At 36.2% G+C, this 72,089-nt stretch overlaps 3 protein-coding genes across 3 annotated transcripts; 1 reads left to right on the top strand and 2 right to left on the bottom strand.

Annotated features, from left to right (window-relative positions):
- The first annotated feature begins 10,699 nt into the window (after positions 1 to 10,699).
- LOC111919289 (uncharacterized) lies at positions 10,700 to 11,749 on the top strand. The gene is made up of 6 exons (XM_023914897.1): positions 10,700 to 10,729; positions 10,807 to 10,857; positions 10,946 to 11,104; positions 11,186 to 11,293; positions 11,393 to 11,477; positions 11,586 to 11,749. The coding sequence occupies exons 1-6, from the start codon at positions 10,700 to 10,702 to the stop codon at positions 11,747 to 11,749; spliced, it is 597 nt and encodes a 198-aa protein (XP_023770665.1).
- An 11,126-nt stretch (positions 11,750 to 22,875) lies between these two features.
- LOC111919306 (SKP1-like protein 1A) lies at positions 22,876 to 29,074 on the bottom strand. The gene is made up of 3 exons (XM_023914908.3): positions 28,559 to 29,074; positions 28,263 to 28,438; positions 22,876 to 23,040 (listed from the first exon to the last, which is right to left on the bottom strand). Exons 1-3 carry the CDS (start codon positions 28,964 to 28,966, stop codon positions 23,031 to 23,033), a joined length of 594 nt encoding a protein of 197 aa, XP_023770676.1. The 5' UTR covers positions 28,967 to 29,074; the 3' UTR covers positions 22,876 to 23,030.
- A 20,263-nt stretch (positions 29,075 to 49,337) lies between these two features.
- Positions 49,338 to 50,707, bottom strand: LOC111919305 (SKP1-like protein 1B). The gene is made up of 2 exons (XM_023914907.2): positions 50,316 to 50,707; positions 49,338 to 49,682 (listed from the first exon to the last, which is right to left on the bottom strand). The coding sequence occupies exons 1-2, from the start codon at positions 50,607 to 50,609 to the stop codon at positions 49,509 to 49,511; spliced, it is 468 nt and encodes a 155-aa protein (XP_023770675.1). The 5' UTR covers positions 50,610 to 50,707; the 3' UTR covers positions 49,338 to 49,508.
- Positions 50,708 to 72,089: the final 21,382 nt, after the last annotated feature.

The following is a 72,089-nucleotide window of genomic DNA, read 5'->3' on the forward strand; positions in this document are numbered from 1 at the left end:
CATCCAAAGCACCTATAACATCTACCAACAAAACCCCTAAACCTATATCATTAACATCAACCATGACTACCACTTTCTCGGCATCACTTACAACATCCACACCGTCCTTAAAAAATACATCTAAAACTTCAGAAGCTGGAACAATATAATCCTCAACACTTACATCAATAACCAAAACTTCAGCACCTACTGATGGGTTTTTGTAACATACACGTTTTGAAATCGTGTTTTATACTGAATAATATTGTGAAATATTATGTAAATTTGAATGTTGAGTTCTAACAGATGGTTTTTTTTACTAGAAATGAAGTAAAACTATGTTTAGAATCACCCTGAAAATATTGGAAGTCTTATGAGATTTCAATCAAATGTCAAATGGTAAAATTTAACGAAAATATAAATTTTGGAATAAGTAAAATTTTATTATTGAAAATTGTAGATAATCTCGTTAGAAACTTGTAGGCGAAAACCTCGTCAAAATCCGAGTTATAACGAACAAGTTATGACCAATCAAAGATCCGCGACAAAACCGGCACGACGCTGAATGACGTAAAAAGTGAGTTTTTGATAAACTACTTTTTAGCCTTAGTGATCTAAATAAAAGTTGTAGTATTCGTTAAACCAAGAAGTTCGATAAAAAGAACGCCAAAATCTAACTTCGTATGAGGAAATTATGATTTTTCTAAGTTTCGGAATAGCAATAGACAGCTAAAAACTCGAATTTTAGATCGAGTGATTTTTAGCCGACACAACCTAAATGAGAATCGAAGGTCTCGTCATTTGTAGTACAACGGTAAAAAGTCTGACGAAAATGGATGTCGGATCAAGAAGTTATGAATTTTTAACGGATTTTTCTGTCCCGGTCTGTTAAAAATAATAATATTAAAAATAAATTTAAAATTAGCCGACGAAGTCTAAAAGAAAGTTGTAGAATATATTGCCGCCTACGCGTGCGTATAAAGAACGTCAAAAAACGGAGCCCATATGCGATAGTTATGGATTTTAGAAGTTCGGGGCTCAATTTCCGAGAAATCTCGCATGGGTGGTCCGGAATTGGCCAGTTCCCTCGCACGAAGCAACCACGTCCCTTGCATGAACAGTAGCCGCCTTGCCTGATCCGACATGTGCAGCCTTCCGATTGGACCGAGCCTCGGACTAGTGACCATCCGACGCGCCTTTTGGCGTCCGAGGCGACGTCTGAGACGTCTCCTAAGAGGCATCGCATAGACGCGTGTCCTTCGCTGCTGCTGCCTCTGAGATGTTCGCTGCTGACTCCTCCTCTCGGCCGACCTTCGGATCTTCCCTATAAATAGAGGGCTTGCGAGCCTTCTCGGATACATTTGGAAATTTGCCATCTTTTACCCCTTTTCCATATTTTCTTCATCTTAACATTCCCCGAAGACCCGGTATCGATTATAACCCCCAAAATACGCCACGAAGTGCCCGAGAAGCCCGTAAAATTTATCTTTTCGGTTTTGAAGCCCTACCTTTGCAGAGCCCGGTTTTCAATTAAGCTCCCGGTTTTCAACATAGAAAGTCATATTTAAAGTCGAAGTGCTGCCCAAATTACTATTTTGACCCCCGGTTAATTCAAGGTGAGTTCAATATATAGGAACAATTGTATGTTATGTATTATATGTGCTATGTGCTTTTCAGTGTTATTATTCCAGGTTATTTTCACGTGTTATTTTATTCGCTATTTTTATAGCAAAAGTAATACCTTTGACCATGTGATCAGTGAAAGGACTTGGATTCACATTGATACTGGTACGTAGCCTCTGGCCATGTAGAATATGTCTCCGTAAGAGAATGACTTCTATTCTATGGCATTGGCAAATGGTTAGACAGGACTATAAGCCTGAAATCTAACAAGATGTTAATTAGAAATTATATGTCTTCTATGCCATTTGGGCCAAAGCTTTATTGATGTATATCATGTATGGAAATTGTTATGTCTCATTGATTGTATATCTTTGAATCAAGTCATTGATTGATATGGAAAACTTAACACATGATTCTTATATGTCTTTGTTGTTCCTTATTTCTCTTTGCTTCTGCCATATTGAAGTATATATATGGCATAACGTTATATTGTATCTATTATTGAACTCACTAAGGGTCACCGCTTACCTTATCAATGTTTAACAATTGCAGGTGATAAGTAACCAGTATGATCATATACTGTTGAAAGATTTAGAATAGTTTGTAGTAGTAATTTTGTACTTCAGTTTAGGTTTGTATAAATTACAATATCCTGGGTAGTTATCTAATATATAACACTTTGTAATAGTCGGTTTGTATCCAGTAGGTTGTAACCTCTTTATCGATGTAAAATATTTCTTTTATGAATATGCAAGTAGCATGTTTTGGAGTAATAATATTGTGAAGTATGAAAGTTTGGGTCTTTCAGAAATACAAAATTTGGGGTCTTTCGGTTTCGAGCAATACATCAGTCCTATGGTATAGATGCAAACTCTAATAGCTTTTGGATCTAGTTTGTCTAATGAACATGTAATTGAATATCCAAAGCTATAAACCCTAGATCTAGCATACAATTAATCATATTAACATAAAATAGAGTTTAGATCTAACCTTTGATGGTTATATAGCAATAACAATCAATCCTTAGCTTTAGAAAGCTTAGTGCCTAAAGTGTTGCACCTCTAATGGAGTCACAAACTCCACTAAGCAACAAGATGAAGAAGAGAAGAGAGGGGAGGCACCAAAAACGGCTAGAAACCCTAATCCAAGTGTTAACCACGTTTTTGGTGCCTAAGGGCTCCTTATATACTTAGGCTATTAGGGTTATCAAGCTAGGAAACCCTAATTTGACTGCTTAAGCCCTAAGCAGCCCATGGACTCCTTCTTTAGAAGCCTTGGACGATTTCTAATGGGTTTCCCCATAGAATTCGTCCACTCCACTTCTATGGAGTCCATAAGCCTATGTATGTAAATATCTTATAATTACACAATAAGTCCCTTAAGTTTAATTAATCTCTTTTAGCCATAAAATTAATTCTTAATTAATTATTGACTAATATTAATTCATCATTATGATTTCTCCTTTAATATATTATTCTTATACTATATTAATAAATCATAATCAAAACTTTCTCTCCTTAATTCATCCTACATATTGCTATGGTGAAGGCAACCCAAAAGGACCATGCTCATAATTAGGTCAAGTACATACCAAAATAGTTATGGACTTAGACACTAATCCAATAGTCTCCCACTTGGATAAGTCTAATAACTATTTTCCGTATGACTTCAGACCCTGATCAGCAATCGTAGCTTTCAAAAGTCGCTGTCAAATATGATCTTATTAGATACGCGTGTCCTTTAGATAAGGGATCATATATTCCTCCATTCTCAAGATATCGTATAGACATAAGACATGAATTTTAATCATTCTCTCTATACTATTTCCCGACTTTCGATTTATGACGACTGACAACAGACTACAATTGAACACATCAACTCAGTCTCGACTTGTCCAAGCGCGTAGGTGTCACCACTAAATCATCGAGGGGCCCACATATATCGCTTTTATCCCACTTTGGGTAAAAGGAATGGATAAACTTCGACTCATATGCTTTCATGCATTCACTGATTGAATCACACACAACAATAAGTTTATAACACCAAGTTACTGGTGCATTTACTTATTATCAATGTGTAACCGACCAAAAAATAACAACTCACACGTCTCGGTTTCAAAAATATACAATATTATCGACTCACTAATCACTCGTGATAAATCCATGAAGTGATCCAAGTGAGCGTGGGTTTAATCCAATACTCTAATCTTATCAAAGCACTCATGAACCCTGCAGCAAACTTGTGCTATGTCTAAACTCTTCAGATAATCTACAGACTCTTCATGACAGTCTTCCTTCATACTTACTTCCAACGTATGACCGACTGTGGAGGTTCGAATAACCCAGTTATTCTGGAAGTCAAAACATGCAAACTGAAACACAACAATAATACTTAATCCTATATGGCCCCAAACTTGTGGGAGTAAATAAAACACTTTTGTTTAAACACCATATTGATTACTCATTATTCATTGTTTACTGTTTCAGAAAATCAACTTATTACTCAAATTACAACAATAGTTGTCCCATGCACAAAGCATGCACACCATGTTTCCTATGGTCCTTACTTTATGAAATAGATCAACTGAAAACCTTTTCCAATGATGCTCATTTCACAATTCCCAATCCTTATCATTAGTGTTAGAACACAAGGTTCTTGCCACTACTAGAATATGCTAGATTCTAACATTTTATGCAACGATCCTTTCACAAAGTCATAGCACAAAAGTCACCAAGACTTGGCCAATGAAATTACAAAGTACTTTATCGGAAATTGTTACAAGACAATTCCATAGATGTGAAGTGTCACATTCAAAGTACATTCCTTTGAACATCCTTCTTGCGTAAAATTTTCTAATCTAGACATAGACTCTCAGTATCTAGCTCCCAATATGGAAACATTTCCATGTTTGCCATATGATAACTCATTCTTAATAGAATCTTATCTATTCATAATAATGTCGATATGGTCCATCCAATACCATACTTCCAACTACTTACAATCGACCAATCGTCAGCGAACTTTGGATCGTCCTTTGATAGTTGTTTAATTATTTTAGTTAAAACTGATTGTAGTCCTTTTTCCCTCTTAATGCGCTAGACATTTGGAAAATTTTAGAATGGTCAAATATTATAGCATTTGCAATCGATCCTATACTCGAAGCGTATGGGACACGATGCATAAAGATATGATACTTTATCAATCTTCTGCCATATTAATTTATGTGTCACGTACTCACAATTCGAACTATGAAGAGGGATGCCGTAATCATAATCCAAATTTAAGAACACACTATGTATCCTTTGACTATATTCATTAAAATTTCTCAATCTAAGCTTTAGATTTTGAAACGAAGTATAATATTCTCTCCCTTAATTGTAGCAAAACAACTTTTCAACCCATGCTACTTTGCAAATTGAATCTTTGTTTTTCTATAATTAATATTGCTAACTTGAAATACTTGCCATAATAATCATACAAACATAACACTTATGCTCCTACTATCAAGATGATTATTATCATATAAGCATAACACTTATGCTCCCACTAGCTTTGACATGTATTCAGAAAACAACTGAACTTCCAGAAAACAATGCCTATTGAATTTCTGAAGTTCATATTTCTAATACCAGATGCTTCGATAAGCCTTTATCTAAGTTTCTTAAACTTATACACCTTTGCCTTAGATAGATCATATTTGTGACTAAACAATTCAGAACTTATATCAATAACTCCCAAATGTTATACTAATTGTCAAATCTCACAATTCGAACTATGGAAAGGGATGTCGTAACCATAATCGAATTTGAGAATACAATTTTCACAATTGCTTTCTTCTTAAAATCTCTCTTAGTGAAAGCATTTCCTCACAGTCATTTTCATGAAGGAGGGAATCTTATGACACTTAGATTTTATGGTGTATGAGTTCCTATCCATGTGATTTTGCCAAAACCAAGTTTGTGACAAATCCAAACTCATATGGATTGAACTTTCTTGATTTCTAGCCTTATGGCAACACGAGTGTGCCCACCATGTCTTCCAAGTAGTTTAGCAACTTATACTTACATATCAATGTACTTTCCATCGATCAAGGAGATTTGTATTTATGCATTCAAATGAGAACTCATAGAACTCACATACATAATTAGCTCAATTGGAATGGCACAGAAACAAAATAATGTCAACACGATAGGTTGTAAACCTCAAGTCATGTGCTAGTGATGATTGATAAGGTTTATTCTTGATTTGTTCTTGAAACCTTTTTCAAGATCATTAAAACTCCCACTAACCTCTTGACATATATGATTCTCTAGTCAGGAAACTTTCCTAGACAAAACAAATATTCAAGAGTTAGTGTAGTTCTTATCAAGACGAAACACTTCACATAATTGGTTCTCGTTGGTCTTTGTCTTATCCAAGACATCACAACTTACCAATTTCAAATGTACAAGAATAAGAAACCTTTTCCAAATTCCACATTTGTTGAGTGTTATAAACCTACTAAAGACGTTTCACTCAATTCGCAATCTTGGAGTATGACTTTAAGATTCGATATTGGAACGAAGTATGATTGACTTCTTGATATAACAATTTCCATAATTCCTGATTCTTCTTCTTAGACATACTAATGTACTAAGACTCACTTAGAGGACCAATTTAGATATGGTTCTTAATCATTAAGACTTTATCATAAAACACAATAAAAGGTACTCTCCCTTCTTCTTAGAATAGAGAAACTTTTATCTTTCTGCCTACTTGATCCTTCTTTATTCGTTTTGCTATTCATTGAAACTCTTTCAATCAACTCAGAGTTACACTTAATCTTATAAGTATAATCATATTTACTAAACTTTAGTAAATCATGACGAATATCTTTATCACTCTTGTTTGTGGACTTGATTGATGCACAACATTGTGAACTCGATCTCCTAGTCCTTCTCTTGACTCTTTGTCAATTAATTAGTCTTGAATTTCCAATTATAAAGTTTCTCATTCATCACACAACATTCCAAGTTTCTGACCAATTGAAACTTGGGCGATGAGAAACTCTCCCTATTTGGCAAATTCTTGACATATCCACAAATAACATAATTAAGAATAAAATCCATTATTGCTAATAATAGAAACCTTCAAACATGAATTTTTCATACATGCCATTGAAAGGATAAATAAATAAGATAAAATCAAAATTTATTTTATTGTGGAAAAATTTGTCCTTACAATGCAATTCAATTGAAAAACTATGTTATTATATATTTCTTAACAATCTATTCTAACTCCAAGTAGTAGCTCAAGAATCCAATCTTCAAGCAAAGATAGAAATCCATTTCTTCACGATTAGATTCAGCTTACTTCTTCCCTTAAGCTTCCTCTCTTTTCTTCGATCCTACAAAACATCAAAATGTAATCTTATCACATCATGTATTAAGAATCTAGAATAGGAACTTAAAAGAGTTATTTAATGGATTTTTACCTGAAGTAGATCCATACGTCTTGACTCTTCCATCTCTTAGATCTCTCAGGTAAATAGGGCAGCTTCGTCTCCAATCCCTTTCTCTTGGCAATAAAAGCAAATGGACTCCTTTGGCATAGCACATGGGACAATCTCATGATTAGTCCTTTCTAGACTTCCAATGTTGCCAACTTCCATTAAAGTTTGGGAGTTTGATTCACCAGACAAATTTGCTTGACCAGCACGCCAAATCATTGCTGATTCAGCAACTATAAGCAAATAAGTGAGAACAATTAGGGTCACGTCGTGTTCTATCGTATAGTACTCTCTTATGAACTCACTATATGATTCAGGAAGTGACTGAAGAACCCAGTCAACAACCAACATCTCTGAGATATCGACATCCAACATCCTTAACCTATCAATGTGTGACTTCATCTCTAAGACGTGTGCATACGCAAGTTTCCCATCTTCGTGTTTACTTGCCAAAAGGGCTTGAGTGAGCTTGAACTTTTCAAGCCTTTGAACTTGTGGGTCAGGGAGAACAATTATAGGAGGTGGAGGAAGTGAAGCATGACTTTCATTTCCTTGATTTTATCTCGGAATGTCATCTTCATTTGGAAAGCTTGTTCGAAAGGATTTGGGAAGACCATTCTAAGATTCAGATATCTACAAAAATGGAGAAAATTCAAGTTAAGTTGATTAGGGTCCTTGATGTAACACCCAAATGAAACATCGAGGCTAGGATCCAACACAATACTCTACAACCTAGAAGAGGGATGCCGTAATTTAGTTGCAGAATATTTGAAGGTAGGTAAATGACGATTTACCAATTTCCACCATGAAAAACGAAATGAACTTTAAGTTTTAAATGAATTGAAACTCCTATATCATTTGAGATTCATTGAACTTTTCAATGGCATGTTTAATCTCGCTTATGCCCTTCAAGTTTGCGACTGGGATGCCGAGGATCACAAACAAGGTGTGAATAACCATACGAATCTACGTGGTGCACTCAATGCTACTATCACCTAATCAATGTGCCGGTTATCCACATACGCTCCATTGATCTATGACAAACATCGATTCACCCTTCGCTACCAATGTCATCTTCAAATTAGTGTACTGGTTAACCACACACGCTCCACTAACGTTTGACAAGGGCACGAAGTGTAATTCCATGGATTAGCATACAATTTCACATTTTGCCTAAAGTAACTATGATTTGGGAATTTGTAAAAGCATTTAGTTACTTTGTACTTCATTATACTTATAATGGAAGGTTTCTGTCCTATCCTACCCGTTCGGCTAATGACCCTCCACTAGTCAAGAGTGCGGTGGGTAAGAGTGGATACCCATTCAATCGTCATTTTATAGGCAGTTTCCTTAAACACCCCTTATAGACCAGCTTCGTGAATGAGGCCTACTAACGGTAAGACTGACTGTTTACTCATACATATATATAATATTAGACTTTTAATGTTATATATAGTATAGGGTGTATTTTACACTTTTAAAATAGTAGGTGGTTTAGTTTAGTAAATTATACTTTTAATTTAATTAAATATAAACCAAAACTTTATGGGTTTATTAAATCTCTTTTAATTATACACTTTAATTAATTAATAAAACCATAAGGGTGTGATTTGAACTTTTCAAATTACTAGGGTTTTAGAATTTAAAATTTAAAATTAAGACTTTTAATTAATTTTAAATCCAAAACTTGAGGGCAAGTTTTGAAACTTTTCAAAACATTAGGGTTTAACTTATTTAAATTTCAAAAACAAAACTTTTAAGCTCAAATTTAAACTATAAAACCTAAAGGGAGTAATTTGAAACTTTTTCAAACTTTATCAAGAACATTCTAGATCAAAAATTCAAATAAGGCAATTAACAACTAATTGGTGGTTATCTAATTTTGACCTAGTCCAATTTCTTGCAAGATAATTCACCAAATAATTTAAATAATTAAATTTAGTCATATAAGAAAGTAATTGTTCAATTAATATGAAGATATCTTTTATTTTGGCAAGGATAATCACCCAATATCATAAAAATCCGATTTTTATCAATAAAAAATGTTTTGGTAATTATCTCACAGCAAAAATGGCAAGAAAATCGCGAAATATAGTTGTCAAACTCGCTGACTCGTCGAGTCAGCACTGGACTCGTCGAGTACCCAGTGGACTCGGCGAGTTCAGTCATGGACTCGGCGAGTCCAGCCCCAAAAAGTCAATAATTTCGATTTTTCATTCAAATAAGCATCAAGTTCACTAACAAACAACCCTAGGCTCTGATACCACTGATGGGTTTCGAGCAATTCATCAATCCTATGGTGTACATGCAAACCCTAATAGCTTTTGGATCCAGTTTGTCTAATGAACATGCAATTGAATACCCAAAGCTGTAAATCCTAGATCTAGCATATAATTAATCATATCAACATAAAATAGGGTTTAGATCTGACCTTTGATTGTTATATAGCAATAACAATCAATCCTTAGCTTCAGAAAGCTTAGTGCCTCAATTGTTGCACCTATAATGGAGTCCCAAACACCACTAAGCAACGAGATGAAGAAGAGAAGAGAGGGGAAGCACCAAAAACGGCTGGAAACCCTAATCCAAGTATTAGGGACATTTTTGGTGCATAAGGGCTCCTTATATGCTTAGGCTATTAGGGTTATCAAGCTAGGAAACCCTAATTTGACTGCTTAAGCCCTAAGCAGCCCATGAACTCCTTGTTTAGAATCCTTGGACGATTTCTAATGGGGTTCCCCATAGAATTCGTCCACTCCACTTCTATGGAGTCCATAAGCCCATCTATGTAATTATCTTATAATTACACAATAAGTCCCTTAAGTTTAATTAATCTCTTTTAGCCACAAAATTAATTCTTGACTAATATTAATTAAACATTATGATTTCTCCTTTAATATATTATTCTTATAATATATTAATAAATCATAATCAAACCTTTCTCTCCTTAATTCATCCTACATATTGCTATGGTGAAGGCAACCCAAAAGGACCATGCTCATAATCGGGTTAAGTACATACCAAAATCGTTATGGACTTAGACACTAATCCAACACCTACATCATCTAAACCATCATCAACACTGACACCCACTACCACATCATCAACACCTATATCTATTACCACAACCTCAAAACCTGCATCTACACTACCATCCCCCATAACTACAGTAACTACCACACCCTCCTTATGTAAAGGAATTACCATAGCCTCAACATATGCATCTATCCCAACACCTACCCCATAATATACCCCATCAACAACACCTATTCCAGAATCTACCCCATCACTAACACAACCAACCATTAATGGATCTGTAGTGGAAAGTGTAGAAGGTAAAAACAATTTCTCTGGAGATTGTGGACCAGATGGACGTTTAAATGTTCATGTTTGGAAAAAAAAACGTGAGTTACCAATCAAATCTTAATTACAACTTTTTCTATGTCTAACCTTTTGGTTTACAAGTGCATATCAATTCAAACTTAACACATCACATGATTAATTACTTGCAGGCTAATGCCACCAGGCCCTTGTGCACACTATATTAGTCGGTCATTTTTTCAAAGAGTAGATCCAGAAGGGTACACTTGGGGGAAAGTAAGCAAAGAAATGCGCGAATTATATTGGGAGGAATTTCAGGTAATTAACTATATGTCATAAATTGTTGTTTGGTAAACATTTACACTTAAACTTATGTTTATATTGTTAATGTGTAGAAAAAATGTTGTTGGGATGAAATAATAGACTCGCTGGTGAGGCAAGCTTGGGTAAGGAAAGCGGCACAAAGTTATGGTCAATATCTCTTCAACATACGAAGCCCAAAAAGAACGCTTTAAACCTGATCATATTCCACAGGAAGTCTGGAACTCTTGGCAATTAAAATGGAATACAGAAGAATACAAGCTAAAATCTAAGCAGAACAAGAAAAATTGGCGTAACGGTGTGGCTGATGGAGTAGCAAAACCTACACATAATGCTGGATCCACAAATCATTTGAAGATAGCTTCTGATTTGGTAACTTTTTTAATGGTACATTGTATCAATGTTTATATATGTTTATCTGTATATTTGACAATTTATAAGGTATTTATGCAGAAGAGGAAATTAGGACATGATCCACCCCATAGTGAATTGTTCATGTATACCCACACGAAGAATCACGATGGAGTCACTTTCACAAATGAAAAAGATAGACAAATTCATGTAATATTCATTTCAATGTTAAACTTTCATATTGTAGCTACTCCATAATATCATTCATAAATTTGATATCTTTTAACTTATAATATTTTTATTTTGTAGGCGGCCTATACAGAAAAACAGGAAAAGTTGGAAGCTGAAGGTGTTGAATTTGAGGAGGACAAGCTATTTTATGTTGTTGTTGGTGGTCATGATAAAAAAGAGGACTTTATGGATTAGGCTCTTTTGCAAAGGCAGTTCCCAATAGGAACGGTAAAATGGATGTCTCTTACATTCCAAAAAAATGATGAAATAGAAGAAATGAGGGAGCTTGTTGCTAAACAAAAACAGCAAAACGAAGAGCTTAAAGAAATGATGAACGCCCAACAAGAGGAAAACATAGCAAGGGTCGGGCATCTTGAAAAACAACTTCAAACGACATTGGATCTTATTAATGTCTTTACAAAACAACAACAGTAGTAGGTTGATATATGTTTATTGCACATTATGCATTTTAGAGTAGCAACTTTCTTTTTTCAATGTAATAAATAATTATTGTATTATTTTATGATATAATGGTTTTGATTTTTTGATTTTTTGTTTTCATATATTACTACAAAATAATTTGGATATAATTTATAAATCACTTATCCATCAGTCCATATGGAATCTGGTATATAATATACACCACTAAAATTGATACGGATTCATGACCACAGAATTCGCTAGGAAGTCATCAAACAAAATTTGCTAGGGATTAATTACCACGCAATTTGCTAGGAAATCATCAAACGGAATTTGCTAGGGATTCAGCACGACGAAATTTGCTAAGGAATCACCACCACGGAATTTACTAGGGAATGACCACCATGGAATTTACTAGGGAATGACCACCACAAAATTTGCTAGGGAATCACCACCACAGAATTTGCTAGGGATTCATCACCACATAATTTGCTAGGGAGTCACCACCACAAAATTTGCTAGGGAATCACCACCATGGAATTTGCTACAGAATCACCACCACGGAATTTGTGATGGAATAACTACCACGGATTGTGCGATGGAATCCTACTACGGAATACACGACAAAATACCACCTACCACGGATTTCATTACGTTGTCACATTTGTGACGAAATTATCTTTTCCGTTGCAAACCCTTGCTATAACGTTTTTAGGGACAGAAATAGGTCGTTGCAAATTCCGCCGCTATTCGTCTTTTGCAGCGGAATTTCAGCTTTTCGCAACGGATTCCTTCCGTAGCAAAAATGTGTTTTTCTTGTAGTGTGTTAGACAATGCGGAAATGTTGGCAAATTTGCATTTGAGGAGATAGAGGTTAGTTTAATAGTACATTATAGAAAAACATGGAGCTATGGAGAAGAGATACGAAGGAAAAAACCTTGGATAAACAATGAAAATGGATGTGGATACCATCCCTAATGGAGCCACTTACTTTTCCAAGTTATATGTCTGTTTAAAGGGTGTGAAGGATAGACAGATTGAAGGTTATAGGAGGGTAATTAGTGTTGGATTAGTGTTTAAGTCCATAACTATAATTGGTATGTACTTGACCCAATTTGGCATGGTCCATTTGGGTTGCATGGCATTAGAAAACTTTGGATAGACTTTGTGAGAAAAGGATACTTATGATTTGTTAATATATTATAATTTCTAATATATTAATATGAAATCATATTATTAAATTAGTATTGATCAAGAATTAATTTGGAATTAATTTTGTGATCAAAAAGAGACTAATTAAATATATGGGGATTGATTGTATAAATCATTCATTCTTATATATGTGGGCTTATGATCCGTAGTTCTTCATGTAGGGCTAAACCCATGGAGTAACCCATGGATACTCTATGGAGATTTTAACCCATGGAGCATGAAGAATATGGAAAGACATGAGTTACACGGTGTAACCCTAATTGCCACAATATATAAGGACCCCATGGCTCAAGAAATCGTGGCTAAGTGTTTTCATATGAGGGGGCTAACCGATTTGAGCATAAGGACTTTTTCTCTAAAGTTATTCCAAGTTGTTGTTGATGTTGTGTGAATCATTTGAGATGTCACACTTGAGGGACTCAGCTTTTAAGCTCCATGGAATCAAGCGACAACACAAAAGGTATGTTACTCTAACTAGTATCTTATTTGGTATATGAGAGTGCATGCTAGTTATAGGTTTAATGCCTTGGAAACCATTTGCATATATAATTAGTGAAAACATAGATCCAAGGTATTTAGAGTTGTATGTGCACCATAGGATGTTGTATTATACTTAAACCCTTCAGTGGTATCAGAGCCAAGGCTTGTTTTCAAGTTATTATTGCTGAAATAGCTTAAAAATCGAAAATTTTGGCTTTCTGGGCACTGGACTCGCCGAGTCCATGAAGAAATTCATCATACTCGTCGAGTAGGTTCATACACTCGACGAGTAGAAGCCCCTGACAGCATATTTTCGACTTTTAAGGCTGGAATTGGATTAGAATCATTACCCTAAAGCTGTTTTTGAACCTATAAACCTGTTTATGATGTGGTAATTTTCATTCTAATCCAATTCGAAAGATAATTGTCAATAGACTCATGTTTTGTATTAGTTTAATGATTAGGTTAGTTACATGAAAATTGTTTGATATGAAATATCTTGTTCTTATGAGTTTGCAAAGATTAATAGAAAATTTATGTGATAATGTGTTTTCAATCCAAATTGATCTAAAAGTTATTCATAAAATGTGTTTTTGTAACTTGTCCTCAAGTTATATGAAATGTCGCATTTATGATTCTTAAAACTCATAAGATTTCCATAAGTTATGAAAATGAAGAGTCTTATTTTTAAATATTTTTAAGTCTTCCATAACTTGTCCTCAAGTTATGGAACTTGAAGAGTTTTTCATTAAAACTACTTTAAACATATAAGTTATGGAATTGAAAAGTTTTTTGAATTGTTCAAAACTTTCCCTCAAGTTTTGGAATTTGTAAAGTTTCCCCATGAATACTTTAATTCCAAGTTAAATCCTAAGAATTTTAAAAGTTAAAATTCAACCCTTATACTACTATAATACTAATAGTTAATAGTTATATATATGTATAAGAACAAAGTCAGTCTTACCGATAGTAGGCCTCATTCACGAAGTCGATCTATAAGGGGGGGTATAAGGTTACTGCCTATAAAATGGCAGTTTAATGGGTGTCCACTCTCACCCACCACTTCCTTGACTGGTAGAGGGTCGTTAGCCGAACGGGTAGGACAAGGACTATAATTATCCCTTCATTATAAGTATAATGATAAATATAAAGTAACTAAACCTTTCATAAATTCCCAATATTAGTTACTTTAAGAAAATGTGAATTTGGTGATAACCCATGAAATTACACTTTGCACTTTGCTTAAATCGTTAGTGGAGCGTGTGTGGTTAACCGCACACTAACCTAGATTTAACAAGGTAGGTAAAGGGTAACTTAATGTTTATCATAGGATCGGTGGAGTGCGTGTGGTTAACCGGCTCATCTATTAAGTGATAAATATTTAGGGTACCAAGTATATTTGCATGGTTATTCACACCTTGTTTTGTGATCCTCGGCATCCCATTCATAAAACTTGAGAGGGCATAATCTGTTGGATTAGTGTCTAAGTCCATAACTATAATTGGTATGTACTTGACCCGACTCGGCAATGATCCATTTGAGTTGCATGGCATCGGAACATTCGGATAGACCGTTTGTGAGAAAAAGACATTTGTGACATATTAATATATTATAAGTTCTAATATATTAATATTAAATCATGTTATTTAATTAGTATTGATCAAGAATTAATTTGGACTTAATTTAGTGATCAAAAGAGACTAATTAAATATATGGGGATTGATTGTGTAAATCATTAATTCTTATATATGTGGGCTTATGATCCAAGATTCCTTATGTTGGGTTTAACCCATGTGGTGACCCATGGATACTCCATGGAGGTTAAAATCCATGGAGCATAAGGAATGGGTAGTGTCATGAGTTACATGGTGTAACCCTAATAGCCACACTATATAAAGACCCCTTTAGCTCAAGAAATTGGCACTAGTGATACATATATGAGGGCTAGCCGATTTGAGCATAAAGTGTCTTCTTCTCATGGTTATTCCAAGTGTTGATGATGTTGTGTGAGCCATTTGAGGTGTCACACAAGGGGCACTAGGCTCTTGAGCTTCATGGGGTCAAGTCACATCAAGAGGTATGTATTCTAACTTGTTATAGTACCCAAGTATTAAAAGATTGTATGCTAGATAGGGTAATACCTTGGAATATTCATATTTGCATGTATATTAGAGAAAACATAGATCCAAGGTATTTAGGGTTGCATGTACACTCAGAAGTGTTAGAATGCTCAAAACCTAACACAATCGAGATTGAAACATGCCATTGAAAAGTTGAATGAATCTCAAAAGATCTAGGAGTTTCAAATCCAATTAAAACCTAATAAATTATTTCGTTTTTCATGGTGGAAATTGGTGAATCGTCATTCGCCTACCTTCAAATATTCTATAGCTTGGATTACGACATCCCTCTTCGAAGTTATAACATATTGTGTTAGGTCCTAGCCTTAATATTTCATAGTGGGTGTTATATTAAGGACTTTAAATCAACTATCTTGAATATCTCCCAAAAAGATGTCTGGTTCAGACAATTATGATCTTCCCAAAAACTCTTGGAACAAGCTTTCCTAATGAAGATGATGTCCCAGAAATCATTATTCAATCTCTCCACCTCCTCCAACTATTCTGCCTAACCCACAAGTTCTTGAATAGTTCAAGGTCACTCAAGCCCTATTGGCAAGCAAGGTCTATGTGTGCTCACATCTTGGAGATGAAGTCACATATTGACAAGCCGGGAGAGTTGGGTGGCAAAGTCTTGAGAAAGTTGGTTGTTCAATCACCTTCTAAGTCTCATAGTGAGTGTCCTTTGGGGCTACTGTGTAAAAGACTATGACATGACCCTTAATGATCTTATCTATTTGCTTTGTTCTGCTGACTCAGCAATGATTTGGAGCACTTGTAGAGAAAATTTGATTAAGAAGATCAACTTCCCAGACGTCCATGGACATTGACAATGGTAACATTGAATATCCAGAAAAGATTTCTCTTCCCATTGGAAAGGGATTGACCATAGTCAACTCGGTTGATCAAATGGTAAAGAGAAAGGCAAGTCTGAGATAGTCTAGTGTACCATTCCCAAAGAGTCCATATGTGTATATTGCTAAAGGAAGGACCATTGGTTGCAAAGCTGCCCTACTTGAAAGATCTGAGAGAAGGTCTAGTCAAAAGTTTGACTCTGCTTTAGGTAAGTCCACTATCTGACTCTCTTAAGTTCCTATTTGAAGATTCTTAATACATTTTGATGTATGGCAGGATCAAGCAAAGGGAAGGGAACTTAACGAAAGAGTATGTTGAATATGATCGCGAAGATGGATTTCAATCGCATGGTTCGAAGATCGGATTCTTGAGCTACTACTTAGAGAGTTATGATAGATTGCTAGGAAATATGTAATAGTATAGTTTCCAATTAAAGTTGCATTGTAAGGAAAGTTTTTTCCGCATTTGATAAATAAATAAATTTTTGTTTTATTTTATATGTCCTTGCAATGGCACTTATGGAAAATTGAGGTTTGTATATTTCTCGCAATAATGGAAATATGAATTTGATTCTTTCATTTGTGGTAGTGTCTAAATTTACCAAATAAGGAAAGATTCTCATCACCCAAGTTTTCAGGTGGATAGAAACTTGGAATCATACAAGTTGTATAGTATGATGAATGAGAATTTTCACCTTTGGAAAATTAAGACTAATTCCTTGTTCACATTTTTATGTGAGTCAAGTGAAGGACAAAGGGATCGAGTACACATACTTGTGCACTGGTCAAGTCCATCACAAAAGATCGATAAGACTATTCTTCATGATTTACTAAATTTTAGTAAATATGGTTATACTTACAAGTTTAAGTATAATTCTGAAACATTGGAAAAGTTTCGATGTATGGCAGAACGAATGAGAAGAATCAAATTAGGCAGAAAGATAAAAGTTTCTCAAATCTGAAAAGATGGGAGAGTACTTTAGTATAATGTTTTGTGATCATCTCAATGATTAAGAAACCATATCGCAATTGCTTATCTAAGGACATCTTAGTGCATTCCTATGGCTAAGAAGAGGAATCAATAATTGCTGAAATGGTTAAATCAAGAAGGTGAGTCATACTTCGTTCCAAAAAAATTCTTAGAGTCATACTCCAAGATTGTAACTTAAGTGACATATCTTAAAGAATGGTTTATAACACTTGTCAAATGTAAGAGTAAAAGTGTCCTACTCTTGTACATTTGAAATTGGTAAGTTGTGATGTTTTGGATAAAACAAAGACCAACTAAGGCCAATTGTGTGAAGTGCTTGTCTTGATAAAGAATCTGCACTATCTCTTGAATGTTTGGTAAGAGAGTCTTATATGTGAAGAGGAAAGTGGGAGTCTTAAAAGATCTTGAAAAGGATTCAAGATCTAATCAAGAATAAGAACCTGTAGTTTATCACTAGCACACGACATGAGGTTTATAATCTATCGTGTTGACATATTTTTTTGTGCCCATTCCAGTGAAAGTTGGCTTTGCATTTGAATTCTGGGAGTTCTCAATTGGTTACATAACTTGGAAGCAATGGCAGGCCCTTGTGCTGCCAGGTGGCAAGAAGTTAAGACTGCACAAGTTTAATCCATATGAGTTTGGATTTTTCATTAACCATGTCTTGTGATTATGATTTTGACAAATTCACATGGATAGGAACACGTACACCATAAAATCTAAGTGTCATAAGGTTTCTCTCTGATTCATGAAAATGATGGTGAGGAAACGCTTTCACTAAGTATATTTTAGGTAGATAGCAATTGTGATATTTGCCTTCTCAAAGTCGTTAGTGGAACGTGTGTGGTTAACCGGCACACTAACATGGACTTGTGAGGAATGGAAAATGTCTAAACAATTGAGACTATGATTACGACATCCCTTTTCATAGTTCTAAAAAATTGTTTAGACACACATATGTGCTATCTAAGGAAAAGTGTATGATTTTGATTAAGTTTTTTTTATCAAAGCATCTCTTATGAGAAGTCTGAACTTTGGTAAGAAAGTCAATAAAGTATTGATTTCTAGAAGTCCAACTGATTTCTGGACACATGTCAAAGCTAGTGGGACCATAAGTGTTATGCTAAAATCATCATGTTAGTGGGAGCATGATAATTATAATAAGTGTTGCAAGTTAGCAATGTTAATTATAGAAAACAAAAGTTTCAATTGGGAAAAGTTGTTTTTCTATAATTAAGGGAGAGGAAATTATACTTCATTTCAATTCTCAAAGCTTAGATTGAGGTTTTAATCATCTTTAGTCAAGGATATATATATATATATATATATATATATATATATATATATATATATATGAATTTTATGTTGGAATTGCTCAACATAAGGAAATTCTATATATGGGTCCATTATTTGCGTTTTAAAATTCCATTATGATTACGGCATCCCTTTTCATAATCTGAATTATGAGAACTTGGCAAGTAGAAATAGAAATATTATAGAAAAAAGACTGGTCTAGTATCATGTCTTTATGTGAGACATCATGAATCGTGTCCCATATGCTTCGGATATAGGATCGATTGTATGTGCTATAATATTCACCCTTTCTAAATTTTCCAAATGCTTAGGGCATTAAGAGGGGAAAAGTCTAGAATTAGATATGACTAAAAAGATTAAGCAATTGTCGAGGACAATCTAAGGTTTACCAAAGATTGGTTGCTCATGGACAATTGGAAGTATGGTGTAAATTTTTGGAGAGGACCATATTGACATATTCTGAAAAGAGGCGACTCTGATTTAGAAGTGATAGTCAAAATGAGAATATGTAAATATTCACATAGGTGGAAGTTATTCATTAAATCTGTGTAAGATTAGGAAACTTAATGCAAGAAGGATGTTCAAAGCAATGTACTTTGAATATGAGACTTCGTTTCCTTGGAATTGATCTCCTTTTGAATACTTTGTAATGTCTGTTGACAAGTCTTTGTGACTTTGTGCATAATCATTACAAGAGGATCAATGCATATAAGTTTAGAATCTAACAGATTTAGGTAAATGACAGGAATTTGGAATTCTTGCATTTGCGGTAAGGATTTGGGATTGTGAAATGAGAGTCATTGGAATTATGTTCAATCGATCTATTTCACAAAGTAAAGATCATAGACAAACTTAGTGTGCATACTTGGTGTATGGCATAACTAATGTTTGTAAAAACTTAGTGTGCATACTTGGTGTATGGCATGACTAGTGTTTAGAAAACATAATGTACATGCTCGGAGCATGGAACAAGTATTGTTTTAATTCAAGTATAAAGTTGATAGTTTGAAACAGTATGCAGTGAATAATGTGTAATCAATATGGTGATAAATAAAAGGTGTTACTATTTATATTCATAAGTTATGAGACCATATTGGATTTGATTATTCTTGTGTTTCACTTTGCATGTTTTGACTTCCAAAACAACTAGGTCATTCTTCCCAAATGAATAAGTTATTCAAACCATCCGCAGTCAGTCATATGTTGGAAGTAGATATGAATCAAGATTGTCATGAAGTTGGATTGTAGATGTCCAAGGTATGGGACATAGCAAGAGTTGCTACAACATTCATGAGTGCTCATAAGAGTATCAGATTAAACCCACGCTCATTTGACTCACTTCATGGATTTTATCACGAGTGATCATGAGACGATAATATATTATATTTTTCAAACCTAGAGATATGACTTGTTGCCTATGAGTTGGTTATACATTGATTATACGAAAACACATTGGTAACTCGATGTTATAAAACGTGCCTTTGTGTATGATTCAACAAGTAGTAAAACAAGCATATGAGTCGAAGTTTATCCATTCCTTTTACCCTTGAAGGGATAAAAGCGATATCTGTGGGCCCCTCGATGATTTAGTGATGACACCCCGAAGTACATGGCCAAGCTTGGACTGATTTGATTTGTTCAATTAGTCGGTCATCATAAATCGAAAATCGGAAAACAACAAATGGACAGAGAGAATGATTATAATACATGTCTCAGTCCATATGATATCTAGAATGGCGATTCCCGAGTGGTGACACGTGTCACAATTTGGGTGGGGTGTTAGATGTGGGTCGCACATCTTGTTTGTGCGCGTGAAAGATTCTATTTTATTTAAATATTAATATCTTCTTCATATGAGCTCCTTTTTCGACGTACTCTATATCCACGCGTATCTATCGACGGGATCTACAACTTTCATTTAGACCCTGACAACTAATTTTGAATTAATTTTAAAAGTTATATCTTTAATAGACTTAGACTGTTAAATTCCATTAAAAATCCATAACTCTTTCGTCCGGATTCCGTTCTTTATTGTCTTTATATTGACGGACTCTTATTAATGAGATCTTCAATTCTCAATTAGACTGTCTTTCCTAAAAATTGACCGATTTTAATTTCGGTTTATGTACTAACATTGTTACGCTGAAATATTAGAAAAATCATAACTTCGTCTTATGAAGTCCGATTTGAGCGTACTCTATATGCACGCTCTAGGTTTTACGACTACTACGACTTTTGTTTAGATTACTTAGGCAAAAAAGTAATTCATCAAAATTTCACTTTTTACGATACGTAGAGTCGCGTCGGTTTAATCACAAAACTTCGAAGTAGCATAACTTCTTCATATGAAGTTGGATTTTAGTGTTCTTTATATGTATGAAATCCTTGTCACATATATAATAACTTTGGTTAAAATTATCTATCCTAAATATTCTTCTATCAAAAAGTCTTTTTTAATGCTTATAATATCTTAATTGACTATCATGAATATGTGGGTGTTACAGTTTTGACCAGATGGATTACGGAGTTAAGGTCTATAGTTTGAGTTATGGATCATGGATCAAAGGAGAGGTTTCAGAATGATTTATTGAAATCATTTTGGTGCAATCTTGTATGGAACCAGAGGTGAAGCTATGTAGACACCAGATGGGTCCTAAGACCCACCTAAGTTTTAAATTTTATATAGTATTTATGTTATAAAAAATTTAAGACCGGCCTTGAAAAAAAATTATGACTTGTCATATATTTTTGGACAAACTAAGGAGCAAATAAATAAATAAAATTTTTTAAGGAGCTATACAGGAAGTGGTTGTAAAGAAAATGAATAATATTATAAAAAATGATTCTATATCGGAGATAAAAAGAAAGAGATGTAGTTGTTTGATGTTATAAACATGAATGGTGAAAGGTTATAAGGAGACTTGAAAAACAACACTACTCCTACCTTGTTGGTTACAGGAAGTGGTTGTTGCAAGTGAGCTCTTTAAATTGGAAATAGATCCACATGTGCAAAGTAATTACGTTTTTGCAAAAATTCAATTTTAGGGATGAAGTAGGTCTTTCACTTGTTTTTATGGCGTTCAACTGGTCAGTTGAACAAAAATTTTTGCAAACCATCCGGTTTTTTATTGTTTCGACCCGACATGACCCCAACACATTTATAGTTTACTCTTTGTTTTTTTTTCGACTTCACTTAATTAGGAACCATATGTGTTTTTATTATGGATTCACCACTAATGGAACATCCAGTGTTGATGACCATAGGTGAGTTTCCTTCCTTATTAAGTGTATTTAAGATGTAGAGACTTTGTGTGTTATATGTGGATGAACCTTATTAAATATGATTAGGTGTTGGATCGAAAGCCCTGATCCTATGGTTGAAATGTGGTTGAGGAATCTCTATTATGTCTCATTCTTAAAAAAATATAATTAATTCATAGAAGTTAGTATGAACCTAAATTAGTTCCCAAAGTTCAGAAATTGAGTCTCATATATTTCGTTAGTTTTTACCTTAGTCTAGAAATGGCTTTATCTATGGTGAAAAGTACAATTTTCATTGACCGGTTTGAAATGGGCTGTTGTGATATGTTGTTTTCAAAAATTCATAGTAAATAGTAGAAAAATCGTATGAACACATGTAATATATCCCTGGAATGGTAAAATGTTGAATTTGCATGATATGGAATAATAGTACATAATCGACGGGTTTTAAGGGGGGCTAAAGTAGTCTTGAGCAAACTGTTTTTTGGGACAAATTCTAGAAAATGGACTAAATAACTAACTAATTATAAGAAGGGTCAAGGACTAGCTAATAATACCTTATAATGATATTATAAGAGTATAAGAGACATGCACTGGTCCTTGTTGGATTCTCAGAGTTTCTACATTGAGTCTACTTTGCAATTTGAGGTGATTTTCTCACTACATGGTGTTGATGTTTGATGATATATGGTCCATTAGCATGGCCTAGACTGCTCTAGAGTGCCAGCCTGGTCTGGCGCGTTCCAGTCAACCCTGCTTGGCGTTTCCTTGCCAGCCTTGTCTGGCGCTCCTTTGCCAGCCGTGCTGGGGACTCTCCTGCCGGCCCGACCTGTCACACCCCAAAACCAAGAACGGCGGAAACGTTCTGGGGCGGAGGACGTCATGTATAATATCAACAACAATGTAAAGTAGTAAACAAGCAACAACATCATCCATTTCATTAATAATATAATTATTATACAAATATGTTCTGTCAAATTTTGATAAACACTAAAGCATAAATCAAAATGAAAGATAAGTCTTGAACAAGCTCCATCTTCCTTTCTCCTTGCATCGGTACCTGTCTATGATGACCTGAGGATACAAGTAATTTTGAAAGCGAGTATCAGCTTTAAAGCTGGTGAGATCATAAGTATTAATGTGTCTTAATTTGTAGAACTTATAATTTTTAAGACTTGACATTGTTTTGAAAGAAAGCTCGTATAAGTATGAAAATGTTTGTAGAATAACTGTAAATGTTTGAAAAACCCTAGAAATCTCTATGATTCCTATTAGTAACAAAAGGAGTCTTCTATCAAGACTTAACTGTTCTCAATGTAATCTTCTATCAAGACTTAACTGTTCTCAATGTAATCTTCTATCAAGACCTAACTGTTCTGAATGTAGTCTTCTACCAAGACCTAACTGTGTTACTATTATTATCATTATAAGAAATTGTATCCTTTGGTACTAGGATACTTAAATATAATTCACCTCATTGGTTATGTGAATGAGTCACAAAATAAAGGTAATAATACAACTAACCTGAATATTACCCTTTGGTACTAAAGTAACTAACATTGTTAACTTTAAGACATCCGTAGACGTACTCTTACCTCTGTTGCTAACAGCTGGGTATAGGAATAGTTAATCCCTTAAAGTATACCTGTAATGGTACCAACCGTTGACATCCGTGGATGTGCTTTTACCTCTGTAGCTAACAGAGATTCTAGGAATGGTCAATCCCGCAACGTATCCTTTGGTACTAGGATATTAAATCCATTCTATCTGGTCGATTATGTGATTGTATCACAAGGTAAAGGTAAGAATGAGGATTTCATAACAATATCTATACATATAAAATGTAATGATAACTCGTCATATATTATCTATGTAAACGTAATCATGTAAAAGTAATCATGATAAAGTAATCATGTATATGTACTTATGTAAATGTACTCAAGTAAATGTGCTAGCTGTAACATTTGTTCTCTCTCTGTCTAGCAAGTATTGACTCATGAATGAACTGACTCATTGTATGGTATCGCGTTCTAGTAATGGTTCTAGTATCTTCCTAAACTACCCATATGGTAATTTACTAGTAATCTATCTGGTAAGTATGGACATGGATGTATACCCTTTCTACCCAAGGGCATATGTTGAACTGGAAGGACCTTTTATGACTATATATGTACACATGATATATAACTAATATTTAAACGACTTTCAGACGAACACCCAATATCCCACCAGACCACATCTCAAGGCGCGAAAAGGAAATAGGGTGGATAGCCTTCCTAAGTCTTTTAAACATTTCTTATATAACTATATGTATAGAGGCATGCAATTTATAATATAAAAGCATAAATAAATTTTGTAAGACATTTAAAACATAAATATTATTTTAAGAAAAAGATCGACTTGATGTCAATCTATAAAACAATTTGAAGGCATAAGTTTGATAAAACAGTTTAAGTATAAGGAAACATTTGTTTGAAACACAGTTGTAAATAAGTTTGAAAGGTAATGTACGGAGTAAGATGTACAGTGTAATAAGGAGTTTAAAACATATAAAATGTTTATAAAAATCATTTGAAGGAAACCGTTGGGTAAAACGGCTAATGAGTAGCCAAATCTTTTGAATGCTGTATATTAATCACATGTGATTGGTATAATAACTAGCGTAATTCTACTTATTAATCGCATGTGATTGATATCATAACTAGCATGATTCTACTTGTATCCCTCCCCATAAAACATTTAAAAGTAGTTTAAAACATTAGTTAAGGGGTATGAACTCACCTGCAGTAAGTGACTGGAATTGAACGGACTGTTATCGTACGGAAGGATCGGACAAGTGCTTGGTGTCAAGTGGAGACTTAGACACACACAATGATCCTAATTACATATGAAAACATATGTATATAAATAATTAGTGATTATAACACTAATTATACAAGTAATAATATTTAAGCGCGAGGATAACACTTTTGGTCAAGTGCTAGGAGGCTAATGGGTTGCAACAAAGGAGTGCAATTCCCCTAATGGAAGTTTAAGGTCTAATGACCATATTCATTGGAGTTTACGGCCCAGGGGAGTAAGCTCCTAGCCGTAAACTCCCAACCAAGGCTTGAAATGGTGTTTAGAATTACTACAACTCTAGTGGGAATTGATTCAAGGCTTATACAAGTGTTTGGGCACCATATTGACTCCTTTGGGGAGTTTACGGCCCAAAGACCCTTTTCCCTTGGAGTTTACGGCCGTAAACTCCCTTGGGAGGGTGATTATGGTGCTTTCAAGTCTCTATAATAACTAGGAACAATTCTAGGCTTTTGTACTTGGCTTTGGAAGAGTTTATGGCACCATTTGGTACCATTTCTTGGAGTTTACGGCCATAGAACCTTTTGGGCCGTAAACTCCCTCACTTTTGGAGTTCTAAGTGTTTTAGCTAGTCCATAATACATTTAGGTACATGCCTAAATTGTTTCTTGGCTCAAGGAAGGGTTTAGGGTGTCCTTTGACCCCTTAATAGGAGTTTACGGCCCAAGAAATACTCTTGGCTGTAAACTCTTCCACACTTGTGTCTCCATGAGTTTTCTAGGTTCTAATCACTTAGGAGTACATGCCAAAAATAAAGTCTAAGCCTTAGGGAAAGTTTTAAGGCATTTTGGCACCTAAAACATGGAGTTTACGGCCTAAGGAGCTTCTTGGCCGTAAACTCCCTTCTAGCCATGATTTCTAATGGGTTTGTTGGTATAAAGCATGAGTTTAAGGCTTCTAGGTTTTTGTTTAAGGCTAAAGGGGACATTAGGCACTCATTTGTGCCTTCACTTGGAGTTTACGGCCCAAGAGATGTTCCTTGGCCGTAAACTCCTAAAACTAAATGTTCTTGATTGACTTCTAGCCCCTAATGTTCATACATAAAGTCCCTAACTAGATACCTAAGACGGAAATGAGACTAGGTAGCTTTTAGGCTTTGTTTTGGAGTTTACACCCCAAGAACGTTCTTGGGCCGTAAGCTCCCGGATCTTGTATTTTGGACATGTAAATAATGTTATTAAGCATATAACAAGTATTAAAACACATCTAGGAAAGTAGACTCACAATCTGGGATGAAAACCCGAAGATCCGTGAGAGAGAAATTGGTTTTTCTCTAAATGGAATTCAACTAATGAACCAATTTGGTTCAGAATTCTATTTATAGTCCTGAGATTTTTGGCAGAAATATTTCTATTCTCGGAATGGATTCTAATGACTTAGAGTAATGGAATTACAGTGTTGCACAAAATCCTAGTGCATCCACTCTCCTAATATCTCCTTAAGTGTAAAACCCTGAAAACTGCCAAACTTATACCATAAGTCTGAATTTTCACTGTAACTGCTCTACTTCTATTGGATTGAAATGGTTTGATTAGAATGGAAATTTCGGGTTGTCACACGACCCGACGCTCCCTCACCTAGCGCTCCCATGCCAGCCTTTCTCGGTGCGCGCCCGCCAGGCCCGCCCGACGCATCCGGGTGACCTTGCCCAGCTCTTTGCTAGTTGGTCCTGAATTGGGCTGGCCTAAGGCCTGGCCTAATTCCCCTTGACCTAGTTATCCCTTATAAATAGAATAGTGCCTCCTCCATGAAGGAGGACCTTTCCCTTAGACCTTTCCCTTGGACCTTTCCCTTAGACCTTTCCCTTGGACCTTTCCAGAGACCTTTCCCTAAGACTTCTCCCCCATGGCCCAGCTGCCACACTATACTCCGGCCGGGTGGCTCAGCCGCCATCCGCCGCCGTCAACTACCATACACCACCAGCACCAAGATGGTTCTCTCCAGCTATGGAGGACCATCTTAGATCTATCAGCTGATCTAACTTGATCGTCGAAGTCCGCTCCCAGGGCACAGACCCTGGGGCGACTCTAACGCATCTCTCTGTTGTGACCTCGCAGATCCGTCTCTGGCGCAGAAGCACATCCTCAGAGCAGGTGGTCGGAGCCGATGTCGCATCATTTGGCGCCTTCCGTGGGACTCGAACCCACGACCACGTGTGTCCTTGTAGGATGTATGTGGGTAGTACTAGGCTCTTTTAGCGTCTAGTATGTGCATATTATTGGCTCGACGTAGTAAGGAATATATGTTTGATGTTGGCTCGACACACTGAGTAATATATATATGAGGGCGTGATGTATTGAGCATAGAGGGATCGACATTAGCTGAAGTGCCACGATAGTGTATGCTTGTTTAGGTTGTGTTCTTAGACTTGCATGTTTGGTGTTGTATTGGTTGTATCCTTTCTGTGGGGGTAAAACATGTATGATGGATATATTGTATATGTGTTGGAATTCACTAAGCTTTGTGATTACCTTTTCCCTTAAAACCACCCTTAATAGATTATTCAAGTACTAAGGATGGCAAGACATGGTGTTACAAACTGACATGGTTTGGATGTGACGAAGATTCCATTTTACAATTTATTTATTTTTTTACATTCATATTTTTACTGGGTTTTGAGTTTTGAATTGTGAAATTTGTTAGATGCTTTTAAATTGTGGAATTTGTTTTAAGACCACAAGCTATTGGAATTAATAGTGTTTTAAACTAGTAAATGATGTTTTTATAAGTTTAGAATTTATTGTAATTTTTGAGATATTACACTGATCAATAAAAACTCTCTCTAGTTATTATGTGGACGTAGCTCAATTTTTCTAGAAGTATCTACTCTTTATCGGGACCTACTAGTAGTCCAAAAAAGACTAGTTCACATGAAGACGATCTTGGGATGGGAAAGGGCCGACAAGTTGCGGAAATCGAGGACCAAACCTAGACCGTGGTTCTAGACCTTATAAGGACTTAACAGTCTAGGATCGATTTAATACCATTACGGTCCTTAGGCAAAAAAATCAAGGACCAATTAGGACTGGCTTAAATGTGCACATCTAGTTAGACCCAACCATATTGCAATCACGAGGTGATTTTGAGCCCTTCTCAAACCTAATCAAAACTCACATGTTTCGAATTGGAATATTTAATCGAAGACCTAAACATTCTAGTTGTACACCATTTTTTTTTTCTAGAGTATCTAACAAGTGTATAGGAATATAATTGGTAGCCTAAAACAAAAAGGCTTATAAAGTGTTTGAACTTTTCATTCTATATCCATATGAGATGTGTTATTACAGTATACATCCATCCAATCTCAAAACCATATTTTCATGTTTTTATAAATACATAATACATGCTTTATATTTCGGATATTAGAATGTAAATTATTACACAACAATTCAATGCTAGAACGATTTTGAGTTGTGAAGTGTTTGCAAATATCTTACCCAAATGCCCAACCATTTTCTCGAACACTGTCTTGTTTTGTGAAATGATCAACACATGACCCTTGTTTGATGTTAAACATTTCACGTATCTCTTCAACTTCCTTCCCTTTAATCATAATGGCTATTCTTCCACTAACAAGATCCAATAAACTTTTGATCTTTAACTCATTCGATGCCTACGATGAAAAACTTATCATTTTTGTCCAATTTACAGAATCCAAGAACAAATAAATATGGAATTATCGTTTTTCTGTAAGTAGATTAGGGGAAGATGTAGAAAGTAGAGTCAAACATACCAGAACAAGTTTGAAGAGCGTTTCGTAATGAACATCCACGAACTGTGTATCAAACACTTTCATTTCCTCCACGGCGGTGAGATTATTTCCGGCGCCGTCGTAATACACGTGTTTGTGACAGTAGTCCAAGACCTTGGCCATGATCTCACCGGTTATATTAGGGAAAGACAATTCGATCTTACTGGAGAACCCTCCGTCGATGATCATTTGCTTAATCGCCTCCGATTGTAGCGCCACCTGTAATTTCACATCGAATTTCTCTCCATCGGAGCTCTTTAATATCACTGACGTCGCGGCAACGTTACCTTCTGGACCGGTGGCGATAGGGCGGGAGGAAACCGTCGTAAACACAGAAATTGAGATCAAAATCAAGAGCATGGCTTCCAGATAATGGAAAATACGAGACATGTTTTGATGGGGAAGTGTCGAGAAACGATGAAGGAAAAAACGATGGATAGCGTAAGAACTTATGTGTTCGATTTTGACTTCTGCTCATCCAGACTTTGACTAAAGAGTCATACAAGTGTTCAAAGTCAAAGAAAAGAAAATGGTGATATTTTGATTGTTTTATTGTTCATTAAAATGGTGATATTTTGATTGTTTTATTGTTCATTAAATTCGTAGTTTGAAACTTTCTACTTCTTCAATGCCAATATATAGTTTGAAACTTTCTCTTCTCGAACACCTTACTTTTTAGGTTATATTACTATTAGTTTGATAGAATAAAATTATAAAGAAATGAAATGTATAGAGAGTTAAATCATTGATCAAAATATGTGGATTTATACTTTGTAGGTTATTCACTTAAATTATAGTTTTAAAATTTATATATTACATGAATGTTAACTTTCAATGCAAAAAAACAACTAGCTAGTGACCGAGTGGGTAAAACACATACGTCTTCATATGAGAACTCGTGTTGACTCTCGATCAATTATTGTGGTTTCAATTACAAGTTGGGCATATAGGCGAGCTACTTGGGAGTTGGGGTGCTATCCTTCAAATCCTCCTTAATAATAAACGAAGGTTCTTTTTTTTTTAACATGTCAATCTCTCATGAATTTTGATACTTGTCATTTTGTAATATTTTTGAATTAAATATTATCCACTTGTCAATTTTTGGTTTGTTTCAGTTTTTAAAATTAAAATCGTATACTTATATATGTAAAATATTAAGTATCATATATACGATATTAACTTTTTTTATTTTAAAATTATATATTAAAAAATATTTTATGTTTACATTTTATTGCTTAATCTTTTTTTAAATCAACCCCTGTAATACACGAGTCTCACACCTACTTTCGTCCAATACATAAATTTTTCCTTGAATTTTGTTTTTATATTATGATACTATCTCGAAAAAAATTTAGGTTACTCCTAAAAAATTAGGTTGTTCCTAAATTATAAACTCAAACACAAAATAGCCCATAATTTTTAAATTAGTGAAATATTTTTAGGTAGTCCAAAAATTTTAAGTCTAATATCCAAACACTTTAATAAAACAAAGAAGAGATTACTAGAAGCTCATTTTATTGTTGCTCAAGATCCGAAAAGGAAACATAGGAAACATAAGATGTTATTGTCCCTACTCCTCTATCCATTGTATTTGATGTCTTCTTCTGCCTTGCCAATTAGCTTCAGGGAAAACTTCAATAAAGTTCTTACATATTGGTCTCATCATCGATTTTGTCCTTATATCTTTTTTTATTCAATCAAGTCCTAAAAACCGGTAATCATATTCATTTTAACCCTTTTACCAAGTCAATAGATCATCTAACTTTCAAAAATTAAAATTTTGGCACATATTTCAAAATTTATTACAAATTTGGTCTAAAATTTACACTTTTGACCCATATTTTAAATTATATTACAAATTTGGTCCCAAATTTAGCCTTTCAGCCCAAATTTTAGAATTTTGTTATAAATTCATCATAACTTTAGTTTCTTTTTATTAAAACTATTTTCTCAAAATTTTGTTTCGAATATGTTTTTCTTTGTAAAATCATTTTTATACAAAAAAACATATTTTTACATAAAATTTTATATTTTCTCTATAAAAACTTTTTTAAAAAGTTTTTTTTATATGAAATATCTATTTATAAAAATACGTATTTATTAAGTACATAAATATAGAAAAATCCGGTTAACAACTATTTTATTATTAATACATTTGTATACAAACACATATATATAAAACAATGTAAACAAACACCTATTTTCATAGTAAACATATATATATATATATATATATATATATATATATATATATATATATATATATATATATATATGCACATAAATAGGTGTGTAGCTATATCTTTTTTATAAAATCACGTTTGTATACATTTTTTTTATAAAAACGTGTTTGAATAATTTTGTATATAATACGTGTTTGAATACAAATGCATTTATTATAAAATAGGTCTTTATTATATATATATATATATATATATATATATATATATATATATATATATATATATATATATGTTTTTAACAAAAGAAATGTATACAAACACTTATTTGGCTGCATATAAATATGTTTTTACAAAAGAAATGTATATGTTTACTATTAAATAGGCATTTATATACAACTTTTTTTATAAGTATGTGTTTGCGTACAAATGTATTTATAATAAAATAGGTGTTTGTATACATTTTTTTTTTTTGTAAAATACATGTTTGTATACATTTTTTTTATAAAAAAGGATTTGTATATATTTATGTACTTAATAAATACCTATTTTTATAAATACGTATTTCGTATACAATTTTTTAAAAAAAAAGTTTTTATATAGAAAATATAAGATTTTTATGTGAAAATATATTTTTTTGTACAAATATGATTTTATAAAGAAAAAACATATTCGAAACAAAATTTTGAGAAAAAAAGTTGTAAAAAAAACTAAAGTTACTATGATTTCAAAACAAAATTCTAAAATTAGGGTAAAAAGGGTAAATTTTGAACCGAATTTGTAATAAAATTTAAAATATAGGCCAAAAGTGTAAATTTTTGACCAAATTTGTAATAAATTCTAAAATATGGGCCAAAGATGTAATTTTTGAAAGTTGGATGACCTGTTGATCGAGTAAAATGGTTAAATTGAATACGATTACCAGTTTTTTGGACTTAATTGAATAAAAAAAGATATAAAGACTAAATCGATTATGATGTCAATATATAAGGACTTTATTGCAGTTTTCCCTTAGGTTTATTTTGTAACATCCAAAATTTCAAACCAATATAAACTTTTTAAAACATGTCAAGTTCATCAAAACATTACAACTTTGTTTTCAAAATATTAATTATCAGAGTTTTTCCCAGAAACATAAACATAACAGGAGGAGCTGTACGATCACGTTTTTGCCTTGCCGCGATCCCCTGATGTTCCTGAAACAATAAAGTGAAACTGTAAGCCCGAAAGCTTAGTGAGTTACCCCCAAAATACCGATACACATACAGTCCACATAACCATGTCAACAATAATATATCATAACGAACTGAACAGAACAACACATAATGGGTCCACAGCCCTACAAACTGCAATACCCACGAGCCTACAGTACGAGTCTCCCTTAGCCTGTAACTGGAATGCCTTCGAGCCCACAGTACGAGTCTCCCTTAGCCCGTAACTGGAATGCTCCCGAGACCACAGTACGAGTCTCCCTCAGCCCGTAACTGGAATGCTCCTAGGGTTTGTTGGCTACCGCACGAAGTAGTACAACCTCAACCCACTCCATATAGCAAACATATAAATCATAAGAATCGAGCATGCAATAATCATATAACATCATAGGTAGTCCTACAGACCTACCTAACATGCATAACCACTAGCATGCAACACTAAGTCATACTCAGCATCTAACACAGCTCAAGATAACATATCAAATGGGCCGGCCTTGGTGCCTTAGACCCCTTAGCATAGTGAGGATAACTCACCTCGCAACTGACATCAGAAACTAGTAAGCTTCAACTCCCGGATCACCAACACAAACTTCATTACCTATAATTACCATAAAACCTTTTTCACAAGTTTCCAAATTATCAGAATACCCTCAGAAGTCAACTGGTCAGCTCTTGGTCAAAGTCAATGCCCATAGTCAAAGTTAACAGTCCATGTTGACTCGACTCGTCGAGTGCAGCCCACCGACTCGTCGAGTCCTTCCTGAACTTGAGAAGTCGTGAAATCCTTGATTGGCTCGTCAAGTTCTCCTTTAACTCGCCGAGCTCATACGTGCCCAAGAATCGGGAGAACCCTGATCGACTCGCGGAGTTTAAGGCAAACTTCAACGGACTCGTCGAGTTGTTCATCCAACTCGTCGAGTTCATGGCCAAATTCATCGGGCTCACCGAGTTGCTCATCCAACTCGCCGAGTCCTCGCAGACCTCCATCCATGCAGACGCTTTTTAAGCCATGGCAAGGCTCTAGATTATAGATCCAAGCCTCTAAGGCATGTTTATCACGTAAAGTTGCAAACTTTACGCACATGCAAGGTTCTAAAGGCTCTAAATGACCAAACTATGCTTCCAATGGGGCTTTACACCTTGGGAGAGTCTCATTCTTGCACAAGCTGGAAACTTTATGTACTAAGAAACCCAAAGGAGCTTAGTTCCGAAGTTACAACTTCAGATCTGAGGTTGCAAGGAAGAATAGCTTCCAATCCTACTTTGAAAACCCTAGAATTTGTTCAAAGAGGGAATCTAGAATGAATGAGGTTAGGGTAACGATTTATACCTTCCAGAAGATGATAACTACAATAGATTTCAGGTCCGTCAAGCTCCTTGCTTCTAAATGCTTGATTCTCCAAGCTCTTTTCTCCGAGGAAATCCTCCTCCAAGCTTAAGAATGCACAAAAGAGCTCACACACGATCAGGGCTTTAGAGGGGAAAGAAGCAGTGAAAGGGGAGGCTAGGGGATGGCCTATGATCCTTTAAATAGGGTGAAATACCCCGAAATTTAGGGTTTCATCTGCCAGCTCCTACTCGTCGAGTCCCTTTGTGGACTCGGTGAGTAGGTCACTAAATGCGCGATCCCACCTCGCTGCTACTTGACGAGTAGGGCAGCCTTAACTCGTCGAGTATGACTTAAAACCAAAGAAATTCTTATTTAAATCAATACCTGAGAATCGGGGTGTTACAATTCTCCCCCACTTGAACTAGACTTCGCCCTCGAAATCCCTTGGAACAAACAACGCTGGATAGTGTCCGCGCATCTCTGCCTCCGGTTCCCATGTCCACTCGGATCCCCTTCGATGCTCCCACTTCACCTTCACCAAAGGTATTTCCTTGTTCCGCAAAATCTTATTCTTCCTCTCCAACATGGCCACAGGCCTCTCCACGTAGTTCAAACGCTCATCGACCTGAATATCATCCAACGATACAACCGCCTCCTGGTCCATGATGCACTTCCATAACTGCGAGTCATGGAACGTGCTGTGAATCTGGCTAAGCTCCTCCGGAAGCTCAAGCCTATAAGCCACCTTGCCAACCCTGACAATGACCCTGAATGGCCCAATATATCGAGGGCCCAATTTTCCCATCTTCCTGAAGCGGATCACTCTTTTCCACGGCGAGACCTTCAGGAGTACCATATCACCCACCTGAAATTCCAACTTAGATCGGCATCTGTCAGCATAACTCTTCTGCCGACTCTGAGCGGTCTGCAGTCGCTGCCTGATCTGCTGAATCTTCTCGGTATTCTGCAAGACCACCTCCGTCCGACCCATCACCATGTGACCAACCTCACCCCAACAAACCGGGGTGCGACACCTTCGCGCGTACAACAGCTCGAATGGCGGGGCGCCAAGGCTGGAATGATAGTTGTTGTTGTAGGCGAACTCTGCAAGCGGTAGGTGAGAATCCCAACTCTCACCGAAGTCAATGACACACGCCCTCAACATGTCCTCGAGGGTCTGAATAGTCCGCTCGCTCTGGCCGTCAGTCTGCGGGTGGAATGTTGTGTTGTAGCGCAACCGCGTGCCCAGCTCCTCGTGAAATTGTTTCCAGAAGCGGGAGGTAAACCGGACATCCCGATCAGAGACAATGGAAACGGGTATCCCATGGCGAGACACGATCTCGCGAACGTACACTTCGGCCAACTTTTCGGCCGACGAACTCTCCCGTATGGCCAAGAAATGGGCACTCTTGGTCAATCGATCCACGATGACCCAAATGGCATCAAACCCCTTCGCCGTCCTTGGTAGCTTTGTGATAAAGTCCATCGTGATCTGTTCCCATTTCCACATGGGAATCTCCAGGGGCTGCAGCTTTCCATGCAGCTTCTGATGCTCGGCCTTGACTATCCTACAAGTCAAGCACCTCTCGACGTACCAAGCGATCTCGCGCTTCATACACGGCCACCAGTTGCTCAAACTCAAATCCCGGTACATCTTGGTGGCTCCCGGGTGAATAGAGAAGTGAGACTTATGAGCCTCCTCCATAACCATCTGCCTAACCCCACCAGACATCGGAACCCAAACCCGACCGCATCGAGTCAGTAATCCCCGACTATCCTGCACGAACCTGGTCATCTCACCCTTGATCCTCTCCAGCTTCCAATGCTCCGGTCGTATGCCCTCTATCTGGGCATCTCTAATCAAAATCACAAGCGGGGAATCCACCACTGTCCTCATACATATCGCAGGGGTGGAAGACCCAGCCGACTTGCGGCTCAAAGCATCCACAACCACATTCGCTTTACCATGGTGGTAAAGGATCTTACAATCATAGTCCTTGACTACATCCAGCCACCTGCGCTGCCTCATGTTCAGGTTCGGTTGATCCATGATGTGTCTCAAGCTCTTGTGATCCATGTAAATGGTACAACGAACCCCATAAAGGTAATGTCTCCATATCTTGAGGGCGAACACCACCGCCCCCAGCTCCAAGTCATGCATAGGGTATCTTGTCTCATGCGGCTTCAGCTACCGCGATGCGTAGGCTATCACTCGTCCCCTCTGCATGAGGACCACTCCTAAACATGTGATGTATGCATCACAGAACACCACAAAATCCTCAACTCCCTCTAGGAGTGTCAAGATTGGTGCCTCACACAAACGCTGATGGAGGGTCTCAAACGCCCTCTCCTGCTCGGGGCCCCACCGGAAATACACCCCTTTCCTTATCAGACGAGTGAGGGGTACTGCAATCTTGGAGAAATCCCGCATAAATCTCTGGTAGTATCCTGCCAACCCCAGAAAACTCCTAATATCTGAGGGAGATTTCAGGACCTCCCATTGCATAACCGCCTCGATTTTGGCCAGATCGACCAAAATCCCCTCTTGGTTGACGAGATGTCTGAGGAACTGGACCTCTCGCAACCAAAACTCACACTTCGAGAACTTTGCGTACATCCGTTATCGTCTTAGGACTCCCAACAGCTCCCGCAGATGCTCCTCATGCTGCTCTTGGGTCTTGGAATACACCAAGATATCATCTATAAATACTATGACCAAGCGGTCAAGCATCGGTTTGTGGACCCGATTCATCAGGTCCATAAATACTGCTAGCACATTGGTGAGCCCAAACGGCATCACCACGAACTCGTAATGTCCATAACGAGTTCGGAACGCGGTTTTCTCACTGACATGATGATACCCAGACCTCAAATCTATCTTGGAAAACCAAGATACACCCTGCAACTGATCGAAGAGATCGTCTATCCTCGGGAGTGGGTAACGATTCTTCACCATTAGCTTGTTCAAATCCCAGTAATCAATGCACATTCGGTGCGAACCTTCCTTCTTCTAGACAAAAAGAATCAGCGCTCCCCATGGAGAGCTGCTAGGTCGAATGAACTGTTTACCCAACAGTTTCTGTAACTGCGACGATAGCTCCTGCATGTAGCACCTGGTTCCTGGTACGTAAATCTTATTTGAGTATTCTCTTTTTTTAGCCTTGGACTTGGCGAGTCATAGGTCCGTCTCGCCGAGTAGATACGGGACCCGGGACATGTTTAAGTTGGCGACTCAGCGAGTCCATATCCTGGACTCGGCGAGTCACCGCTGTTGGATGAAACCCTAAGTTTCAGGGGTTTGCACCCTATTTAAACCTCATGTCCACCCCAAGCTAGCCCCCATTCACCTCAGAGCTCCCAACCCTCGTTCCAAAGCTTCTTTCCTTGAGAGTTTGAATCATTTTGTGTGTTCTTGAAGGATTTGAGAAGGAAGTGGAGTAGATCAAGAGGAAGGGAAGGAAGCCAAGCATCTTAGTGTTCTCTCAATGATTTCTTTGAGGTATAGCCCGTTTTCCCTATGTTTTTATGCTTATTGCTCCATTAAGTCTTTCTTGAGCCCTTCCCCAAGCTTGTATGTGCAATATAATTCGTAATAAGTTGATTGGCCTTTAGATCTAGGCATGATTGAGCCCCAGGAGCTTAGATCCGTTGCCTTTATGGACCCATGTTGCTTGTTCACCCTAGATCTACCCTTTTGAGGCATTTTGAGCCCTAAATCCCTCATTGGTGAGTATCTACACGTAAAGTTGGAAACTTTACGTGTCATTCATGCTCTAGGAACCCAGATCTGTGAATGGCATGGACTGGAATCGAGCAAAATTGCATATATAGTGATTGCATGGCGACGACTCGGCGAGTCTGCTCGCGAGTCTCCGAGTTGTCCCCTTTTCGTTGTGTCGAGTGTGTGTAGTGAGTCACGGGGTGTGACTCAATGAGTTGGAAGCCAAACTCATCCATTGAGGAACTCGGCGAGTCCATGCCCTGACTCGGCGAGTTCAAGGCAATCTCCTTAGATCAAGAACAGACTTGGCGAGTTGTTCATACAACTCGACGAGTCGCAGCATAAGTGTTCATCGGATGAAGATGAACTCGACGAGTTGTTCATAAAACTCGGCGAGTCTCCGCATAGTGTTCTTCGAATGAAGATGAACTCGGCGAGTTGTTCATACAAATCGGCGAGTAGGATGAAGGACTTGAACCTCAGTTTAGAAGAAGAACTCGTCGGGTCAACGCCTAACTCGACGAGTAGGGACGGGATACAGGACATTCGATTGGATAGGAACTCGGCGAGTTGGAGAGCCAACTCGGCGAGTCGGGTCAACTGAAAGTTGACTCTGGCTTTGACTTATGACATGATCAGGGGTAAAATGGTCATTTTACCCAATGGACAGTTAGCAGTGATTGATTGAGTATGTTGTGGGAATTGCAGTCGGAGGATTTCCGGAGCAGCAGTAGGCAGTAAGTTCTCGACCAGATCAACAGCTACTTCGAGGTGAGTTACCTTCCAGTAGCGGTGGGTCTACGGCCACAATGCCGGCCCACCAGTAGGAATTGTATGTGGATGATTGTCTCTATGATAATCATCTAGGGTTACTACTACCTGTTCCATGCTTATGTGTTAGTATGATGTGATGCTATGTGTTAGTGGTAGTAGGGGAGATAGTCCCCAAGATATCCGGTCGATAGGGCCGAAGGGGTAGTTATACCCAGCCATGCCAGATAGATTTCTTATATTGTGGTACGTATTATGTGGTAGTAGTAGAGGGGAGAGGTAGTCTCTGGTACCCGGTCGAGAGGACCGAAGGGGAGGCCAACACCCAGATATGCTAGGCGGTATCTGGTCGAGAGGACTGAAGGGGAGGCCAACACCCAGGTATGCTAGGCAATATTCAGTCGAGAGGACCGAAGGGGTAGGTCGGGCACCCATATATGCCTGACAATAGATGTATGTTATGTGATTATTATGGTATGTGGTACAGTGGGGGAACTCACTAAGCTTTGTGCTTACGTTTTTCAATTGTTGTTTCAGGTACCTCTTCAGCCAAGGGGAAGGAGCAGGCCCGGTAGCAGCATATCACACACACTTTTGTTTCCGCAGTTATGAGTTTATTCTGGGATTGACACTCTGATATTTTGGTTGTTTAAATGTTGAGGATTTCAATTTGGTTTTCGATGTGAAATGGTTTAATTATACAATGTTTTAGTTATTAATGATTTCCAAGTAATGTTTTTACAAACAAAATTTTTGGACGTGAAAAATTGGGTTGTTACACTGCATCTCTGGTGACGCCAACCGGTACGAAGCCTTAGCGATAGGGGTTGCACCAGGCACCAGGTCGATCCTGAACTCGACTTGCCTCTCCGGAGGTATCCCTGGCAACTCCTCCGGAAACACATCAGCAAACTCCCTAACCACTGGTACATCGGAAACCGAAATCTGGTCCCTGACTCGCGTATCTACCATGTACGCTAGATAATCCATACACTCATGCTGAATGTACTATCGAGCCCTGGCAGCTGAACAAAACCCTGATCTTGCTCTGGTGCCCACACCATATACAAGCAGTTCTCCCCCACTTGGGGTTCGAATTACCACTCACTGGCCCTCGCAATCAATCATAGCACCGAATTGACTGAGCCAATCCATGCCCACGATCACGCATACCTCCCCCATGGGGATCAGAATCAAATCTATCGGAAAGGACACCCCAAAAATCTCCAAGTCACACCCTCAATAAACTGAGGAAGCGGAAACCCCATGTTCGTTGGCGATAGACACTCGCAACGGACACTCTAACTCACCCACTGGTGCACCGAACTCCCTACTGAAAGACTGAGATATGAAGGACCGACTCGCCCCTAAGTCAAATAAGACCAAAGCAGGCAAAGGGTTCACCAAAAACATACCTAAATGCAGGTACAACAGATAAGCATACAACAGATAAAGAAAACGTGATAAGGATAGAAACATACCAACAACCACATCTGGTGCTGCCCTGGCCTCCTCCACCGTAAGCTGGAAAGCACGACCCTGAGCCTTCGGAGGCTCTGCCCTGACTGGCCTCCCATCCGTGATCCTCAAAGTAGCTGGCGCTGCAGCCTGCACCGGCTTGGCGGCGAGTAACGGGCAGTTGGCCTTCAAATGGCCAACCTTGATCAAAATATTAACATAACTTCGTACTTGGTATTGGAGCGACCTGACGACAATCCTTTGCATAGTGCCCCTCGTTGCGACACATGTGGCACCCACTACTGGCTCGACAAATCCCGGAATGAACCCTGCCGCACTTCCCACAAGAGTGGCTCTGCTGACTCCCAGACCTCGAATCAGCGGTCTTAGACCGCTTCGGCGCCGACTGCGACTAGGTCGAGGTCGGCCGCTGCTCCCTCAGCTGCAACTCAATCTCTAACTCCCGCCGTCTGGCGGACTCCTACAACTCCAGAAGAGTATCACATCTCTGGGTAGATACAAACTGTCGGATATCAGTCTTGAGCATACTCATATAACGGGTCATCTGAGACTGCTCGGAAGCAAACTCTGGGCAGAACATCGCCCGCTCAGTGAACATATGGGTGATCTCTATCACCGACTCCCCATCCTGTCTCAAACTCAGAAACTCCTATGCCAAACGTTCCCGCTCAACCCGCAGAATGTAACGGGCGCGGAACATATCCCTGAACTGCTCCTAAGTAATAGCAGCTCTCTGATCATTAGTGTACGATCCAGTTGCAAGTCTCCACCAGTCCTTTGCCCCGGACCTAAGCAGGTTCAGAGCACACTTGACCTTTTGGTCAACAGGACACGAGCAGGTGAAGAAACACCCCTCCACATCGGAAATCCACCTCATAGCCTTGATGGGATCCTGCGTCCCATCAAAAGTAGGGGGCTTCGTGTTATCGAAGTCCCGGTACTAAAAACTCCTACCAACTCCTACCCCTGCCACGGATACAGCTGATGCAGCTGCTACTGCGGCTGTCTCTACAAGGGCTGCGTAGCGATCATCAAAATACTCCACCATGGCGGTCTTAATCGACCCGAACATTTTCGGCAATTCGGCCCGGAACAACGCAACAACCTCATCGCCCAGGATCTCTCGGATCTTGTCATCCATCTCATCTGGCCTCATTTGGCCGATAGTCTCAGGCGTTGTCAGCGTCCCCTGTCCGCCCTCTCCTGATTTTGATCCTGATCCCGAACCAGATCCAGTCACAAAGCGCCTGGTCATCACCATTCTGAAATATAACACAAGATATCAGATAACTCATACAAATAACTAGGAGCCAACCCCCAACAAAACCCTACGGGTTGTGACTTCCTTGCTACGCATATGGGTCCTGTGCTTTCAGTACTATGGGCCCATACTACCTTCCACACCTACCTATATTTGTCCCAAGTATCATCACAATGCCCTAACAATACACATGATCATATCGAGCACTCATACCCCACTCCTAAAGGAAGGCTAAATGCCTCGATGTCGGCGGACTCATCCCAAACAACCTATTCACCCACAAAACTTCCACCAACCCTACAACACTAGTGTATGCTAGCCATACATAACACTGGACCCTATAGACTTTCGAATATTCAATCCTTCCCTAAGCTCCCAATCAAACAAGAATAGAAATAAGGCTAAATCAAACATTCTCAGGCTATAAGATCTTAATTATGTATATCCGTGATGCCTACACTAGATAACTATAGTAATGATGTCAATTTCATATAAGGGAAACTCTAGGCTAGCAGGCATCATGTATCAGGCAATTCTACCATGCAATTCCTGAAGATCCCTTGCCTAGTACTAGCATGTTGTTCTATCATATCACATAACCAAATAACTGTATGGTATTTTGGGGTCTACTTACTGGCTCCGGTTGATCGTACACCCTGTATCCTCCTTTACTTATTTTGAAAACCATTTAAAACCATTTTGAAATCTTTCCTTGATTTGAGACTGGATTCGCACGAATGTTCCTCCAATTCACTCAAACCAAGGCTCTATTACCAACTTGTAACATCCAAAATTTCAAACCAATTTAAACTTTTTAAACATGTCAAGTTCATCAAAACATTGCAACTTTGTTTTCAAAATATTAATTATCAGAGTTTTTCCCATAAACATAAACATAACAGGAGGAGTTGTACGATCACGCCTTTGCCTTGTCGCGATCCCCTAATGTACCTGAAACAATAAACTGAAACTGTAAGCCCGAAAGCTTAGTGAGTTACCCCCCAAATACCGATACACATACAGTCCACATAACCATATCAACAATAACATATAATAACGAACTGAACAGAACAACACATAACGGGTCCACAACCCTACAGACTGCAATACCCACGAGCCCACAGTACGAGTCTCCCTTAGCCCGTAATTGGAATGCCCCCCAAGCCCACAGTACGAGTCTCCCTTAGCCCGTAACTGGAATGCTCCCGAGCCTATAGTACAAGTCTCCCTTAGCCCGTAACTGGAAGGCTCCTAGGGTTTGTTGGCTACCGCACAAAGCAGTACAACCTCAACCCGCCGCATATAACAAACACATAAATCATAAGAATCGAGCATGCAATAATCATATAACATCACAGGTAGTTCTACAGACCTACCTAACAGGCATAACCACTAGCATGCAACACTAAGTCATACTCAACATCTAACACAACTCAAGATAACATATCAAATGGGCCGGCCTTGGTGCCTTATACCCCTTAGTATGGTAAGGATAACTCACCTCGCAACTAACATCAGAAACTAGTAAGCTTCAATTCCCGGATCACCAACACGAACTCCACTACCTATAAGTACCATAAAACCCTTTTTCATAAGTTTCCAAATTATCAGAATACCCTCAGAAGTCAAGTGGTCAACTCTTGGTCAAAGTCAACGCCCACAGTCAAAGTCAACAGTCCATGTTGACTCGACTTGTCGAGTGCAGTCCACCGACTTGTCGAGTCCTTCCTAAACTCGAGAAGTCGTGAAATCCTTGATTGGCTCATCGAGTTCTCCTTTAACTCGCCGAGCTCATACGTGCCCAAGAATCGGGAGAACCCTGGTCGACTCGCCGAGTCTTCTAACGACTCGCTGAGTTCAAGGCAAACTTCAACGGACTCGTCGAGTTATTCATCCAACTCGTCGAGTTCACGCCCAAATTCATCGGGCTCGCCGAGTTGCTCATCCAACTCGCCGAGTCCTCGCAGACCTCCATCCATGCAGACGCTTTTTAAGCCATGGCAAGGCTCCAGATTACAGATCCAAGCCTCTAAGACATGTTTATCACGTAAAGTTGCAAACTAAAAAGGGGGTTTTTGATTAAAACTAAAAACTGAAAATGCAGTGATATTAAATTAAGCAAAAATCAATAATAAAAACGGTTTCAACTCTGCTACGACTTTCCTAATCATGCAATCAACATTGACTTGGTTATTTGAGATGCGTTCTATCTAAGCTAGTATTGAGAAAAACTAACAAGCTCTAGTATAATCTCTTTTACCTTACTTTATACTGAGAATTTCACTGCGTAAATTTGACACTTTCGCCTTGGGAAAATATTTCTCTTGAAAAAGTTTGGCGAGCTCATTCCAACTTGTTATCGAACCAGACGGGAGGTCATATAACCACTCCTTTGCTGGATCTTGAATCGAAAAGGGGAATTCCCTTAATTTGATCTGGTCTTCAGTAACTGCATGAGGTTTCATTCCTGAACAGACGACATGGAATTCCTTGAGAAATTTGTGAGGATCTTTATTCTCAAGGCCTCGGCATGGGGGTAAAAGATGGATTAAACCACATTTAAGCTCAAAGTTTTGAGCTTCTTGAAAAGTGATACATAGAGGTTGTTGGGTAACCTCTTGTGTTTCCCACTCGCGAAGAGTCTTTCCAGCATCGTATCCATTTTCGCTTATGTCCGATTCTTCAGATTCGGATTCTGAAGAATCTGTGGGTTTAGATTTAACGGAAGAGGGTGGGGAGTAAATTTTATATGGGATGTTTTGAGGAGAAGATGAGGGTAATTTCGGAATAAAAAAATATGATTCGTTCCACAAGGGAGTTTGTGAACACGCAGTCATGCGCATATTAAACAAATAAATTTATCACTGCTTAGATTGCACTAAAAAGATATCACAGGGAAGCATGGTCGAATCCTCAGGGATACAGCCTAAAAAATAATGCCTTTTTGCATCAGGCACATCTAGTCAAGAAACAGAAATTATAAAAGGGGGGTTTTTTTTATTAAAACTAAAAACTAAAAATGTAGTGATGTTAAATTAAACAAAAATCAATAATAAAAATGGTTTCAGCTCTGCTGTGACTTTCCTAATCATGCAATCAACATTGACCTGGTTATTTGAGATACGTTCTATCTAAGATGGTGTTGAGAAAAACTAACAAGCTCTAGTATAATCTCTTTTACCTTATTTAGTTAAGCAAAACAAGCTCTTCAATTAACCCTAACTTTTTACTGTCTAATCAAACAAACTCTTAATTAAGATCAGAAAAGTTGCATTAAGATCTATGTAAAATTCTCAGTAATACCCAATACTTCTTACAGGCTCGGATACGTAAAGATATGATTTTTCAGTTTATAATAAAGTCAAATCCCAAACACGAAACCAATTTATTACTTGTTACTTATTACCAATTAATTAGAACAATTATGGATTCTATTAACTGATTAATAGGAATGTTAAACCCTAATTAGGTGATCAGACTAACAAGAATTTAAAACCAAACATTCATTAAGAACAAAACTGAAGACTCTGGATAGAAACACAAATCAAAAATCAGATCTAATGATCAATCACATGAAAAGTACTTGTCTAATGCAGAACTGAAAACTAAGGTTTTAGCTATACATGGCTAAAATCTGATGAAAACATATGAAAAGTGACATCAAACAACTAATCTTACTAATCTAAATGAAGGAGATGGTCTATAGTCTTCAGATCTTCAGAAATCGTTGAAATCAGAGAAGAAACGCCTCCAAAATCGTATTTTCGTTGTTTGGAACTTCAGGAATCGCCAACTAAGGTTACTGGAAGGTTAAGTGGGTTTATTTATACGTCCAACAACAAAAACGATGTGCATGCGATCGCATGTATCAAAATTGTGATCTCATGTTTTGAAGAAAACATGTATCAAGCTTTTTTAATGAAGTATGATGCTATTTTGGAACTTTTTTGCAAACTTGCGATCGCATGGGGAAAATTTACGATCGCATGTATCTGGGTTGCGATCGCATGATTTCATTTTTTTTCTCCCAGATGAATTTTTGGTACAAAAAAACCTCAAAGACAAGTTACAGGCAAAGTTACGATAACATAAAGGCTCCATGCGATTGCATGGAAAATAGTTGCAATCTCATGTTTTGCCTAAGTCATCTGAAATTTCGTCTAGTTTTCAGAACATTTTGAAAATTGTCAATCGGAGTTACGGTTCATGAGATATGGTCAAAATATTGATAGGGGTCAAAGCTGTCAGGCACATCCTTTAGCTTCATATTGCAGCTTCTATCTTCGTGTGATCAATTCGATCTAATGTTTCTTGACCAAAACATCTTCCAAGCATTCCTCAGAACCCTTCTTAAGTTCCAACTCCATTTTAAGCTCCAAACGCGCATCCAACAGCTCCCAAAGCACTATTTCACTCGAACTATCTGAAATCGACATGAAAACATGAGCAGTAGGGGGATTGTAACGAAATACATGATTTGAACATTATTTAAACAAATGACATGTAAATGTACAAAATATGATGTTAAATGATAATGAAAACTACCCTAAAAGATGCATAAAATGACATCTAACAAGAGTCTCATCCTGAACCCCAAATAGGGTCCCCATAAATATATTATTTATTAATATATATTAGTTATATAAATATAATAAATAATAGCAATGATTTTGACCTTCTAAAATTCAACAAAATACAATGTTTTTAAGTTGTTTGTATAGTGTTTTTGAGATTTTATAATATTTTTGTTTTTAACATTTAAAATTATGTTATAAATAACTATTTTTTACCTAAAAAATAACTTCTTTTAGACCAAAAAGTAGCTTCTTTAGCATAAAAAAAGACATCTCAAATGGGGACGGGGGCGGGGTAATCCTAGGATTCGGAGGCAGGGGTAGGGAGGCTAGAGATTTCGAGGGTGGGGCGGGGGATGCAATCATTGTCCCGTTTGCCCCCGTTGACATTCCTAGATCCAGCTACTAGAATTGCAAATATATGTAGTCTTTCCAAATTTCAAAAAATCAAACCCATTTAACCCGATCCCGAAAAACCCAAACCCAAAAAAAATAAAAATAATTAAAAATAAATAAAAAAATAAAAAAATAAAAAAATAAAACTTCTTATATATAATGTTGCAAAAATATTATGCTACACCTAAACTTTTGTTCTGGCTCGCCACTGGTTGGACATGAGAGAGTATGCAACGTACTCCGGTATCTTGGAATATCCCTTAAAGATAGGTCTGACAATTCTCGACACGAAACAAAATAAACAGGTTTGGGTTGAGTTTTTCAACCTGTCAACCAGTCAACTCGTTCATTAAACATATCATATATGAGTTTCTTAAAAAGTATATGGGTTGACCCGCCAAACCGTTTATAATTTTATTACAAAAAGTTATATATTTTTTTAAATGTATTAAGTAGTATATACTGTACAGTTATATTTTATACTAGGATAGGATACTCAATATCATTGACCATTTGACCCGTGGGTAACCATTTGCTGATTTGCATTGCAACACGTTTGGTGTCTCCCCTAAATAATCTCAGTATCTCACAAACAAAATCGATTAAGCCCTCTCTCGGTCTCCCCTCTGTGATGAATGATAGAACGAACTCACAAAGAACGACGACATGAACGATTGAATCATTATCGAACAACGTCGACGCCTGCGATTAAATTTATCAACAATTGTATTAATGTTTTAGTTTGAATATATTTCCATGAATGTTTTTAATTTTAATTTGGATGTGTAACACTTAACGTTCTAAAATTAAGATATGTTTGCATTAAAATTTATTCATGTTTAATTATCAATTTTATTTACGGAATCTGACCCACAAACACACGAACCCAAAATCTGACCCACAAACTCAAATCTGACACATGAACCCGCCAACCTATGAACCCATATAAATAAGTGGGTTGACGGGTCATATATGAGTTTATGTTCCAAACCAGCCAACCCGTGACCTGTATAGTTGAATGGGTCGTGTTCGGGTTGGTATATTTTAACCCACCGACCCGCCAACCCGAATACGACACAATTGTCAGACCTACTCAAAGAACAAACCCTCTCCTTTTTATCATCGCAAATCAGGATGGCGGCGGTCAGCACCCTTTTTTTTTACTATCTACACAAAATGGACTGTCTTGTTGATCTTCTTTCTTTCCTCATTAGCACGAAGCACACCTTAAAGCGTGAGTTACATAAATTCTAATGTGTTATTCACTTTCCTAGTCATGAGTTGTTCTTTTTTACTATCCCGGGTTTCACATTACCAAAGGAGCTGTAGGTCTTAAGATATGAGGAATTTTGGCGAAGCCAAATCAATTTTGGCCACCAATCTCTGATGAAAAGGCATCGGAATAATAGGTCTATAATTGTGGGATGACCCAAAGCATTATGAGCATAAAAAATAAAAATAGAAGAAAAAATAACAAAAGCTAACCAAGTAACCAACCTAGTAGAAAATTCACAAGTGGGTATGACCCCCCACAACACATAACTCATTTCATTTTATTTATGAGGCACATGCTAACCTACTCATTCAACATTTAAACCATACTGAGTAACATTTTTCTCCTTTTAACCCTAACTCTTCTCTCCCTCTTTTTGGTTATGTCATTTGAGGTTTTTATCTCTCAATCGACTTGGTTCCTTTTTTTTCTTTTATTTTTTCCCAATCTCAAACATAAAAGCATACACGAAATAGTCCCCTTTTAATCTTAATATCTTTTGCTTAATAAAAACAGTGTTGTAAAAATCTCGACAAGGTCCTGATTAATCTTCGATTAGTCTCTAAACGCTACCCGACAGACAAGAAGACGTATAACGATTTATTATTGTCTATATAATGAGCGAAGCAGTAGAAATTAACGAAACAATAGAAAGAGATAAACTTTTAACACTTTGAAAAAATTATATATCAATAAAAACTATTTAAGAAATGATTAGTGTCGTATTATTCATATGAGATATTTATGAACTTTGTTATCATATTAGTCATATTTAGTTTTCTTTTTTTTAGTTCAAAGAATTAAGAATTTAGGGTCTTCGATTAATCATCGTCTAGCCGATTAATCCCTTAACCTCAATCAACCGACTAGCTAACGTCGAGTGTTTTTTACAACCTTAATAAAAATAATCAATAACAAAACAAATGATGCATTGCATCTTCTGACCATCATTGTGTTCTTCATTTCAATTTCTTCCGATTTATAAAAAGAAAAAAAAAAATACGATTTCTAAAGTAGAAAGTATGTTTAACACCTTTATTACAAAGATTAACATAACCTAGATTCCTAGAATCTCAATGGAATGAGTTAAGGAAGCTAGACTTGACAATGAGACCTTGATCCAAACCCTTTTATGAATTTCAAAATTTGATCCAAACCCGCTCCATAACCCACAAAGTTTTTAATAAACAAATTCATACCCTTATCCACCAAATCAACAGATATCCAAACTCACCCCACAAGTTTTGAATAATCAAACACACTTTACTTAAATCTTAACATAACATTTATTAAATAAAACAAATATTGATTTAGAAAACACATTACGTACTTCAGGATTTTCGATTGGAATTAAAATCAGTATTGTAATAGTTTTTGCTTGGTTTTTGACCGTCGATTGCATTATACAGAAAAACAATTGCAAACTTTCTTTTGATTAATAAATGACTTCAATGATTTATAAAAAAAAATGATGATTGCTTGATAAAATATAAATGAAATGATATCATGATTCTTGGTAGAACACTAAAAATCTAAAAATAAAATCTTCAAATCCTATGTAAAAACAACTTAGGGGTGTTTTGGGATTCCTTTTAGAATAATTTTAAGCTTTAACTTTTCTAAAAAGTCAAAAGGTATTTGGAAAATTCAAAAAAAATTTGAAAATGACTTTTAGGATAGAAGAAAATGAAAAGTTTCTAAAAATCACAAAAACTAACTTTTTGTTGTTTTACATTAAAAGTAAAACCAAAAATCATTTTACTACTCCAAACACATTTTAAAAAACTTATTTTACAAAATATCATTTTACAAAATGCCTTTTAACAAAAAAAACTTTTGATGTTCAAAAATAATCCTAAACACAACCTTAGTCTTATGCCTTTTCTCTTTCGACTTTCGATTAGAATTAAAAGCAAACTTTAGGTTGTACAAAATATAAATTTAGAATTCTAAAATTTATACAGAACTTGTTATAAACGGATCGGATTTGTAATTATCCATAATCGGCCCATTTAATATAAAATAGTTTGTAGGTATTAGTCATTAACCAGTAAACATATCAAAAACTATGTTTCAAACCCATGTAATTCTTAAGGGTTCGAATTGGATCGGATCAAAACCCAATCCATTCCATTCTTAAAGGAAACATATTGAAATAGGCCAAGGATTATCCAAAAATCATTCTAAACACTAAAAGCTTTCAGGTTAACTATAGATTTTAAACAATATTGCAAACAGGTTTTAAACGAAACCAATAATTAACAGACCAGTAAAAAACCAGACTGAGTTTTTTAAAAAACTGGCTATGTGCACCTGAACCTCTACATCTTCACAAATTCTAAAAATAAAAATTATATTAGACATTGTCTCATATATATACATATATAGCAAAGATGAGGGATTTGTATATTGCAAAGATGAGAGATGGAAAGAGTATCGATCCCACTTCTTCAAAAAGACAAACACTTTTGTCTTAAGAGCAAATGACTTAGTTTTGATCCAGAACATATCAAACACAGTGCAGCTAAAGGCTTTCTAGCTATCGAAAGAAAACAGAAGAAAATATTCAACCACCAACACAAAGACGATAATCATATCCAACATAACAAAAACATCCACCAAAGATTTGAAGACATTAACAATCTTTTTCCAAGGTTCATTTTCTAAGAAAAGCACGAAAACCCATTAACATTTTATAAGACTCTTTGATTATAAACAACTTAGGGGTTCTAGAATTTACTCAAATGCCCATGCATTCTCCCTGCGCACTTCCTCTTCCTCCTCTGGAGTGAAGTCATTTTTGATGTTGAAAGTCTTGCGAATCTCTTCTGGAGTCTTCCCCTTGATCATGTCAGCAACCGTTTGACAAGTCAAATCCAATAAGCTCTTGATGTTCAGATAGTTTGCAGCCTGAAACACAAAAAATTCATACAAATTGAAGTATGGAATCTCCATATCTTAAAGTAAAACACAGAAAAACTGAAAGTGGATAAGTGACATGAAAGGATCAGAGTCAGATAATCATCTGTAATAAAACATGGTATAAGAGATAATGTTTGAATGGGGTTCTGTGCCTTGAAGTTGTAAAGAAGTAACTTCAGTAGTGTATGTTGTTTGGTGAAAATGATTATTTAAAGAAGTAATAGATAAAATAAAGGCTTATAATTTAGTAATTTACTCTAAACATTTGATAATCAGGGGAGCATAAGCACATGTAGGATTATCCAAATACTTGAATTATATAATTGTGAAATGAATTAGCAATAATGATTTGTTTTCTGTTATGATGGTTCGTTTTCCCCATCGTTCATACATCTTCAATCTACATATCCTCGATCTATCATCGTTTAAACATGAATTAGGAAATTTGACCGACAAAATCGGTGTGATAATTTCAAGGAAATTGACGAAACCCTAGATATCTTTCACAACAGAATCGAGGAATTAAAACAAACTAATAAACACAGATAAATTTCAAGCGTGAACAAAGGAAAAAAAAAACCGTAAATTCAATTAAACGAAAAAGGGTAAAAGAGACCGAACCAATATCAGATCGAAGAGAGTCCCTTGATCCACTTTAACAAACTCGGAATCAAACGATTTCAGATCCTCTTCAGCTGTCTTATCATCGGTCTTCGGTGTCTCCACATGCTTCTTGCAGTACTCGATAACCTTCGATAGGATCTTGCTTGTGACGTTTGGTAGCGGTATGCTGGTGTCGGCGCAGTCGTCTTCGATCATATGTTTGATCGTTTGTGACTCCAACGCCACCGCCTCTTCGACCTCGAAGGTTTCTCCGTCGGAACTCTTCAAAACGATCATCTTCGACGACGACATGGTGGTTTGATCGGCCGGAATTTAGGTTAAAAAAGTTTGGGGACGATGAAAACCCTTGAGAGAATGCAAAGTCAATTTTGCAAAAATTGAAGATATGGATGGGCGATGGGTGCACTTCTTTCTTTTATACGGTTACAAGGGGTGATCAAGAGTTGTGAGATTTTTGCATATTGGACCCTTAGCTTTTTGCAAAATTTAATTCGTGTTTCTATAAAAAGTTAAGGGTTACTTTTTGCAAAATTTAATTCGTGTTTCTATAAAAAGTTAAGGGTTACCATTAACTAATCTGCGAAAAAATCCCAAAATTTTGCCCCAGTTTATAATTTAGTCGTAAATTAAATTTTACTTATGAAAAATGACAGATTACCGGCTAATACACTCAGTTTGGCCCTAACAACCGGTAATCCTTATAAGAGCCGGTTACCCCAGCTCATTGACCTTATAACCCTCCATTAAACACCCCGTCATCAACTCCTCTGTAAAAAACCCCTTCTTACCCTCCATCAAAGCAAAACGTTACCTGAGAAGAATCAAAGGTAAGAAAATCCATGTGGTCCTCCAATATCGTGTTTCCCTTAAAATATTTGATTAATTTTTGTTTTGTAGTGATAATGGAGACGGTAGATGACTTCGATACCATTGACGTGGAATTGGATGAGTTTTTCAAACACAAACAAAGAAGTCGATGCAAAGATGAGTTCCTAAATACTCTCACAGACGAAGCGCTTGACGAATGCACCATACCTGAGATAAACCTAAATGATTTTGAAGGAATGTCGGAAGATGAAGCACCGCAGGAAAAGCAGAGTGATAGTGAGAGTGACGATGAAGAAAAATTTCAGTTTCAATACTCAACCCATGATCCGAAGGTGAAATGAAATAATATGAAGCCAGTTCTTGGAGAGAGGTATGAATCACCACACCAATTAAAGCTTTGTTTGACAAATTACTCTATAAGTAGGGGTTATCCAATTAGGTTCAAGAAATGTGATAGTGTAAGGCTCGTGGCTGTATGTGCAAGTGACCCTGAGAAATTTCAATGTCCCTTTGTTGTAAGGGCCTCATGGATGAGCACTGAAAGAACATTCCAAATCAAAAAATGGTTGAGCAACATACCTGTGTTAGGAATTTCCGTAGTGCTAATCTTATGGATCCCACATGGATAGCTAGGCAGTTTCTGAAGGAGATGATTAGGAAACCAAATCTGAAATGTAAGGAAATGCAAGCTATTATTCAAAGCAGGTTCCATTGCAAGGTTTCATGGTCAAAATGTTATAGAGCAAAGTGTAAGGCAATTTCTTTAATAGATGGAAAGTTGAGTGATCACTATGCAAAAGTTTTGGATTATGGACATGAATTGATGAGGTCCAATCCAGGGAGTACAATTCAAATATCTGTCACTGTAAACCCTGATAACACTACTACTTTCCATAGAATGTATACATGTTTTAAGGCTATCAAAGAAGGATGGAAAGTTGGTTGTCGAAGAGTTATAGGGCTTGATGGGAGTTTTTTGAAAGGACAATGTAAAGGTGAGTTGCTAACTGCCATAGGGAGGGATGCAAATAACCATGTGTATCCTATTGCTTGGGCAGTAGTTGAAATTGAGAACATGTGACAACCCAAGTTGTTCCGTTACATTTCCCCGTTACCGTTAACGGAATATTCCAGTTTATAAAAGTTCCGTTAATTAGAGGTCGCCAATTTAATAAACATTCCATTTGTTTACATTTAATATGCCGTTAAGTCGTGAAAAAAGGGAATAAAAACACATAACACACATTTCCATTTAATTGGAAAAAGTTAGTTTTTATTATTACAACCACTAAATCGGGTGCGACCAAAAGCCCCGTCTAACGACAGTATTGGGTAGAATTCCACTGAGCTCCAACTCCCACCCATATATAAAGGGGAGTAAACTCCATTTGGAGCTTTTCCACCCTCTCTCTCTATACTCTCTCTCTAGACTCGTTTTCGCCCCAAATCCGCAACCAAACGCTTCCAAATCGTAAGTCCACTTACCCTAGCTTATTCTAAACATATTGATTTGTGTTTATAGCTAAAAATTCGGACTTAGAAGCTGTTAGAATGGAGTTTACAGCCTAAGCTCCTCCTTAGGCCGTAAACCCCAAAATAAAGGCCAAAATGACCCCCAAAAGTCCCTAAAGGCTTGGAAATAAATTAAGGGACTTGCCTAGGAGTGTTTAAACATTAAAACATAAGGATTTGGAGTATAAAAGAGAGTTTACGGCCCAGGCATATGCCAAGGCCATAAACACCCCTTAAGCATGTTAAAATGTCCCAAACACACTCCTAAAACACCCTTTGGCTTAATACAAAATTTAGGGACTTGATATTTGGGGTTTGGATCATTTAAACACAACAAATTGAAGGGTCAAAAGGAGTTTACGGCCCAGGCATGTACCAAGGCCGTAAACACCCTTAATCATGCCCAAAACCTTGATTTTGTCCCCCAATAGCCTTGTGGTAAATCCTAGAACCATCTAAAAATAGTTAGGAGGCCTTAAACATATCAAAATGTATCATACAAGAGTTTAAGGCCATGGCACATACCCTTAGGCCGTAAACTCATAAAGGTATGTTAAATGATGCCCTTAAATCATCCCAAGGCTTGGAAAAATTACTAGAATCACATGTGATTGCTTTAAGTGCCTCAAATCAATTATCCTTAACCATAGGAGAGTTTACGGCCGTAAACTCCAAGTTTACAGCCGTGAACTCCCTTTTAAATGGTAAAAGTTCATTTAGTCCATTCCAAGGCATTTTAGAAATTCATACCAACAATCCCTAAGTCCAAACAAGCCATTAAACACTCAAAATCGCACCAACATGAGTTCACGGCCGTGAACTCATGTATGTATGTGCTATGTGGCTGTAAACCCCCTTAAATGTTTACTCTTGGGGAGTAAACTCAAATCCCAAGTCCCTAGTGCCATTACACGTCCGTAGATGTCACCCGGGTCACTCCAAACGCTAGTTTTGAGGTGTTTAACCTCGTTGGAGTGTAATGTTCCATATAATTAGTGAATGTATATCTAATTAATTATATATGGACATTATTACATTTTACATAGGGACATCGCGAGTAATCAAGCCCCGAACACCCAACCGGCACCCTCGTCGGACCTACTTACACCAGGTGAGTTCATACCCATGAATGAACCTTTTAAATGTTTTTACATGTTTTATAGGGGGGGGGGGAATACAAGTTAAACATGCCAGTTATCATATCAATCACATGTGATTGATAACCCGCATGCACAATGATTTACTACACTGTATACTATTTTACCGAGTAGGACACTATAAATGGTTTTCTAAAAGGTTTTCACTTGTTCAAGTTCTTACTTTTACTGCTTTATCGAAGTTTCATTTCAAACTGATTTATGAAAGGTTTCCAAAGAATTTCTAAAAGTTTTAAATCAAACTTATTTCACAAAGAAATACCAAGTCGTGATTTTCTTAAAATATAAAGGTTTTCCAAAGTTACGTCTATGTTTTTATACTTCTACTCAATAACGTTTCCACTTCGAGATACACTTATACTTGATACGTTTCCACTTCGTGATACACTTATACCTGATGGACGCTTATACTTATTCACACTCTTACTTAGTGATACGATTCTACTTCACTTATACTTGATATCGCCTCTATTTCACTTATACTCGATACGCTCTTACTTCACTTATTGTCGTCTCTACTTCGTGATACGCTCATACTTGTTCAACACTCCTACTTCACTTACGACCGCTCCTACTTCACTTGTTAGACACTCCTACTTCACAAGAATCACTTCTACTTGATACACACTCAGTCGTAGTTAGATGTATGTATGTGCTTATATAGGTACATATAAGTAATGATTGAAAGACTTAGGAAGGCTCGTCCGCCCTATTTCCTTTTCTTCGTTGAGATGTGGTCTGGTGGGATCGGATGGCCGTCCGAAGGTCGTTTGATTCATTAGTTATATATTATGTATATGAGTATGGACATACAGGAATTCTCTAGTCAGTTCAGTTAAGAGTCTCTACGTCTAGTCTACACTTACATTAGAAACACACTACCCACTATTTGGAAGTCTCTACCCACTATTTGGGATGCATCTTCAGGACATGGCCTTCTCCGTCGTCTAGTTGGTAACCGGAATCTCCTGCAGGGAGAGCGGACATTGTGTGTATAGATCTATACGGGATTGACAACCCCGCACCCAAACTGCTAGCTACAGTCCCGGCCTACCAAGCCAACGGGTGACAAATGTCATATTTTAGATGCTTGTAGGGCGTCTGGTACTCTAGTCAGTATGGTTACGAGTATCCCGGGTTACCTTATAATTCATTGGCCTTAAGGTAACGGTATTTCACCGGCAATTTACACTGTATGTTGGTAATTCATTTTCAGAGTCACACTGTTTTGACCTTACAAGACGTATCATTCATTTGATGCTGTCTGGGGTCTGTATTCACTATATTCATTGTATCCACTGTATTCACTATTTTAGACCTTGCTAGACGTATCATTCAGTTGGTGCTGTCTGGGGTCTGTGTTCACTGTAATAGACCTTACTAGTTGTACCTTTCATTTGGTACCGCCTGGGGTCTGTGTCTCTTTCTGTTAGACTGAGCCAGGCGTGTCGTTCGTTCGATACTCTCCTGGAGTCTATGATTCCTTGCCTTAGTCAGCAGTCCTCACTGCTGAGGCATATGTTATTCCCTGATGTCATTTGCTTTCCTCAATAATCAAATTCAGTATTTTGATAATGATAGCAATTTAGGGAAAATGACTTTTTACCACATAACACTGACCGGTCTTGGTAGAAGGCTGCTTTATTAAAGAAAATATAGGATTTTCTGGAAAGAACTCTAATACACAGTAAACACTTAAACTACTACTTTATAAAGTTATTTGAATAAATGTCACTAAATACTTATGAATTCACCAGCATTTGTAAAAATGCCGATACTCGCTTTTCAAATAACTTGTATTCTCAGGTCCACATTAAACAGGTACATCCCAGGAGCTGTTGATGAAGATAGCTTAGTACCACGCTGTATCTATTCTATTACTTGTATTACTTTGATGTACTGTAATGTAACCATGTAAAATTATTACTATTAATGCAATGTTTTGTTGTACTTTGATTACTATAATGCATGTGTTGTGATACTTGACATGACGTCATCCACCCCAGAACGTTTCCGCCGTTTCGGTTTTGGGGTGTGATAGAACAAGCCCAACTGGCAATGGTTCTTGGAACTATTACATGATGACCTAGAATTACAAGGAGGCTTGGATTTGTGTGTTATTTCTGATCAACACAAGGTAATGTTTTCAATTATCTCCTTTTTTTTCATTTCATTTATACATGGATCAAGCAGTTAGTAATGATATTTTTTAATGTAATTGATAGGGTCTTTTGGAAGCTGCAAAGGTTGTATTGCCACGTGTGGAGCACAAACAATGTGCAAGACATGTGTATGCAAATTTCAGAAAGGTCTTCAGTGGTATAGAGTTCAAGAATATGTTTTGGACAGTTGCCAAGTCAACTGTTGAAGGAGACTTCAAATTGAATATGGAGAAGATCAAAGAAGTCAATCCTGTTGCTTATGATCATTTGATGGCAAGGGAGCCTAAATCTTGGTGCAAGGCATTTTTTAAAGGTGGAATGGCATGTGAGGCTGTTGAAAATGGAATGGCAGAGTGTTTTAATGCCATCATACTTGATGCCAGAAAGAAGCCTTTGTTGGCCATGCTTGAGGAGATTAGACTGTATATGATGGAAAGGTTATTTAACTTGAAGCAAGAAGCACGTAAATGGGTGAATAATGTGTGTCCAGGAGCTATTAAGAAAATGGATGAGTTTGCTTTTGATATCAAGTAAGTATTATGTTCATCCTAGTGATTTGAAACTGTTAATGTGTACACTAATTAAAACTGTTAATGTGTTTGCAGGACTTGGTATGTTCATCCTAGTGGTTTGAATGCTTTTGAAGTGAGGAATGGCTTCTACTCATATGGAGTGAACTTAGAGGGGATGTACTATACATGCAGACTTTGGGAGTTATCTGGGATCCCCTGTGTCCATGCACAAGCAACCATAATTTACACACAACAGGATCCAACTAGATTCATCAGCACATGGTTTGGTAAGGACAAGTTCTTAAGTGCTTATGAGTCTAACATCCTTCCTGTTAATGGCAGTAATATGTGGGAATCAACACCTTACACCAAACCACTACCACCTATTGAAAGAAGGATGCCAGGAAGGCCTTGTATGAAAAGGAAAAGGCATGTCTCTGAGCATCAAGACAGGTTTTCCCAAGTCTCCTCTAAGGGTAGAACTGTCCAATGTCAGAATTGTATGCAAATGGGGCACAATAAAGTGTCTTGCAAGAATCCCTCAGTCCAACCAACACCAAAGCCTAAGAAGAAAATAGGAAGGCCAAGGTTGAATCCAGAATTGACCAATTGCACTAGACTTGGGAGAGGTGGTGGAAGAGGTGGTAGAAGAGGTGGAAGAGGTGGTAGAAGAGCGGGTAGAAGTGGTGGAAGAGGGTCTACCAGTGTTTATGAAGAAGGTGAAAGTTCTGGGAAAAAAGAACCTGGGATTGAGACTCAATTTTTCACCCCAAACAACACCTAATGTTGAGAGTCAATTTGTCACCCAAACAACACCTACTGTTGACAGTGAACATGTATCAGAAACATAGGAAGCTGATTTTAACATTGATGATGAAGGTGATGTTATTGATATGGCTGACCTGGATCAAATACTGAGTGATTTGAGTTACCTTAGAGAGTCAAAATACAGTGAAGCAGAGATCCTTATGTGTCTTAATATCACCCAATCACAACTGAAAGGATTTGATGCTTTGATTCACCAATCCAAACAAGCTGCAAAGGTATATATTATAACATTGACAGTGAATTTTATTTTTCAATAACATAACTAACTAGTATTCTTTCTAATGCAAGGAAACACATAAGGACAATGGTGAAGATGTACCAGAAACACAGGAGGACAATGGTGAAGATGGAGCTGAAGAATCACAGGAAGACAATGATGAAGATGGAGCTGAAGAATCACAAGAGGAGGGTGTTGATGATACTCAAGTTAGGGTTAGAACTCAAGTCAGGGTTAGAACAAGAAAAACTTCTGAAAGGATCACTAAAAACATGTTGAAGAAAATTGTGATTGACAAGAAAGGAAAAGGAATGGCTCCAGAAAAACCACTTAATTTGGATTAGATTGGTTAGGATTTAAGCAGTTATATGGGCTACTTGGGCAACTTTGTTAGGAAGCCCTTTTTGGTAAATTTGTTAATATGCCCTTTCTTTTGTAAACAATATACAATATGGCTGCATTGTTAACACTTTGGGACTTAAGATTGGGCAAATTTGTTAGGAAGCCATTTTTGGTAAATTTCTTAATAGGGATATGCCCTTTCTTTTGTAAACACTTTGGCTGATTTTGGTATGTTTTGTTGATGTATAACTTACATCCATTTTGTTAGTTTGTTCATTATGTTATATTGAAAAACATCCTTCATTTTGTTCATTTTGTTGATGTATAAATTATGTTATATTGAAAAACATCCTTCATTGTACATTGCTCAAACAGTAGGTATCCAATAAACCATTTTTCATTCAACAAAATCCAACTTACATCCAATTGTCATTTAACAGTTTTACAACAACTTAAAACTACTTCAACATAATCCACACAATCACCAACAAACACAAAAAAACCCAATCTTCCATTTTTCACCTTCACCTTGTACAGGAACCTCTTGAATGCCATTGTTGTGAAAATCCACAGCTTCTTGCACAAATTCTTCCGCAAACTCATTGTGTACTTGAATGTCATTATTGTGAAACTCCATCAACAAGTTTCTGTACCAGTTTTTTGGTAATGGGGGATCGACCCAAGCAAAATACTTGCAATCTTTTTCCTCATCCTGTTATATAGGAAATAAAACCTAATTGGAAGACATTTGAGATGTAATTAAAGAGGTTTAAGGGATACTTACCCGAAAATTAGGGCAGCCGATGAACCTCCTGCCAGGGTTTGTTGGCCTCCATGATGTCCACTTACCAACGGGGTCTTCACAAAAGCATGTTGCCCTTAATGCTTGCCTTCGTGATCGGATATTGCTCCTACTTCCCACTGAGCTTGAAGATGCCATTTTGCTTTGATGGAGGGTAAGAAGGGGTTTTTTACAGAGGAGTTGATGACGGGGTGTTTAATGGAGGGTGATAAGGTCAATGAGCTGGGGTAACCGGCTCTTATAAGGATTACCGGTTGTTAGGGCCAAACTGAGTGTATTAGTCGGTAATCTGTCCTTTTTCATAAGTAAAATTTAATTTAATTAGGACTAAATCATAAACTTGGGCAAAATTTTGGGACTTTTTCGCAGATTTCCCTTAACTATATATTTACCCATCAAAGGTTTCAAGTCTAGTGTTGTCTTTTCTCTTTGAAGTTGAAGGTTTAAGTTTTATTTAAGGGTGTTGATCGGGTAATTTTTTTGGGTTTCGGGTAATTCGGGGTTTTCATGTTAAAAAAAATACTAGTTACCCGACCCAAATTAAATTCGGGTATCGGGTCGGGTTTAGGTAATTTGGGTATTACCCGATATATATATATATATATATATATATATATATATATATATATATATATATATATATATATATATATATATTTGAATTTCACCTGAAAATAATTTTAATGAAATAAATACGTCATGCTTTATTAGTATTGTTTATATAAACAAACGAGGTATAAACGAAGTTACTCAAACTTTGAACATTAAGATTTTTTAGTCAATGATACCTGAGATATCAAGTAATTTTTTAACAACTTAATATAATCTAATAAGATGTTAAAAAAAACAAATACTTAATGATCTTAATTTAAAACTTTAAAATGTTTAAGATAATTGTAGCCCTAAGTTTTGCCATGTTCAGAAGTTTCCTCAAGATAATGAGTTTGTTAGTTGCAATAAAAACTATAATATTGAAAATAGTTAAGTTTTAAAGAACATGATGATATATAAACAATTACTTTTAATATTGTTAGTATCATATTGTTATAATAAAAGAGATTCATGTTTTACAATAATGATAGTTAGTTTAAGCGTGATCAAATACCTAATACAGAGTACAAGCTCTACGAAAAAAAAAGAATTTTTAAAATAATTTGGGTATACTCGAAACCCAACAGACGTACCCTTTACCTAACCTGAAAAAAATTGGGTTACCCGATTACCCAAAAAAATCGGACGGGTAATTCGGGTATCGGGTATTTTCGACAGGGCTAGTGGACATAGATTGATTTAATGTGTAGTTTAGGAGTAGATAAGATTTCCAAAAAAAACTATATCTACCCCTAAAATCAATCAAATCAAATTTTTGAAATTTGATATGACATTATTTTTTTTTCTTTTTAACAAAAATTGTTATTATTATTATTATTATATTTTATTATTATTATTATTATTATTATTATTATTATTATTATTATTATTATATTTTAATATTAATATTATTGTCATAAATTTCGCACAAAATTTTAACATTCAAACGACATTACAAATTCTAATGGTATATAAAATCAGTTTTTAAATATTTTGTGTATATTAATATTAATATTATTATTGTTATTATTATTATAAATTTCGAACAACATTTTATAAATCAGACATTATAAATTCAAACAACTATATAAAATCGGATCAAAAGCAAAGTTTGTCCCAATTAATTACGGATCAGAACATTTGGCTGCATTGGAAACATTATATAGTGCTCGACTAAATGTTTTCAATCCGCATAATGCACCACACAATTGGAATATTGTACCAATTAATATATGTAATTAAGAAGGACAAACTTTGCTTTTGTTCTGATTTTATATAACCGTTCAAATTTATAATGTCTCATTTATAAAATGTTGTTTGAAATTTATAATAATAATAATAAAAATAATAATATTATTACAATATAAAAAGTATTTAAAAACCAATTTTATATAGCCGTTCGAATTTATAATGTCGTCCGAATGTTAAAATTTTGTGCGAAATTTATAACAACAATAATAATAATATTAAAATATAATAATAATAATAATAATAATAATAATAATAATAATAATAATAATAATAATAGTGTAAATTAAAAAAGAATTAAAAACAAATTAAGAAAAAAAACAAAAATAAAAAAACAACGAAAGACAAAAATCAAAGGGGTTGAAATTGGAAAAAATGAAGGGTACTTATAGATAACTCTAAAGTTATGTGTGGAAAAATAAGACATTACAAAATCACGAAAATAGCTGATTTTTTAAAAGTTTTTTTTATAATAGCCAAAAATATCAATAGCTGATTTTTTAAAAGTTTTTTTTATAATAGCCAAAAATATCAAAAATAATCATAATTTTTGCAAGTGTTCTTCAGATTTTCGTAGATGGCCACCTAAGTAAATCTTAATTTTTTGTCAACTTCGAACCTTTATTACTCTTTCATATGTTTGAACCGATTTATTTATTTATTATTTTTTTTATTTTTTTTACAATGGCTTTGCTTGTATGTATTACACTCCAAATTTGGATGTCAGAAATTCATATTGTGTAGCCGCAAATTCATATTTTGTAGCTGCAAAATAGGTTACTTAGTAAAAAATATGAGAAAAAAAACTGTAACGTCTCGAAAATCTAAGGTAAAATTTTCATTTTTAAACAATTATTTATATAACAAATTGTTCTCAAAACCATTTAAGATAAAGATAGCATTTAAACATCAAAGTAAAAATTATTAATGCAGAATAAACTATGGGGGATGTTGTGCAATCACGTCGGACCCTTCCTTTCGAGTCAGAACTACCTGAAACCATAAACATAATCCGTAAGCACAAAGCTTAGTGAGTTCTCTAAAATACCACATACCAATCATACAATTGGGCTTAACTATGGGGTATATTCCAACCCAATACATATATATGGGCCCAACTTTGGTGCCTCACCCTGGGGTGTATTTCAACTCGATCAACACATATGGGCCCCGCCCTATGGTATCTTTCAACTCAATCATATAATAGTGGGCCCTGCCTTGGGGTCTATTTCAACCCGAACATACGAAAGTGGGTGCCGCCCTAGGGTTTATTTCAACCCGAACATATGATAGTGGGCCCTGCCCTGGGTTTATTTCAACCCATCATACAAACTCATATAAGCCATATAATAGCTATTATCCTAAATAACACAGTAATGGGTAAGTATTGGTGCCTTCGACCCACAGATACAGCGAGAAGACTCACCTCAATTCGAGATAACCGAAACACACACGCGTTGCTGTTATCGGGTTCCTTACACTCAACACATCCAAATTACCCTTAATCAATAATTATGACAATTCCCATAATTCTATGTCCATTTTATATGTCCTCATAACAATGGGTAAAAGACTATTTTACCCATCCTATACTTGGCCCAACAAAGTAAGCCCCAAATATAAAATGACTCAAGGCCCAAAATTGGCCCAAAAGCTATTCAGCTATGTACGCCCAAGGTATGATGCTAAAGCCAAAAATCATCTCTAAACCTCTTAATGCCTTAAGACAACATGCATAACTTCCAGATCTGATTATTATGGGATGTCCTAAGTCATAAAGTTACTGACTTTATGACTTTGCATGGCTTAATGGTGCCCAAACTAAAGCCCTAAATCTCTAACTTCAACAAAAGACCACCAACTCATGCATAGAAGGAAAGGAAAGATGAAGATCATATTTTTATGGTTCCTAATAACTTCATAATGGATAAAGACTTTATCCATTAGAATGGTCCAAAATCCCAGGATCCATTCTTTAAGTCTCAAAGGGACCAAAAGTGCATCTTTTTCAACTTAATCCTTTAAGTCAAAGTCTCCAACATTTAGATCTGAATCAATATGATGTTTAGATGGATAAAGTTTCCAACTTTATCCGTAACAAGGTCACAAACTTTCAAGATCTAAACTTTATGCACTAAATTGACCAAAATCTGATAACACCCAAGACTAGCTAGATCTATCAAATACATCATCAAGATTCAAGCTTTTTACCTTCAGAAGAAAGATCAAGGTGAACAAGGTCTGAATATACAAGCTTCAAGACAACCAACATATCACCAAGGAATCAAGACAACTAACACATCACCAAGGAATTATTCTTCTCCTAAATGCACCAAAATCCACTAAAAAACACTCACATAATCAATATCCTTCCAAATGGGGCCAGGGTTTCGAATTTAGGGTTAAAGGGGATGGAGGCTGAAGATAAGAAGGGTTGGAAATGAGTTAAGTGCTTTAAATATTGTCGAAGACCCAAAATTACGGTTATAGACTAAGTTACGTACGTCCAGCGTACATTTGGTATGCCCAGTGTACCAGAGAGGAACACCTCGATCATCATAAGCTAATACGCCCAGCGTACACGGCTTAACCCCAAAAATCCATAAATTCTAACAGTCACAACTTCTGCGTCCCTCATTTGTTTTCGGTTTCTTTATATGCTCGGAAAGGTAATGAGAAGCCATACACGCCTATCAACTCTTATTCGCCTTAAAACCTTTTGAACTTAAATCATAAATTTATGAAAGGCCCGAGCTATCTCCTTTTTACCATTATACATGTGGGCTCCAAAGTACAAACTAAATTCTTGGATCACATAATCTATGTTACCCACATCCAAATGGGTCTAAACCTCTCTTTCCCCAAGTCCCGGAGCCTTATGATAGTTGTGTTGTATTAGGTTTCTAAGCCCATAACTATAATTGGTATTAACTAGAATTGATAGTAACACAGTCTTTTTGGGTTGCCCTCAAAGCTGGAAATTAAACATGACTATATTGGAGAGATGGTTGATTTATTATTTGATTAATAAATTGGAATAAATGATTTGTTAATATATTTTGAGAATAATATATTAATTAGAAATCATAATATTTAATTAATAATTGATTAGAAATTAATTAGAATTAATTTTAGGATTAATTGGATTAATTAAATAGTGCAAGGGTTGTTTGTCAATTTGATGTTAGTTGAGGAAAAGGCTCTAGGACCTCCTTAAGAGAGGTTGGACGTAATATTTTGGGGAAAGCCTATAAATTTCGTCCAAAGGCTCTTGGATGGAGGCATGTGGGTCGCTTGGTCATCAAGCAAAGGGATTAGGGTTTCCACCCTTAAACCTCGCTTTGGCTCTAAGCTACCTCACCTATATAAGGATCCTTAGCCTTCACATTTTTGGTACACTTAACCCTAAGAAAGATCTGGCCGAAAATTCCCTTCTCTCTCCATAATCCTAAGTTGCCTGCCTTGGGTGTGAATCATTAGAGGCGCGACACTTGTGGTGCTTGTACCAAAAGTTTGGAAGAATAAATCAAGGTTGTTTGCTACAAAAATCTTCAAGGTTAGTATTTCTTGTTCCTGTGAGTTTGTTAGTTCATAGGAAAAGTTTTGCAGTCTACGGTTCATAATATGTTGCTTTAATTGAATGACATAGATTAAACTAGGTTGCATGTGCCCTAATTAATTGAATTTTTTTTTTATTTTTCCGCTTATGGCATTGAACTTGTAACCCCAAAAACTCATCAGTGGTATTAGAGCCATGGTTGTCTTTCATTTAATTGCACATTGGTGAATAAAAAAGAAACCTGGTTTTGCATTTGTCGCAGCTCATGACGTGAACTTTTTCAGACTCGATTCTATTTTGCTGAAATCAAGTCTCACGATGTGAACTAGAAGCTCACGACAATCAGAACCTGACGACGTGAACTCGGTCAGATCCGAAAATTTGGACCAAATATGCCATATTTAATTTCTTGGATGATTATTCGGTATATTTAATTGTTAAATCCGATTTTGTTAGATATATCATGATGATTTGAATGCCTAGAAGTTAGGAAACAAATATTTGACTTGACTGATTATTTGATGATTAATATGATTGATTTTTTAAGAGTTTAAATAATTAATTTGATTATTAATTGAACTTAATAATTAATATCAAATATTATTGGGTTGTTTTAGATTTAAATTAAAAGTCTAATTTTTGAAATTTAAAATGTAAACTTTAGTATTTTTGAAAGGTATAAAGTACATCCTTATGAATCTTATTATTAATTTAATTAAGTAATTAATTAAAAGATAATTAATAAACCCATAAATGGTTTAGATTAAATTAAATTAAAAGTTTAATTTATTAAAAGATTAAACCCTTGTTATTTTAAAATGTTTTAAAATACACCTTATACTATGTATATAATTAAAAGTTATATATATATATATATATATATATATATATATATATATATATATATATATATATATATATATATATATATATATATATATATATATATATATAAGAAAATGCATTCAAACTGCTAGTACGCCTCACTCACGAAGCCATATTATAAGGAGAGTTTAAGGAAGCGGCCTATTAAATGACCGACCTTGGGTATCCATTCTTACCCATCGCTCTCTTGTATGGTGGAGGGTCGTTAGCCGAACGGTTTTGATAGGACAAATAATCCTCATTAATAAGTATAATGAATTATAAAGTAATTAAACTCTTTTATTAAAAATCTCAATCTTAGTTACTTTAGGAAAATGTGAATTTGATGATAATCCATGAAATTGCACATTGTACTCTATTAGTCATTATTGGAGTGTGTGTGGTTAACCGGCACACTAATATGGACTAATAAAGTTTGGCAATGGGTGTCTTGTAAATTATCATTGATTAATGGAGCGCGTGTGGTTAATCGACACATTAAGAGAAGATGATAAATGACGACGAGAGTACCAAGCTAATTTGCATGGTTATTCACATCTCGTTTTTGATCCTCTTCATCCCAGTCACAAAGTGAGAGAATAATCGAGATTAAACATGTCATTGAATAGTTCAATGAATTTTAAATCGGTAAATGCTTTACCTACCTAAAATAGGTTCGAATTTGATTACGACATCCCTCCTTAAAGTTCTAATAAAAAATATGGATCCTAGCCTTAATTTAAATTTTGGGTTAATAATTAAGGATTAAAATCAACTAACTTGAATTCTCTTTTCTCCCATCGTAGATGTCAAGTTTTGAAAACAAGTTTAGAAAACAAATGGTCTTCCTCGTGCTTTTGAAAATGTTTTTCCCCTATCTGAAGATGATCTTCCACATCCTAATCAAGGTGAAAGAATGTTCCCTTCTTCATGAAATGGTGGAACTCGAATCATGTTTCTCCAACTCTTCATCCTCCTCCAGTGACTCTCCCTAAGTCATGTTTCCTTCGAGCTGAAAAAAATACGAAGTCACTCAGGTCTTGTTGTCATGTAAACATCAAGATGGAAAGTGTGTGTGTGCGCATGTTCTGAAAATGAAATCGTACATTGACAGATTAGGGATGTTGGGTTTTGTGTTCCCAAAGGAGCTAGCCATTGACTTGGTTCTACTTCGCTTCCTAATTCATATAGTCAGTTCATCAAAGACTACTATATTAGGGACCACGACGTGACCCTAATTGATCTAACATATATGTTGATTGATGCTGAAGCAGAAATGCTTAAGAGCACAAGTCAAGCAAAAATGTTTGAAGGATCTGTCTCAAAATTTTCCATGGACATTAAGAATGGCAACAATGGTAGTCCACAAAGTGTTTCTCTTCCCAATGGAAAGGGATCGAACAAAGTCAAAACCATTTGAATGTATGGTAAAGAGAAAGGTTAATTCTAAGATAGTTCCATGTGCTATTCCTAAAAGGTCCATATGTTTCTATTGCCAATTGAAGGGGCATTGGATGCGAAACTGCCCAGACTACCTGAAAGATCTTAAAGATAGTAAACTCATGTCGTATGACTCTACTTCAGGTACATCCACTATCTAACTCCATTATTTTATTAAGTTCATATTCATAGATTCTTAATACAAGATGTGATAGTTACATTTTGATGTTTTGCAGGATCTAAGAGAAAGAAGGAAGCTTGAGAAGAGTAAGCTAAATCAGTCGTGAGAGATGGATTTCAGTCGCATGGTTCGATGATCAGATTTTGGAGCTACTACTTAGGAGTTATGATAGACTGCTTAGGAAATGTCCAAAAACATTGTTGTTTTTTTTTTGTTTTTTTTGCATTGTATGGACAAACTCCAAATTTTCGTTTATTATCAATAAAAATGAAATTTTGGTTTATATAGTTGGTTTGTTTTATATTTCCTTACAATGGCATTCATGAAAGTGTTGGTTACATTTTTATTATTAGCAATGTTAAATATGGATTTGATTCTTGTTTACATCGCTTGTGGAAATGTCATAATTAACTAAGTGATAAAGAATTCCCATCACCCAAGATTCAACTGGATAGAAACTTGGAGTCATGAAATTTGAATTGTGTGATGTATGAGAATCTTGATCATTGAAAGATTATGATTAATTCATTGATCACATGTTTATGTGAGTCAAAGTGAAGGACAAATGGAACTAGTACATGGTAATATGGACTATTCAGATCCACCACAAAGGACAATAATTCTATTCGTCATGATTTGCTGATGTTTCAGTAAATATGGTTTTGTTTATAAGATTAAACATAATTGTAACACTTTGAAAAGTTCTCAAAGAGTAGTAGAACGAATAAGAATTATATGTTAGGTAGAAAGATAAGAGTTTCTCCAATCTGAAAAGAAAGGAGAGTACTTTAGTATCATTTTTTGTGATCATCTTAATGACTATGGAACTATGTCACAATTGATCCTAGAAGAACATCGTAGTACAGTTGTTTGACTAAGAAGAGGAATCAAATATTATTGAAATGGTTCAATCAAGAGATGAGTCATACTTCGTTTCCAATCAAGTTTTAGAGCTATGCTCTAGTTACTACACATCATATCTTGAAACTTAACTCATACCAAGTAGGTTTACAATACCTCATAAACTGTGGAGTAATAATGTTTTCTTGCTTTAGCACATTTGGGATTGGAAGTTATGATGTTTTGGTTAAACAAAGGATAAACTTAGAACAATTCTATGAAGTGTTTTCTTGACAAGAATCCACACTAACTTTTGAATATTTGTCGAGGAATGTTCATTAAAAGAGAAAATTATATGTCAAGAAGTCAGTGGGAGTCTTAATGACCTTGAAGAGTTTCAAGAGTCAGTAAAAAATAAACCTTTTAATTATCACTAGCACACGACCTGAGGTTGATAACATATCGTGTTATGTTAACACATTCTTGTTTTTGTGCACCTTCCAGTTGAGTTAGCAATGCTTATGAGTTCTATGGTTCTCATTTGACTACAAAAAGGTAGAGCACGTTGGTCAGTAATAGTATATTGGTCACTAGAAGTGAGCTACTTAAACAACATGAAAGTGATAGATTCACATGGATGGGGACATGTACACAATAAAACCTAGGTGGTAAAAGGTTTCACTCTAATTCATGAAATTGATTATGAGGAAGCACTTTTGCTAATAGATTTTAACGATTTGATAAATATCATTATGGTTAGTAGTTTTGTTAATTGCATTCTCAAATTCGCAATATGATTATGACATCCCTTTTCATAATTCGAATTGTGAGAAATGACAATGAACTGTTTGAATGTTCAGAAATTTGAACTTTAGAAAGTCAAGAGCATTGATTTCTGAAAGTCCAATTGATTTTTTGGGTACATGTCAAAGATGGTGGGAGCATAACTGTTATGATATTGGGAGCATAATTGTTATGCTAAGTATTGCAGGTTGGCAATACTGGTTGTAGGAAAAAAAATATTTCAAATTGCAAGTTGCAAAGTTTGGAAATTGTTTCACTATGATAAACTTAAGGGAGAGAGCACTCATACTTCGTTTCAAATCTAAAAGTTTAGATTGAAGGTTTTAATAGAACTTAGTCATGGACATATATGGATATCATTTTGAAATGATTCAACATATGAAATTCAATATATGAGAATATTATAGCAAGAGACTGAACAAATATCAAATCTTTATGTAAGACATTATGAATAGAGTCCCATATGCTTTGGATATAGAATTGATTGCATATGCTATAATATTCACTTGTTCTGTTTTTATTTTTTCAAATGCTTTGGGCATTGAGAGGGAAAGGACTGGAACTTTGTGTGGCTAAAGTTGTTAAACAAATGTCAAGAACAATTTGAGGTTTACTAAAAGATTGGTTGCTTTTAGACAGTTGGAAGTATAGTATTAATTTGAACGAATCATATTGACATAATTCTGGATGGAAGTGGTTCTTATTCAGAATTGATGGTTATATGGGAATATGGAAATGTTTCCATAGTGGGATTTGGTTATTGAAATCTACATGGAGTTAGGAACTTTAATGCAAAGAAGGTGTTCATGGAGTGTATCTTGAATTTGAGACCTCGTTACCATGGAACTGTTTTAAGTAACAAAGTTTCAATGGAACAATTTTGTAATATCGTTGGCAAAGTCTATGTAACTTTGAAGCCTCAACATTACAGAAGATCATTGCATGTAAGGTTGAATTCTAACAAATTTTGATGGTGACAATAATTTGGAATTGTGAAATGAGCATGATTAAATAGTATCCAATCGATCTGTTCACAAAGGAAGGACCATAGAGAGACATAGTATGCATGTTTAAAACATGACATGACTGATGTTTAATTCAAGTGTTTAGTTGATTGCTCGAAACATTATACAATAAAGTCTAATTAATATGGTGATTAAATAATAAGAGTTTTATTTATATTCAATAGTTTTGAGACCATAGTTAATTAGTTAATTATTATGTTTCACTTTGCAAGTTTTACTTCCCGAATAATTGGATTATTCAAACATCCATAGTTGGTCGTACTTTTGGAAGTAATTAGTAAATTAAGACTGTCATGATATGAATTGTAGATTCTCTAAGGGTTTATACATAGCAATAGTTTTGCTGCAATATTCATGAGTGCTTGAAAATGGGGATTTTAAGTATTAGATAAACCCACGATTAGAGAATTACTTCATAGATTTTATCACGAGTAATTTTGAGACGATAATATCTTATATTCTTAGAATGGAGATATATGAGTTGTTGTTTACAGGTCATTTTTGCATTGATAATACGTAAACACATCAGTAACTTGATGTTATAAAACGTATTGTTATGTGTGATTTAATGAATAAATAATACAAGCATATGAGTCAATTTTTATCCATTTCTTTTTCCCTAAAGCGAAAAGCGATATCTGTGGGCACCTCGATGATTTGATGTTGACATCTGAAGTGCTTGGTTAAGCCTAGACTGAATTGATTTGTTTAATTAGCAGTCTGTTTATGGTCATCAAAAATTGGAAATTGGGAAATAAAAAATGGACAATGAGATTGATTATAATCCATGTCTCATGTCTATACGATATCTTGTAGAACGGAGGAATATTTGATCACTTGTCTTAGTACATGTCACTGCCAGGGTCAGAGTTCAACAACAACTTTTGGTAGCTACACTTTGCTAATCAATTTGGTAGTTATACTGGCAGTTATAGTTATTAGACTTATCCAAGTGGGAGACTGTTGGATTAGGTGACTAAGTCCATAACTATAATTGGTATTAACTAGAATTGATAGTAGCACAACCCTTTTGGGTTGCCCTCAAAGCTGGCAATTGAACATGATTATATTAGAGAGAAGGTTGATTTATTATTTGATTAATAAATTGGAATAAATGATTTGTTAATATATTATGAGAATAATATATTAATTATAAATCATAATATTTAATTTATAATTGATCATAAATTAATCGGAGTTAATTTTGGGATTAATTTGATTAATTAAATAGTACAGGGGCTGTTTGGCAATTTATTGATAGTTGAGGAAAAGGCTTTAGGACTTCCTTATGAGAGGTTTGACGAAATCTTCTGGGGAAGGCCTAGAAATGTTTTCCAAAGGCTATTGGATGGTGGCCTGTAGGCTGCTTGGTCATCAAGCAAATGGAGTACGGTTTCCACCCGTAAACCCTAACTTTGGCTCTAAGCTACCTCACCTATATAAGTTGACTTAGCCTTCACATTTTCAGTACTCTTAACCCTAAGAAAGATATGGCTGGAAATTCCCTTCTCTCTCCATAATCATAAGTTGCTTGCCTTGGGCGTGAATCATTAGAGGTGCAACACTTGTGGCGCTTGCTACCAAAAGTTTGGATGAAGAAATCAAGGTTGTTTACTACAACAATCTTCAAGGTTAGTATCTCTTGTTCTTATGAGTATGTTAGTTCATAGGAAAAGTTTTGTAGTCTAGGGTTCATAGTATGTTGCTTTACTTGAAAGACATAGATCAGACTAGGTTGCATGTGCCCTAATTAATTGAAATTATTTTTGATTATTTTTCCGCTTATGGCATTAAACTTGTAACCCCAAAAACCCATCAAGTTGATCTTCTGGTCACGACCTCGAACTATGATTCGACTCGAAACTGGGTGTTACAACTCCCCCCACTTAAATTAGATTTTGGCCTCAAAATCACTCCTTAATACCTTCCAGGTAACCATACGATCCAACCAATTCCTCTCGAACCCTGCTTTGACGAAATGATTAACTCATGCTCACGATGACCTTTATGACAATAGTCAATTTCGGGTCATGTCAAAGTCAAACAAAGTCAACGAGTCAAACCGGACGACTCAATTAACCCTTGTATATTAGGGTTTATGTTATGTAATTACTGTACAACTCGCTATTTTAATGAGAAAACATCATTTGGAAAATTCGTGTGTTTAATTTTCCTTAGCCTTGATAGTGCTAAACAAAGAACCAAAGAGGTAAAACACTATTGTACACTCATCGGGAGTGTGTAGGACACTAAAACATGGCTTAACGGGGTTTACGGACCTTGCATTGCGAAGACGGATGCTCAAAAAGGTCATAAATGGAACCTCTCTAAATCTCTTTCACTCTATCTCTCTCTATTCGAAATCTCTCCCAAATCTCTCTAAAAAGTTCTCGTAACTTTTCGTAATCATTTGGGCCATCCCGACCCTTAACTGGGTCAAAAACAGCTTGAAACGGGGTAAAAACGAGTAAAATAGCCCCTTAGGGCTAAAGCCTCTCTATAGGGGCCAAGTCCTCCTAGAGCCGAAGCCACAAGATCCGAGACCGAGGCTCTTTGAGTAGCCGCAGCCATTCGGCCACAACCACCGAGCCGAAGCCTCAGAGCCGCAACCGTCAAGCCCGGAGCCACCAAGCCCGGAGCCACCGAACCCGGAACCAAGCCCCCGCATCGAATCTCGCCTTCGGACCGCAACCCCCTTCTCCTCGGACCACAATAATGCGACAAATACCACTACGGTTTTAGGCTGCTGAGGCCGAAGTCTTGCCAGACTTTGGATTATCCACCATATTTCGCGGTTTTCGACCCCGACTCCGTTTTAAGCCCGTTATTTTTATTATTTTAACGGGGGATTTTCACCCA

The sequence above is a fragment of the Lactuca sativa genome, chromosome 8 (genome assembly GCF_002870075.4).
Source record: "Lactuca sativa cultivar Salinas chromosome 8, Lsat_Salinas_v11, whole genome shotgun sequence".
In the NCBI taxonomy this organism is placed as follows: domain Eukaryota; kingdom Viridiplantae; phylum Streptophyta; class Magnoliopsida; order Asterales; family Asteraceae; genus Lactuca; species Lactuca sativa.

Bases quoted from the DNA above. Each gene is read 5' to 3' on its own strand.
- LOC111919289 (XM_023914897.1), top strand. From the start codon at position 10,700: ATGCGCGAATTATATTGGGAGGAATTTCAG. The intron at 10,730-10,806 runs GTAATTAACTAT...GTTAATGTGTAG, and splicing joins TATATTGGGAGGAATTTCAG to AAAAAATGTTGTTGGGATGA. The intron at 11,294-11,392 runs GTAATATTCATT...TTTATTTTGTAG, and splicing joins AAAAAGATAGACAAATTCAT to GCGGCCTATACAGAAAAACA.
- LOC111919306 (XM_023914908.3), bottom strand. From the start codon at position 28,966: ATGTCTCGTATTTTCCATTATCTGGAAGCCATGCTCTTGATTTTGATC. The intron at 28,439-28,558 runs GTATGTTTGACT...TTTTCATCGTAG, and splicing joins CGCTCTTCAAACTTGTTCTG to GCATCGAATGAGTTAAAGAT.
- LOC111919305 (XM_023914907.2), bottom strand. From the start codon at position 50,609: ATGTCGTCGTCGAAGATGATCGTTTTGAAGAGTTCCGACGGAGAAACC. The intron at 49,683-50,315 runs GTTCGGTCTCTT...TTTGTGTTTCAG, and splicing joins CTCTCTTCGATCTGATATTG to GCTGCAAACTATCTGAACAT.